The sequence below is a fragment of the Vigna angularis genome, chromosome 1 (genome assembly GCF_016808095.1).
Source record: "Vigna angularis cultivar LongXiaoDou No.4 chromosome 1, ASM1680809v1, whole genome shotgun sequence".
NCBI classification, from domain to species: Eukaryota; Viridiplantae; Streptophyta; class Magnoliopsida; order Fabales; family Fabaceae; genus Vigna; species Vigna angularis.
Genome location: NC_068970.1, coordinates 30,330,268 through 30,402,356, shown reverse-complemented (window position 1 = coordinate 30,402,356; position 72,089 = coordinate 30,330,268). Strand labels below are relative to the sequence as shown.

Genomic DNA, 72,089 nt, shown 5'->3' with positions numbered 1-72,089 from the left:
GGCTGAAGGGCTTTGTCTCTCCCATTGGTTCTATCCGATCGTCAGTATTAGTCCGTGGGTCTAGATCTGCCATAACTACCTCCGATCGTCTCCTCCTATGCCGGCTGGGTGGATCCGACGGCGATGGTTGAACCTTCAACCCAGCCATATATATATATATATATATATATATATATATATATATATATATATATATATATATATATATATATATATTAGGTTTTTAATTAATTATGATTTTTAATTAAGAATTATATATTGTTTTTAAATATTTAAGAATGGTCCGATATATTTTGTAATGTTGTATTTGGAAACTGAAATTAGAAATAATTTAAAGTATGTCTAGAAATAAATCAAATTTAATTAATTGTAATCTAAATGTATCTTATTTATTAAAAAATAGAAGGTAGTTAGATATTTAGAACATTTCTCTGAATTGAACTTTATTTATATTGACGTATTTACTTTAACTATGTTTTTCAATTATTTTATTGTAATACTTAAATTAATGTTATTTATAATTTTTTTTTCTAAAAAAGTAAACTTTTATAAGTTTACAAGTCGAATTTACTGAACTCTGACAAGTTTACGTAAACTCTCGAATTTATTGAACTCTCGCCAGTTTACTGAACTCTCACAAGTTTATTATACTCGTAGAGAATTTACGGAACTCTCACGAGTTTACGTAAACTCGTAGAGTGTGTAAACTCTCGAGTTTGACAATCTTGGATAAAACAGAGTTTGACAATCTTGGATAAAACAGAGTTTGACAATCTTGAATAAAACAGATATCACTATGAAAGCAAAGTTCATGCTAGATGAAACCAAACCCTACAAAAGATAGCTAAATCACCAACCTATACATGGTAGGCATGCATGGTTGAAAAACCTCAGCATGCATGAGAACTTAAATCCATGTGAAATCTGCGCAAGGAAGGCAAAATAAACAATCAAACATTATTACAGATTGTAGCTTGGGTGCCAAACTATCCAAACAAGTACAAGTTTCTGATCCTTTTTTTCTTCCGTTATTCCTATTCATATATTAACCTTGCCAAGCAATTCAAATTATTCTGCTGACCAACCAGAGTTTGCATTATTTCAAAAGCATTAATGGAAGAACAATATGAGAAGGAGGAGGCTAAGGGAAAATAAAATAAAATAGCACAAATCAGACTCAAAGACAACACCCATTCTTATCCAATTGAAACCTTGGCAGAGGGACTAATTATTGTCGCAGAATACCCCAAGTTAGCATTCATCTTTGAGGGGGATCAACTGTGCGAACATTAGCAACTGTCATTCCTTCAATTCGGTCCTTTGTGATTTCCACAAAGTGACCAACAATCTCATGAAACTGCTTGAGCCCTGATAGGGGAAGAATGATGGAGGATCGATCAGAACCGGCAACCTGCAATAATTAACAAGAATTTACAGCAGAAATTCCTCTTCCTGCGGTATATAAAACTAAGGAAAAAGACATAAAAGATAATGACAGCACACCTCAGATATTCTTAAGAAATGACCCCTATTATTGCTCCCAAGATCAAAGAAGAATCTTTTTTGATCAGCCCTGATCACTTTCGAGACCCCCAAGTTACCAATTTCATCCTGGGGGGGCAAATCAACAGACCTGTCCACATTCAACTCAGAAGAAGTGGCAGGTTGACTACTATGACCAGATATGAAGCCAGCACCAACATCATCCGAAAGTCCGACAAGACGCTCTGAGGATTCAGAATTTTGCTATAGTGGAATGCAAATAAGCAAATAAGATGAAACAAATAAAAAATAGCTTCGACTATTCTTGTGGCTAAGACAGGAAAAATGTATGATTTCTGAAGAAGGACACCTGATTGGGTAGAATGAAAAGCCTTGAGGCTTCATTAATCTCAGCCAAAATGTTCCTGAATGCTGCCCATCCTTCATCCCTAGAGCTTCCAGCAGGAACAATTATAGTGCTACGGTTTCTGCTGACAGAAGCTTCAGACACCTTCAAAATAATAAATAAGAATCAGAATCTTGAAATAAAATATGCATATGGATAATATTCATCATAAGATATAAGTTCCGAATTAATGTAAATATGGAAGCCCAAAGTGATGAAAAACAGGTTAACAGATTTTTGAGGGACTTCATGTAGCTTCATTAAAACATTTTCTGGTTGATATAAAGCACCAATTATAAGAATTGTTTGCAGAAGTTTGTGCAGATTTCCTTAGCTGTGTTTGGTAGGAAGGAAAATAGGCAAGAAATAGGAAAGAGAGATAGAGTAAATGAGAATTAGACTGGAAATAATGATGTTTGGTATAAGAGAAAAAGAAAAGAAATATAAAAGAGAAAAATAGGAAAAAAAAAATTAGAAGATAATCAATTATCAATTATTAGGGATTAGAAATGGATTATGACTTTTAGAGGTAATTACTACTATTGTCTGGTAGTCAGATTGGTTTAGTGTTCTTAATGTTCCTCAGTGATGCATACTCAAAACCTTGATTTTGTTTAATTGTTTGGGGTGAATAATAAATGCTGTTACAAAAAAAATCCATACATCTTTTCTCATTTTGCAACTCTAAGTGTAGAAACAAACAACACCCAACAATTCGAAAATATAAAAACTTCCTATACAAATCTATCTGGTCTTCAACAACCTTCCCACCCTCACATTCACATTGTAAGCACTAAGTTAGTCGGCTACACAAGGACAAGTCTGAAATATGAACACCAATTTGGCAATAAGAATAAGAACCTATTTTGGAAAGATGCATTTTTAAAATTTCAACATTTTTAGGAACTTTTTGTAATTTCATCTGCTTGTTTGGGACAGCCACTGAAATTAGTAAGAAATTCTTTTCCTGAAAATAAGATGATTTTATGAATTATAAAAATATTGTCTTATATTTATTTTTCAACTTCCTTTCTCCTTTACAGCTTCATACATACATTTTTTTCTTATGAAGATGATTTTATATTACCTTGCATCCAATAAAATTAACTTACAATCATATATCAGCAAACTTATCCAAACAAAATCTGATTCTGCTTATAATTATACATATAAGCAATTATTGAAATAATTCAATTTTCGTAACTAATAGAAACATGCCCTGAGAATAAAAATGGACAACCCATAAATAATGTCAGATTTTACTCCGATAAGATTAAAGACATACTGACTGGGCATAAAGGAGCATGCGCCTGTTTGATTTAGCTTATTGTGAAGGGAAAATAATAAAATTATTTTACCACGATCCTATAAGAGCATTGGGAAAAGAAAATATTATTTCCATAAAAATACTCCAAACCAATCCAAACAGGCGCAAAATTTCTTGATTAATTCACAGCAAAACACAGTCCACTCCTCCCCCTTGCAATTCATATGTACTAGTGTGAATTGGCTCTAGCCAATTCCCAATGTAATTCCCAGAAATGACGAACCTATGGCTGAAGATGGAACATTCAAACTTAAGGAACTGTCAGAACTCTCCTCTTTTGAAGGTTGTTGTCCCAGGGTTTCCAATCAGCCACACCTGCCAACAATTTGAGGAAAGAACAATGACAGAAGACTTAATTTTGGTGGGAGGTCTGTGATTGAGAGAGTTAAAATTGAAAGAAGCTTTCTTCGAAGTCTGAATACGAAATAGCTTTGCAGGAGTGATAGGGAATATGAATGAAATGGGATGACCAAATGACAACGGGATTTGGAAATATGGATGAATTGAAAACTGGGCCATTTGGCTTTCGAGAAGATTAATCATCCATTACATATTGACAGTATTTTATAATTTCAATGTACATTTGGCGGTGCCTTCTTTTTGTGTCTGTCTCTGATAGCATATTTGTTAATTTTAATTCATAATATTTCATATTTTAACTAAATGATTTTTTATTGATGTGTATAGATTAATATGTTAATATCAAAATGTACCACAAACCCAAATAGTGTATCAACAATATATACCCCTCCATGTAATAATACTTCTCAAGGTTATGAGTATTCAAACCCAATACCTATGTTTCACATTCTATAGAGAAATTAAAGGAGGAAAAAGCTTTAGAGGATGTGGGGGAGGAAATAAAAGCCTGATGTGTTGAACACAGAAGTTCCTGATTAAAAAATTGGATAAGTATAATATAAGTAGCGGGAGTTGGAGTATGGGAGTGTCTTTAAAAGAAGGTCAAACTTGATAATGGATTTTAGCATTTTTGCATAAAAAAAATCCCAAAGAAGCAAGACAAACCAAAAGCTATTAAGCACGCATCTAACTATGATACAAAAGTTGACGCCTATGACAGATCAGAAATTCTCCCAATGGCATGATTTCTACAAAAAACTTACCTGTAATGAGTTCTCTCTTTCTCATTGTAAATAAGGCTTTACTTACAGAGTCCAAGCCATCTAAATCTAACCTCTTGGCATGCAAGACGTTTGTTTCCACTGCTACCATGATAGTTCAACTAAAAGTCCACAAAGTACAAATAATTCTCTCTAGTTTTTATAACCAAGAAGGCTCTAAAATTCCTAGGGCTTACAGCAGCAAAGTTATACATTTCAAGCAACCAAAATAAGAATGCCTAACAAGATACCCAGACTTTACCACACAAACCAAATTAAAATTTGTTTCCGTTTTCTACTTTATGATAATAAATCCTCGTTCAAAACCCTAAGGTTATTAATGCCCCAAGTCCCACACTGTTATGGCTCTCCACCCTTCCTCCTCCTCATTTTCTGCCTATTTTGTACATGTTAATTAACAGCTTCACTATCATAATTAAATTTCCTTATGTCTTACGAAAACACATATATCCCTAGATATTTTTCCCTTCATTCCATGATAATATAGAAAAGCTTCCCTACATACACATCCAGAGTATATAAACCAACAAAACAAATATTAAAAGTTATCTTAAATTCAGACATATATACACACAGCCCTATTCTAATTTTCGACAATAGAAGTAAACCATTCCAAGAAGGAACCATCATTTTGAAACAACCACTATTATCCATCTTTTACCAAAAATACCACAGCCACAAACATAAAAAAGCAGCATATAATTAGGTGAAAAAAATGCTATACGATTCGCTTAAAAGCTTAACCAGTAGCCATCGAAGCCAAGGCAAGCAATTAGAATACAGTTATTGTTATCACACACCACTCAACTTCTACTTCATATCAATTCCACCTCTTTTTTTATTTTACGTCACGCCTTTTCTCTCTTCAGTTATCCTCACTTTCTGCACACGGTTTCTCTCTTTCTTCCCCGCAAAAATAAGGTGTATGTTAAACACTTTTCCATTTCAATTCGAGCATAAGAGAAACGGAATTGAGTACCTTCAAGAAACGCCCCCTCCGGTTCTCACCAATGTCGAAGTAGAAAACCTAAACAACAACAAAAATTAAAAATGTTAGGAAGAAGCGAGGACAAGAGTCAAGTAAGGAGGTTGGTTGGATTACCTTGGTGTCGAGCTGCAATTCCTTGCTGAAGAGGTCTTGATCTTCAGAATTAACGTAGTAATTGAAGAGATCGAGGAACCAGGAAATGCCGGAGAAGGGCACGATGATGGTCGACCTAGTGGCGGAAGTCTTCTCGGAAATCTTAAGGTAACGGCCGCGAGGGTTCTCCTTCAGATCGAAGTAGAACAGCTTGTGCTCGACCTGCAGTGTTTTGCACAGCAATTCGACGTCGTTCCCGCCGCCGCCGCCGCCACCGGAATTGCCCTCCATCGCCGCCAATAACAAATCTGGATGTGGTCGCAACAGATCTGGGTGGGTGGGCGAGTAAGTAGCTAAGCACGCATGAGGGTTTGGGTCTTGAGTTTCACTTCAATTGCAACGACGGTTACACTCACTCACGACGAAGTCATGAATTGGAGACGTTTTCGTTCTCTCCGATGTGGTGACGTTTTCGCTTTCTCCGATTTGGAGCCGTTGGATTGTTAAACGAAGCCTCTCTCGCTTCGCAGATCCACCTGATGGGATCTTTTCACCGCACGAGTCAATTAGTGGCAATTGGGAATTACTTACTGGGTTTCTAAGTTTCTATCATAAATTCATCAAATTTAGCCAAAAGTCAAAGAAAAAACCCAAACCCAATTTTTATATACATGAAAAAGAAAAACGCATGTCTGAGACTCTGAGATGTTAAAATTATATTAAAACTTAAAAAGCCTCATCATTTCTGTCCATTCAGAAACATGGTTCCATTTAGAATATGATTGCGAAGAAGGAAGGATGTGAAAAGAAAAAAAAAAACTTATATATATTAAATTAATGGAGTTATAACCTTCACAAGTATGGGTATAATATTAGTATATTTAATTTATGTTTGCTGCTACTTTTAAATATTTTAATAAATGAATATTATTTAATATGTGAGTTTTGTTATAGTCAAAATCTATCATAAATATATGTATAAATATATATATTTAATGCATAAGTTATATTTAAGATTTATTATATTTTCATAGAAGGTTTTGGATGTTCATTTAGAATATAAAAGAAAAAGGTGCAACAGAAAGAAATGAGAAAAGACATTTAGAAAATAAAAATAGATAAAAGTTATAAGTTATTGAATTGATTGAAATGTAAAAAGGAGATGGGGCCTAGCCAAGTATGGCCCGTTGTAGCAAAAAATTATTGAAAGATAAGAGATTGGATATCGTTTTCGACTATTTAAGGTGGTTCCAATCTATTAAAATTAATTTTCATAGAAAACAAAAAAGATGGTTTACGGTTTATTAGCCTAGCCAAAATAAAGGTTAAACATTTATAAAAAGTTAATTAAATATTATGTCTTTCGAGTTTCTAATTTAGGGTGCACAAACAAAAGAATGAAATAAAGTTTATTTAATTCAATTACAAAAAAAATGGTTAGGATTAGGGATTAATTTATTTCACATAAAATTCGTATTTTTCTATTTTAATTCAATTTTATTTCTCTCTTTCCCTACTTTATTTTGCAGTTTATTTCAATCACAACTTAAATGTAAGAATATAAAAAATAGAATATTAGAATAGATAGATGTATTAAAATAATGAACGAGCATTTTTTTTTAAAATAATTTTATAATATAAATAGAATTTTCTAAAACTCGGTTCATTATCTAAATACTTTATATCTCTCCAAAAACACTATTCTCTTCCATTTCTTTAACTTCTCTTTACAAATTCTCACATTTGGGCTATCTGTTCGATGATCAGGGAGTGTTAGACGATCCTGGCGTCGAGGGCTACAGTTCTTACCGATCAATTTCTTGATTCTAACCGGTAATTGGTTTCCCCTTTTTTTCTCCGTATGTTCTTGAATTGTGATCATGCAATGAATTCGGTTTGCATGTATCTAGTAGCTTTTTCCTTCAATTCCTAGCTCAAGTTAGGTTCTAAGAGTCGTTTCATATCACCGATTGGTGATTTGTAGGGTTTTCTAGAGTTTCCTTGCGATGTAAGCATCTGTCGGGATTTTTGTGAGCTATGCAGAGTTGGTTAAGGTAATGGAAGCTAGATTTCATTAAATTGTTAACTTAGTTGTATATTTAGTGATTATATGACTCTTGAATTTGGTTGTATTGAATTGATGTTTAAAATTGGTAGAAAATATGTATGCTGATTGTTTTTTAGTGTGAAATAATGAATTTGAGGCTTGGAATTATTTTAGAATGATGTTGTTAATTTGTTGTTGATCATATGAGAAGTGATAAATCTGTTATAGAGTTGGTTACTTGAGATTAAAGTCATATTTGGGTAATTTATAGTTTGTTTTAGAGGAAGTGGGGTAGTGAAATTTTGATTTGGGAATATGACTTGTAGATGGCCAGTTTTATTAGTTTAGGTAAGTCATTTTGGACTTGCTGAAGGTCTTTTATTGTTCAAAACTGCAAATAAAATGGTAGAATGTGATTGGGTCCTTGAGTTGTTGAATTGTGTGTTTTAAAGTGAAACTTGAGTAGTAAATGCTTAGAAATGTTAGTAGTAAGGTTTAGAAACGTTTGGTCAAGTCTAATTAGGTGTATAACACAATTTAGGAGAGTTAGAAGTTGGGAACAATAGTTAGAATTGGTAAACTTGGGTTGAGTGGCATAATTCAGCACAATTCGTGTTGCAGAATTATGCAGACTTGTTGAGCGAATGGATTCACACAACGAGTGGTCATGGCGAGTTGCTCTCTGTTTGAGCAATTCGCACAGCGAAATGAAGCGTTGTGCAAATGGTTGTGGGGTTTGCTCTCTGTGTGATGATTCGCAAAGCGAATCAGTGCGCTGACCACCTGGAGGTGGTCTGGGGTCACTGCCAAATTTATTCGAATAGCGAAGGAGTGCACACAACGAGTGTTTTGAGGGTCTGGACCACTGTCTAGACTTTCGCATAGCGAATTGGGGCGTTATGCGAGGGGTTGAGGTCTAGTACCACTGGAAGTTTATTCGCACAGCGAGAAGGGTCGTTGTGCGAGAAACATCTGGATTCGCTCAGCGAGGGTATGCGTAGAGCGAATGGTACAAGTTTTTGTTCACTCTTTTCTTCTTTGTCTTAAGTTGATCTAAATGAATTATTGAGTGCATTATGAAATATGTTTTAGTGTGTCTACAGTATTTTTGTTTGTGCTAGAGATGGTTTTAAACTATTTTTACCTGATTCTAACATGTTTTAGTTTACATTTTGATTGCCCAACTTAGTTTATGCAGATGCTTTGTTTCATTAATGGGTATGGATAAGTCGTGTTGTTGGGCTTGTAGACACAGTCGAGTAGTAGTTTGGCCTTGTTATGGTGAAGACAGACTATTATTTTAAGCTCAATCATCGTCAATCTGGCATTGAATGGACTCTGACATTGGTGTTGGGGCTCAGTCAATACTTGCATAAATCGATCCTCTTCAGATTAGATTAGAATACTTCGATTACTACATAGTTGTTCCTAGAAGAGCTGTCTTCATTCAGTTATGCTTGGAAGAACTCGGTCTTCATTCAGGAAAGGTCAGCCATTTTTTTCACATTACGGTCTTCATATGAAAGAGATTGAGCATTGCTTGGACAACTCGGTCTTCATTTGAAGGAAGTCGGTTATTGCTTGGACAACATAAAAAACCTGAATTGATTTGGATGTTGGATGCTCTCCTTTCAACACATAGAAGGTCATTTAACATCAATTTGTACTTATTAAAATCGTCTTTTAATTTATATTAAATATGTATTTTGTTATAGTGCTAGGTCACCCTAAATCGTATAACCAGATCGTAGTAATATTTAACTTATAAAAGATTAGAAGGTGGAAGCAGTTGAATTGTTTGACAATACCAAAACACAATATATGTTAAGGGACTAAAGCAAAGCACCGTCTCAATTATTTTGTGCATTATAATAATATGTTGCATTTCTTTGGAGGCCATTCACTTGGTTTCACTTTTGAACACCCAACAATGGAGGTGACACTCCGTTGTTGTGTAGATTTTTTTTTCCATATGATTATTTATTGTCATTTCCTCTAATATTTTATTGCCATTGTAAAACATTATAGTATAGATTATTAGTTAGGAAGTTCACGAGTGCGATAGATGATCGTGATATCTAACAACTAAAATTTTAAACCTTATTTTAAAATAACCTTTTATATGCTAATAAAAATACACTATATCCATATTTTGATGAGACAATAAATAACTACTATCATTTATATATATAATTATATATAAAAAGAGGACATGTGTACACTTCTTTGGTGTACGCTCTTTCCTGTATATATTTATTTTTCTTATTTTGTTCTTTATAATATTATTCTTAATTGATTTGTTAAGGGTAACATTTATTGTTAAAATTGTCTCTAATTTTAATTTTATTTATTTTTTATTCATTCAATGCAATTGATTTTGTTTTCTGTCTTATTTATTAGTTTCAACTCTCAATTACAATTACTTCTCACATATTTTTCATTGCATTTGTTATTTTTTAAAATATCTTTTGCTTCTTCTTTTTAATTTCATTGTTCACATCGAAAAGATAGGAAGAATATTCATAGATAGATTTGGATAAAAAGACAAAATTGTAATTGAAATACAGTGTAATTTAGAGAGGGTAAAAAAGCCGAAATTGTAATTGAAATACACTGTAATTTAGAAACAATTTAAAAATCATACAACTTCACATTAAATGACAGTAAAATGCATGCCAAATAATACACCCAATGTCACCCTCTCAATGTCTCTATCAAACTTGAATTCTAAAAATAACAAAACATTATGCGACATTCAATTCATTAAAAGAGAGAGAAAAATGAAAACTACACTATTCAACAACATGATTAATAGGTTAAAAGTCACTATGAAAGAACTACACTATAGGCAAAAGATAGAAGACCATTACAAAAAAAAAAATGAAAAAAGAGAAGAAAAATTACACTTTTTTATTCTTTAAAATTCAAATTAAAATTCGTTCAATTTAACTTCAATTTTGAATATTTAATCATATTAAATTTATTTAATTACAATAAAACTTTTTTTTGTAAAATATATTTGTAATTTTTAAATTAAATAATATAATTTAATATATCTTTCTCTATATGTTCATTTTATGTAATAATAAAATTAGTAAAAGGAATTGTTTGCTATCATTATAGTTTTTATTCTCTTTCATTCATTCCACTACAATTTCTCTTAAGACCTCGAAAATTTTTTCACTAACCAGTTAATGGGGTTCATCAAACCTAGTTAACTCATATTTTCCCAATTCTATAATTTAGTTACTTTTTTGCTAAAAAATATTTTATTTAAATACAAAATTTTATCTAATTTGATGTGTTCATAATTTTATAGTTCTTAAAAATTTTATTTTTTATAATATATATATATATATATATTATAAAAAGGTGATATAAATTATATAATAAATATGGTGGTAAAAATAATTCATCTTTACTATAATTATGTCATTGTTACGTATATGTTTTGTTCCTAGGATACTTTTGTTCAATCATAAAAACACCATTATGTTTTTTTCATTTGGATCTTATTTGTGGTATTAAGTTAATCAATTACAAATTTATTTTATTGGTTGAAGCTCTACAGTCATAATTGATAAAACTCAATTTTCAAAGCTGATAAAATATTAATTACTCTAATAAAGAATATACATGTAATATTCACCTCCTCGATTATTTTACTTGTTCATGTTTAGTTAAATGATATATATATTCAATTTTATTGTGACTTGCTAACACATACCCCATACTTCAATATCACATCATAGTATACAATAAGAAAATTTGTTCAAACCAAAATATCTGCATTAAAAAGGTTAAAATCATTTATTCATTAATACTACATTATATATATATATATATATATATATATATATATATATATATATATATTAATGTACGTCACTTTTTTTAGCTCTTTAAAATTCCATGAAATTATGGATGATATGTGCATAATTAATGAGACTCCTTGAAAGATAAATTATGCATTTTTTACCAAAATCAATATATTATCCATTATTGTTATAGTTAATATATAATATCATTATAAAAAATTATTAATATTCTTATGCATTACCGTTCAGGCACATGCTAAACATAAACATTATTTCGTCTCTCAATAAAAAGTTAATTGATGCATAATTATGAATGTGTAATTTAATGATACACCATGTATATTACACTTTGTTCATAATTAAATTACAATATTACCACTCATTAATATAATATTATGGATATTTAAAAAATGCATACACACACCCTATTGTACTTGTGTTTAAGTTAGTTATTAATAAAAGGAATTCTTAGTAAAAAAAATTAATTTTTCATTTTCAATAACTAACTTTCTAAACACAAATAATTATTCATAAAAAATATCACCACAATAAAACAATTATTTATAATAAATTTATAAAAATTATTTACTTTTATAATTACTTTTGTGTAATTTAATAGTATTTTTATTTTAATAATTATTATACTATTATATTTTTTTATTATGTATAAATATGTATTTTCTCCATGAAGTATTAAAAAAAAATGGAAAATATCATTCTTGGAAACTTTAGAGTTGTTTGGTATCTCTACTTTCAAAAATATTGGTTTTGGTTCTAACAACATTAAAGTTTATCCTAGGTTTAATTGTTTTCTTGGTTCCCACATTCAGAGTGTTGTTGGTAATTAGTATCCCTTTTAAAAATGTCTTTATTTGGTCCTAATGTGGTATAAATTGTATCAATCAAGTTTCTTTCGTTATATTGGCATAAACGAAGTTAACTCCGTGGTGACGTAGGTATGAAATCTGATCTATCTCTTCTCTCTCCTCTGCTCTTCCTGCCCACTTTTTCTCTATCTTCTATCAATGTCTAGTTTTAAGGGTTTTAAATTTACCATTCTCTTCCTACAACGCCTAGCTTTTGATTAGGTTAGGGTTTCTTTTTATTAAATGTTATTTTTTAAATCTTAATTAAAACTCTAATCAGTTTCTCCCTGATTAATTTCTCCAAATTGAAATTTAGATTGAAGAACCCTAATTAAACTTCATATTTGGCAATTTCTCTCTCAAAGCTCACTCCTCTTTCCCAAGTTTTGGTCTTTCTCTTTCGCAGGCAAACCCAGTTTTGGGTTGTCTTTGTGGAGCTCGCGCAACATGGAAGCTTCCTTCCCTTTCTATTTTCTCGTTTTACTTCGTCTTGTCGTGAGGAAGGCGTTGTACCCCTTTTTCCTATTCTCCCGTATTGGTCCACGTCGCAAGGACTTCTTTCCTCTTCTCCTTTGCGGTTCTGGTTAGGGGTTTTGCAAGTAAGGCATGAACACGTTTCTCGCGGTGCGATGAGTGTTGTAGGGGCGGCGCCTCCGCGAGGTTTCGACCTTAGAAATCTTCGTCGTGCAAGAAACCCTGTTAATGGCGTCGTCGTGGAGGGAAATAGTGGATCTGGTGTTTCGCGGTCTAGCGTTCTTTGTTCATCAGCGTCCCCGTGGCCACTTGGGTGGTGCATCGCGTTGGGTAATGATTTATGTTTTTGCTTTGCAGGTGGATGGTAGCGTTTTGGTGGTTCGCAGGTTTTGGGATTTTATTTCTTCTCCATATATTCAAGGCGTGAATTAGAATTTCTAATATTGTTTTTTGTCTTTGCGATCTGAGAAGGTGATGTTTTCCTTTTGAATTTGGGTCTGGGGTTTTTGTCCTTCGTGTTGATATGCGTTCGGGTTCTTGAGCTCGCACCTTGGTTTTGTTCTGCGTTTGGGTCTGACCGTGGTAGTTTCCACCTTTGAGGTAGATAGGGACGAAGGGCACAAGTTCAAACTGGATGACAATGGACCTTGGGTTGTGCGGGTTGAACCTAGTTGGGCGTAGGCCCAAAGTTGAACTTCATGAGGCAAATTTTGCAATATCAGGACATAAAACATTTAGAAAATATATATAAATTAAAATAAAAGGAAACTAATGAAATTTTAAATTAATTTGACATCAAAATTGTAGAGGTCCAAAATTAATTTCAATAATCTGGGTTAAAGAACCTGAAAAGAGAGAAAACCCTTAAAAGGAGATATTAGTAGAAGAGAGAGAAAAAGTTGGACGTTACAGGAAGAACATAGGAGAGAGAAGAAAAAGATCAGATTTCATAGTCATGTCACCAATGAGTTAACTTCATTTATGCTAATTTAACGGAAGGGACTTGATTGATACAATTTATACCATTAGGACCAAATAGAGACATTTTTAAAAGCGGGTACTAACGAGCAACAACACTTTGAATGTGGGGATCAAGAAAGCAATTAAGTCTTAAAAATATTTAGATAACTCAACTTTATCTTTCAACCCAAGTTAATTTATCTTGATCTTCAATCTAAGAGGAATCGTCTTGATCATAGACCTGACTCGTCTCAATCTTCGACTAGAATTGGCTTGACCTTCGACCAATGTAGAATCAACTTGACCTTCAACTGACACCAACTCGTCTTAACATTCGGCTTGCACCGAACCGACTACAACTTCGGCTTGCGTAGATTTGTCTAAACATTCGACCCCTGAGTGTTGGCAAAAGAAGAAGATGATAAAGATCATTATTCAAGAATAAATTTTGATGACGATAAAAATAAGTACAAGAACTTAAAGTTATGACAAAATATATTGGAAGACTTGTTATTTTGTTTATGTATTTGATTAAGCCTTTGTAATAAGTCATATATTATTGAATAAATTGTTTGTAAGATTTAGCTTAGAGAGTCACAAAACAACATGCACAGAGATCACTCAAGAACAATTTTATTTATCCAAAAAGTTATATCATAATTAATTAACAATAATGATAATCGATTATTTAATTGAAATCAAGTTTTTCATAAGAGTCTCGATAATAATCAATTATCACAACTGGTAATCAATTATGATAAAGAAAATAATATTTTTAGAAAAGTTTGTGATAATTTATTATCTCTTTAAATAATTTATTATTGACGACACTTGTGACTTAATTCTTCATATTTTTGACTTAATTTCAAATAAGAATTTTATATATTTTTCGAGAGATCAATTTTGAAAAGAAATTTAAATTCAAAGGTTTAAGGTTGTGACTATTAGAGAAACTCTATGTGGTTGTGCAAAAGGGCTTTAAAAAACCTAGTGTAAGTAGAGCGATAACTTTCACCAAGTGGGTTCTTGTGTGATTGAGTGTTGTTGTTGTTGCTAGAAGTTGTTCATCCTTTGTGTGATTAAAAGGAAGTGTTTCATTCCTTGTGTGATTCAAGGAAGGTGTATTTCATCAATTGTGTCTTTAATAGAGGTGTTCTCTAAACTTTAAATTTTTTTTCTTCTATGATTGGTTTGGTTTAATTTTTAGTGTTTGAGTTAATCCCTCCTTAGAGAAATTAACAAATGGGAGTAGGGTCTTTTGATTTGAATCAATATAAAATATCTATTCACAAATTTTCTATTCCCTACTCTCTTTATTTTACTGAAGTTATTAAAATAAGAGGAAAGGGTTTAGTTGAACAATAAATTTTAAAGAAAATTCTAAAGTATCAATTTTTGTTAAACAAACTAATTACACCTCCTCCCCCAACCTTTTGGTTTTTGTCCAACGTAAATATTTTGGGTTACGACTCTAACAGTAACTCATTCACCTCAACTTATGACTCAGACCGACTCGTCTTGACCTTCAACCTGGGTTGACTCGGCTCAACCTTCGCATCGGGTCAACTTGATTTGACCTTTGCTTCGGATAAACTCGTCTCGACCTTCAGTCTTGATCGACTTAGCCTGACCTTTGAACTGCACCAACGTGTTATGACCTTCACCCTATGTTGACTCGTCTTGACCTTCGTTCTAAGTTAACCCTAAGTCAGCTCGTCTAGACCTTCATCTTGGTTCGACTCGTCACGACCTTTGGCTCGGGTTGAGTCATCTCGACCTTCGATCCAAGACGAGTTTTCTCGACCTTTGGCTCAGACGACTCGATTCGTTCATTTGCTTAGGCCTCCTTGCCTCGACCTTTGGCTTAGGCTAACTCGCCTTGACCTTCAGCTCAATCGACTTGGCTTGACCTACGGTCCTACCGACTTGGCACAACCTTTGGTTCGACTGACATGATTCGACCTTTATTCCGACCGACTCGACTAACCTATGATTTGACTAACTTATCTCCACCTTCAAGTTGGTTTTAATCATCTTGACCTTTGGGTCAACTATATTAACCTTCTACCATTACCTTGGCTCGTCCATTGTCTCTAGCCAAATCAGTTTAACCTTCGATCTAGGTTGAATTTGTTCGACCTTTGGCATGTGTCGAATTGACTTAACCTTCGATCGGTGCCAATTGGTTAAACCTTAGGTCTACTCCGAATCAGCTTGACCTTGGCTCGACAACCTGTTTTTGTCAGAGCGGCTGCAGCGGAATGGTTAGCGTAGGACAACAAACCAAGAGGGGGGGTGAATTGGTTCTTACTAAAATCGTGTGCCTTAAAAATTTCTACTCAATTAAACTTACTTAGCAAATAATAAAGACAATAAAATAGAGTAAGGTTGAGAGAAATTTGCACAGTTGATTTTATCCTGGTTCGGATCTTACCAATCTTACGTCCAGTCGCTTATCTCAAAAACAAGATAAACACTTCACTAATCACAAAACTATTACAAACTACAATCACACAGATACAATTTGTAAAAGTTTAGAAAACACCTCTCTTGAAGCCACAAGAGATGAAACAACACCTCCTTTGAATCTTCACAAAGGATGAAACACTTCCTCCGAATACTTCACGAAGGATGAATTCCTCTTCCAAACACTTCCTTAGATGCACCAAGGATGAACCAGCTATTCCTCTATCACCGTAGCAGTATTTCACCAACTCTACAGACAGAGTTTCCTTAGCTGAGCAAGAGTACACAATTCTCAAGAGTTTCAGAGTATTTGAGCACAAGGGAAGAGTTAGAGTTGAGAGAAAATGAGAGTCTATTTATAGACTCATCCAAAGGCTCCTCCATTTTCGCTTTTAGACTTTCTGACTGTGTTAATCGATTAGCTACAGTGGTTAATCGATTAACAACCCAACGGATACTTCAACGGCTCTAAAAACGGCTAGTTTTTCAAACGTTCACCTTGTTAATCGATTAACAGCCCTTGTTAATCGATTAACGCTAATCGATTAACACCCTCTGTTAATCGATTAGCACTGCACTGCTGGGCTTCTTCATGGCGCACTGGAACAATCGATTAACAGCCCTTGTTAATCGATTAACGCTAATCGATTAGCACCTCTTGTTAATCGATTAGCACTGCACAAAATTTTGCTTATGGCTTATTTTTACATCACTTTTGAATGCATACATAAAACTACTAATTTTCCTATGTTCATACAATTATTACAAAAGATTACAAGTCTTTCAAAGATCATTCTTCATGAGTCTTGTTTGTTCTTGACTTGATTTGGACATCATCAAAACTTCATCTTCATCAATTTGCTAACAATCTCCCCCTTTTTGATGATGATCAAAACTTTCTTGATTTAAAGCTTTTGGTAATAATCTGTATTTGAAAACACAACTTAAGGAAGAAATAATTGTTAGGGTACTTAGAAATAAGTTTAAGGCTTTAAATATTTCTCCCCCTTTTTGATCATTATTAAAAAGTGATGAATAAGTGCTCCCCCTAATTTGATTAGAAATTATACTCCCCCTTAATAAAAGCATGTAGGCATAGAATAAGAAAAGACAACATACATTTTATTGAATATTAAGATGCAAGCATACAAGGAAATATAGAGGGCACACACTAATAAAAGCATAGAAACATAAATTTCCTAGGGCTCATCAGCGCTATCGGGTACATAGAGTTTTGCCAGTTTTTCATCAATCTCCTTAAGATGATTATCAATTGCATCATATCTAAGAGCATGATAAGCCATCATATCATCCATCCGTGATTGCTGCATAGAAGCCATATCTGCAATTTGTCTAGATATACTCTCTAGACTATATTCTTGGGGAGGATGGGATGGTCCAGCAACATTGGTTGGATGAGGCATAGGTATATCTTCATCTTCTTCAGCTGATGCATCATCTTCTGGTGCAATATCATCTTCAGCACGGACAAACATATTTCCTTGGCGTATAAATCCCATTTGATGCAAAGCTGATTCCTCAATTTCATGACTTCTTAAGACGGATAGATGTTTCTCTCCGGTGACATCAACTCCTTTATACACACATATTAAGGAAATAAGGAGGGGATATGGAAGATGACCTCTATCATACCTCTTTGCCCGGACAATAGTGTCGGAGATAAGATCTACCCAATTGATTTTGATATTTTGAGTAATGGCAGACATGATTATGAGATCAATTTCAAAGCATTGGGCTAGGTTTGAGCCTCTTGGACACAACAACCATACAATAAGATAATGAAGAACCCTTTCCTCCATTCTAAGATTTCCTACAAGAAGATATCGCCTATTTGGTAGAGGTTGTTGAGGGTTGCGCATGAAAGAACGATATGCCAAAATTTTGTTAAAATCACCAAAGTCATTTGGCACATGCATGGTATTTTCTAAGATGGGAAGATGAGCAACATTGGTCCAAATGTCATTATCCAGAATGATATCTATCCCTTTTACACGAGTGTAAATAATACCGTTTTGGGATTTTAGATTGTAGTAGAATACTCTTACCAAATCTGGATAATATCTCCCTTGAAGTTGCAGTAGATGCTGGACACCTTGCTCAATCAATTGCTGAGAAAATTGAAATTGATGTGTGGTAAACCAATTGAGATCTACAAATTTTTGACGAAGAATCTTGCGTTCTTTCCACATTTGTAGATATTCTTCATGCTTTCCATCATCGGAAATCCACCCTTGAATATTCGGACCACGTGCAATAGGTGTGCTTTCCGATCCATAGCTTCTTCTTCTTCTTCTTCTTGATGGTTCAGCCATGAGAGCAAGAGATTTGAATTTTGAGAGAAGAAATGAAGTGATTTTGACTTGTAGAGGGATGGGTAAAGTGAGTGGGTAAAAATGAGGGATGGTATGAGTTTAAATAGGCTAAAAAATGACCCCCCAACGTTCAAATTCAAAAAGTTACCGTTTATAGCCGTTTATAACGGCTAGATTCTGCAGAATTTACTGCAGGTTATCATTGTTAATCGATTAACAGGGTGTGTTAATCGATTAACGTTAATCGATTAACAGGACGTGTTAATCGATTAACAGACGCTGATTTCCGAAAATCAGCAAATTGTTCTGCTCTTCAATTTTTAACATGTTTTTAATATCCCTAGGTCTCTTCTAAGCTCATAGAATCTATCTTTAGGCAATGCTTTGGTGAAAATATCAACTAATTGGTGTTGGGTATCAATATACTCTATTTCACAATCTCCTTTTTGCACATGATCTCTAAGAAAGTGATGCCTAATCTCAATGTGCTTGGTTCTAGAGTGCATTATGGGATTCTTTGTAAGGTTTATTGCACTTGTATTATCACACTTAAGTGGTATATGATCTAAGTGAATGTCATAATCTTCTAATTGCTGTTTCATCCATAAGATTTGTGCACAACAATTTTCCGCAGCAATATATTCAGCCTCAGTGGTAGATAAGGCTACACAGGCTTGTTTCTTAGAATGCCAAGAAACTAAGGAGCTACCTAGAAGATGACATGTTCCACTAGTGCTTTTTCTATCTATCTTACAACCTCCATAATCAGCATCTGAAAATCCTACAAGACTAGGTTCCGTTCCAGATGGATACCATAAACCAAAGGATGCAGTTCCCTTAAGATATTTCAATATTCTTTTAACTGCAGTAAGGTGAGATTCTCTAGGACTAGATTGATACCTAGCACACACACAAACACTTTGCATAATATCTGGTCTACTAGCAGTGAGATATAGCAAAGAACCTATCATACATCTATATTTAGTTTGATTTACCTCTTTACCTGACTCATCTTTGTCAAGATAGCAAGAGGTTCCCATAGGAGTAGATGCTTCCTTTGCTTTGTCCATTTCAAACTTCTTAAGAATTTCTCTACAATACTTAGTTTGAGAAATGAACGTACCTTCTTTCATTTGCATAATTTGAAGGCCAAGGAAGAATGTTAATTCTCCCATCATAGACATTTCAAATTCACCCTGCATAGTCTTAGAAAATTCCTCACAAAGAGATTTATTAGTTGATCCAAAAATAATATCATCAACATATACTTGAATAATCAAAATATGTTTTCCGACTCTCTTAATAAACAAAGTGGAATCAACTTTTCCTCTATTTAAAATCATTTTCTAAAAGAAAATTGCTAAGTCTTTCATACCAAGATCTAGGTGCTTGTTTTAAACCATAAAGTGCTTTCTTTAATTTATAGATGTGATTTGGAAATTTAAAATCTTCAAAACCGGGTGGTTGTTCAACATACACATCTTCTTTTATAAAACCATTTAGAAATGCACTTTTAACATCCATTTGAAATAATTTAAATTTCATTATAGATGCATAAGCAAGAAGTAGGCGTATTGCCTCTAACCTGGCAACTGGAGCATATGTCTCATCATAATCTATACCTTCTTCTTGACTATATCCTTGAGCCACAAGCCTAGCTTTATTCTTGGTGATGTTTCCATCTTCATCCAGTTTGTTTCTAAATACCCATTTTGTTCCAATTACTTGATGAGTATCTTCTCTAGGAGTCAATTCCCAAACTTGATTTCTTTCAAACTGGTTGAGTTCTTCTTGCATTGCAATACACCATTGTTCATCTTGAAGAGCTTCCTTAATGTTCTTAGGTTCTATCTGCGACATGAAAGCTACATTCATACAAAAATTAACTAAATTTCTTCTAGTGTTTACCCCTTTTGATATGTCGCCAATGATGTTGTCCAATGATAATCCTCTAGGTTGTTGCCATATTTTGTTTAGATCTTCATCATCTTGAGGATTATTCATTTTCTCTTCATTGGTTGTCTTTTGCAAGTCTTCATTTTCACCTGCATCTGATTCATCTGACTCAAGAGGTTTTACCTCAAGGTCCACAATTTCATCAAAGACAACATGCACAGATTCTTCTATGTCAAGTGTTTTCCGATTAAAAACTCTATAAGCTTTGCTAGTTAGAGAATATCCTAGAAAAATAGCTTCATCGGATTTGGAATCAAATTTTCCTAAATTTTGTTTTCCATTATTTAAGACAAAACATTTGCATCCAAAAATTCTTAAATGTGAGACATTTGGTTTTCTACCTTTAAAAAGTTCATAAGGAGTACATTTCAAAATAGGCCTAATAAGCATTCTATTCAATACATAACATGCAGTACTCACAGCATCAGCCCAAAATTGTTTAGGAACACTATATTCATTTAACATAGTTCTAGCAAGTTCCTCTAAGGATCTATTCTTTCTTTCTACAACTCCATTTTGTTGAGGAGTTCTAGGTGCAGAAAAATTATGAGAAATGCCATATTCTTCACAAAAAGTTTCAAAAGATTCATTTTGAAATTCACCTCCATGGTCACTTCTAATAGCCTTTATTTTCAAGTCCTTTTCATTTTGAACTAAATTTGCAAACTTTTTAAATTCTTTGAAAGCTTCACTTTTAAGAGTAAGAAAGAAAGTCCAAGTATATCTTGAATAATCATCCACAATAACTAAAGCATAATAATTTCCTCCAAAACTTTTTATCCTAGAGGGACCAAATAAATCCATGTGCAAAAGTTCTAAGGGTTTTAAACTAGAAACAACATTTTTCGAATGGAAAGATGATTTCACTTGTTTTCCCTTTTGACATGCATCACACAATTTATTTTTCACATATTTTAGTTTTGGTAAACCAATTACTAAATCTTTAGAAATGAGTTTATTCAATTGTTGCATATGAATATGTACAGCTCTTTTATGCCATAACCATGGATTTTCTTCTTTTACTACTAAACATGAAATATTCCTATTTGATGCATTTTCTAAATCAATCAAATAAATATTGTTATGCCTAATTCCTTTCAAAGCAATTTCAGAAGAATCATTTTTATAAATAGTGCAAGAATTTTGTTCGAAGGTTACCTTGAATCCTTTATCGCATAATTGACTAATGCTAATTAAGTTATGCTTTAATCCTTCCACATATAGCACGTCTTTGATCATCAAGGTATCTTCACTTCCAATATCTCCAATTCCAAGGATTTTTCCTTTGTTGTTATCACCATAGGTGACAAAGCCTCGTTCCTTTTTCCGGAAGCTTGTAAATTTCTTTTTATCTCCGGTCATGTGTTTTGAACATCCGCTGTCAAGACACCACATATACTTCCTTGGTTTTGATAATTCCTACAACATAAAAAGAACAAGCTATTTTAGGTACCCAACTACTTTGTATGGGTCCTTTGGGTTAGATTTAAAAAGATTAAAATCATTTTACAACCCAAGCATATCTACCACTAGGAACACCATAATGCTTAATTTTACATTTATTAGATGTATGACCCTTTTTCATACAATAAAAGCATGATGCAACATTTGTGTTCTTATAAGTTGTTCCTTTTTGTACCCAAGTTCTACGGGTTCTATGATTATGTTTAATTTTAGGAACATATTTATTTTTAACAACCTTATTTTCATTAGTTTTACTACATTCTCCAGTGGTTGTATTTTCAGAAAAATATTTGAATTTTATGCAAGATTCACATTCATTTTTAGCAACATATTTTTCTTTTTCATAATATAAGACCTTACTTTTTAAATTTCTAATTTCTTCCGCTTGATATAAAAATTTATTTTTCAAACTTCTGTTTTCTTCAGATAAATTTGTAAATTCAGTTTTCAAATTATCATTTATTTTAGAGAAGTTTTCAGAAGTAATTTTCAAATTTTCTTTTTCTTCAAGAATATTTTCAAAATTTAATTTTAACTTTTTGAAGTCCTTTTTCAATTTCTTATGAGCTATATCTAATTTTTCAGATTCTACTAATAAAGCAGCATAAGTATCATGCAGTTCATCTTCATCCATATGACTATCATTATCAGAATAGTGTGAACTACTTACTTGGCTGACGTTATCATCATCTGCCATCAAACAGATGTTTGCTTCTTCATCTGATTCGCTTGAATATGAAATGGTCTCATTGTCGTCTTCCCAGGCAATGTAGGCCTTCTTTTTCTTGAAGAATCTTTTCTCCTTCTTGTCTTCACCCTTCTTTTGATTTGGGCAGTCTGCTTTTAGATGCCCCTTTTCTCCACAGCCATAACATCGGTAATTTGAGGAAGATGCTTGATTATCTTTCTTTTCGTACCTAAATCTTCCTTTACCTTTAGACTTCATGAACCTGTTTAACCTTTTGATCATGAGACTTAAATTTTCTTCTTCGTCTGAGTCTTCATCTTCTTATTTACCTTTGTTTCTTTCAACCTCCGACTTTAATGCCAAACTCTTCTTGTTGTTTTTGGCTTTTGCTTCTTCTTCATCAAGTCTTCCAAGATCTAGTTCATGTTCTCTCAACTTTCCAAATAATGCAGCCATTGTCATCGTGTTGAGATTTTGTGACTCAGAAATTGCAGTCACTTTTGGTTGCCAAGACCTGTCTAAAGATTTCAAAATTTTAATGTTAAGCTCATCAGTATCGAAAGACTTACCTAATCCAATAAGATGATTTACGATGTTGGTGAAGCGTTTCTGAACATCTACTATTGTTTCCCCTTGCTTCATCCTGAACATTTCGTATTCCTGGATTAATGTATTCTTTCTTGCTCTCTTTACATCATCTGTACCTTCATGGGTTACTCTAAGTACTTCCCACATATCTTGTGCAGTTTTACAAATAGAAATCCTGTAAAACTCGTCAACAGTTAGAGCAGATGAAATAATATTACGAGCTTTTACATCATTACCAAATTTTCTCTTATCTTCAGCAGTCCATTGGTCACGGGGCTTTGGTTCCTGCATATTGTTAATTGGAACAAAAGGACCAGATACAACAGCATCCCAAATATCTATATCAATAGATTCCATAAAAATTTGCATTCTTACCTTCCAGAATGCGTAATTTTCACCTGTGAATAGTGGTGGTCTATTGATAGAAGCACCCTCTGCGAAGGTTTGATGCGATCCCGCCATTTGAATGACTATCAAAGCAAGCTCTGATACCAATTGTCAGAGCGGCTGCAGCGGAATGGTTAGCGTAGGACAACAAACCAAGAGGGGGGGTGAATTGGTTCTTACTAAAATCGTGTGCCTTAAAAATTTCTACTCAATTAAACTTACTTAGCAAATAATAAAGACAATAAAATAGAGTAAGGTTGAGAGAAATTTGCACAGTTGATTTTATCCTGGTTCGGATCTTACCAATCCTACGTCCAGTCGCTTATCTCAAAAACAAGATAAACACTTCACTAATCACAAAACTATTACAAACTACAATCACACAGATACAATTTGTAAAAGTTTAGAAAACACCTCTCTTGAAGCCACAAGAGATGAAACAACACCTCCTTTGAATCTTCACAAAGGATGAAACACTTCCTCCGAATACTTCACGAAGGATGAATTCCTCTTCCAAACACTTCCTTAGATGCACCAAGGATGAACCAGCTATTCCTCTATCACCGTAGCAGTATTTCACCAACTCTACAGACAGAGTTTCCTTAGCTGAGCAAGAGTACACAATTCTCAAGAGTTTCAGAGTATTTGAGCACAAGGGAAGAGTTAGAGTTGAGAGAAAATGAGAGTCTATTTATAGACTCATCCAAAGGCTCCTCCATTTTCGCTTTTAGACTTTCTGACTGTGTTAATCGATTAGCTACAGTGGTTAATCGATTAACAACCCAACGGATACTTCAACGGCTCTAAAAACGGCTAGTTTTTCAAACGTTCACCTTGTTAATCGATTAACAGCCCTTGTTAATCGATTAACGCTAATCGATTAACACCCTCTGTTAATCGATTAGCACTGCACTGCTGGGCTTCTTCATGGCGCACTGGAACAATCGATTAACAGCCCTTGTTAATCGATTAACGCTAATCGATTAGCACCTCTTGTTAATCGATTAGCACTGCACAAAATTTTGCTTATGGCTTATTTTTACATCACTTTTGAATGCATACATAAAACTACTAATTTTCCTATGTTCATACAATTATTACAAAAGATTACAAGTCTTTCAAAGATCATTCTTCATGAGTCTTGTTTGTTCTTGACTTGATTTGGACATCATCAAAACTTCATCTTCATCAATTTGCTAACAGTTTTTACCTTTGACTCAAACTTATTTGTCTCGACCTTCAACTCATACCAATTTGTCTTAAACTTCAACCTAAACCGAATTGATTCAAATTTTAGTCCAGACTTACTCTGTTAAGCATTTATTCCAAGTTGATTCAGCTAAACCTTTAATCTAAACTAACTTGGCTCAATCTTTGTGACTGAAGTGAGAGTGAAGTGAAAATGAGTGAAATTTCAAATTTCTTATATCTTAAAATATTTAAAATTCTTCTATTTTATTTATTTGAAATACCTTCCAAATTTTTTTTTTCTAATTTCTTTATTCAAACAAGTCATTTTAGTGTAAAAAAATTTAAATTCTTCAAATAAATGAATTATCCTTCTAAATTATATCATCCAAACACAACATAAGAATAGAGTGAGTATACATGCCGGGTTGGCCCATTTAAGATTGATCCATGAAGCTCGTATTTTAGGCTTTTTTGCATAATTTCTAACTTCACCTCTATAATGTTTAAAATAATCATTTTAGTTACCAAGAAATTTTCTGAAACAAAGCTTTTTGAAATTCCCAGAACATAATTTACGGAGTAAGATTTCTATAATAGAATTTTCAAATAGATTTTTTTATAAAGAATTTTCAAAACAAAACTTTCTAAAATGCATTTGGAACACGTTTTGTAGAACAGAATGACACGAGTGTTTTTTTTAATGAGTCCCCTCTCTTCTTCCTCTGCAGAGGAGAATAGAGGTGCAGCTTTACCCCTTAGTAGCGGGTGCGGTAAGTAATAATAGTGGTGCACAAAGAAAAAGACCCTAAATAGGTTAAATTAGGTCCGACCCTGAAAGTAAATGAACTCTTTTTTCTATTTCTATATTTGGTTCCTTATTAGTTCTCAATCGCGTCAAACTTCATTGAAAAAAAAAGCGTTGTTTGAAAACATTATATAATGTTTTTCTACGAAAATCGTTGTTTGAAAAAATTATATAATTTTTTTCTAAATAAATCGTTGCTTGAAAAAATTATATATATTTTTTTCTTTTTATATTGTTAAACTAAAATATACTAAAACTAAGACACAAACATGAAAATTGTTTAAAAAGCAAAAATATCACTATTTAAATTGTTTGTCTCAATAGTTAATACTAACAAATAATATAAGTCACAATATTTATATATAGTGTGTTGTGTGTGTTAAACAGATAATAGGTTAGTCCGTCAAATTCACATATGGATGGATGGGACTAAAAATTGTTGTATATTTATATTAATATTTGAGAAACAAATACATAATTCGCATGTCCGCCAGCCTAAGGCATACTATAAGTAAAAAAAAATAAAACACCTAAAAAAAAGAGAGCGGATGTCTAGGTTATTAGATGATTCAAAAAAAAGAGAAAAGCACGTTTTCCTTTTGCAGTTGGGTAAAACAATGACAGAACGCAAACTGATATATACTAATGAAAAGTATTACGTAATTTATTTTATTGTTAAAAGAGTAACATTCCATAAAACATACTGTGAGCTTGAAATCAAGACAGGAAATGCCCTGGGACATGATGGGTGAGTATTTTAAGTAAAGCTATCTACTTAAAAAAGAGAGTTTATTCAGCAAAACCTGGGTGATGGGTGTGCATCAAGAGAAGGTCTCTACAACTTCTCCATTAATTCATTCATACAGGAACCCCTAACTCGTTGATCTTCACTATCCGTTTGTTCAGCGCAGATCTCTGACGCTTCAAATTTGAAGCCATCGAAGCAACCTGTCACATTTTTTGAGGCAGACAGAAAACAATAAGAAATGAACATTACTGAAATTTGGGGAAACAAAGATATAGTTGGCTTGCCTCAGCTCGAAGTGCTAGAGCTTCACGACTTGGTATATACCGCAGCTTGTCTAGCAAATCTGAAGCATGATAAATGAAGGTAAATTCCAATGCCAAAATATATTATGACATAATCGCCAAAGATGGAGAGCTCCTGATTTTCTTCTTTTTAAACAAAAAAGAATGAAAAAAGGTATAAAAATTGTTAATTTTGTGTGTAAGAGCATTTTATACACTCTTACTTAAATTCCTTTACACCATCAACTAATTAAAAATCACCTTAAATATGACTGCAGAAGTTATTATTAAAAGAGTCAATAATTTTAATTACACAGTGATTCATGATTCGATGACATCACCAAAAAAAAACTTTACATTATCACTATATTCTAATTAAATTCAGCATTTTATCTCATGTTACTTGAAAGAAAGAAGAGAGAAAGATAGCATACCAGAAGCACGGGTTTCAACCTTGTATGCTGATTTTGCCAGTTGTTGAAATTGGCTTCCAGCGCCCCTATATATACATTTATTGAAATTAATGAACTTCTGGCATACTTAGCAGTAATAAAATGGCACATCCTTTCTTTAACTAATGATACATACTGTAGTTCGGTATGCCCGTATTTCATTTCTTTCTCAGCAAGAGCTGTCCTTTGAAGCAATTTTACACTCTCCTTCTTCAGTAAATCCACTGAGAGGTTCAAGTCCTTTACACTCTTCTCAGTTCTAGCATACCGTGCCTTCATATAAATTCACGTGAAAAGGTGAAAGAAATAACAGAATATGCACTGGAGATATATTACAACTTTTAATGCAGAACTGATAGGAACTCAGGACACAAACTAAGGCAAGTGCACGTGATGCATCAGAATTTGAAAGGAGTAGTACGTAAGAACATAGATAAGTGATGCATCTTGATTGTTCAACCAAGTAATACCTCCTCACTCTGCAAACGACCAAAAGTGTGACGAAATAGAAACCTTCTTGGTGCTGCAAAACCAAAAAACAATTCAGTTTGATTGAAACTAATCAAACTCAATCGATACTTGAGATACAGAAAACAGCATGGAAAAAACTGGTTCCGATCATAAGCAATAGAGTAGTCATAATAATCACATTTCCCACAAAGATACACAACAAAAACACATACATGTATACCACACTATATTGGTCAGCTACACAAATCAATAAGTACCAATGGGCTATATCAAAAAACAATTTAAGCAAAGATATTTTTAAATGGTTTCTTCTACAGTTTTCTCAGATCGAACAATAAACCCTTATTGTGTCTTACATCAGTTCCCTTTTACTTGAATTTTTAGTTCATCCTTGAAATTTTCCACTCAGTATTCAAAATTTTTTTAATTTTTTAATATTTGAAAACATTGAAATTATTGTGTCTTCACCTCCAAAATTTGAACAATTAAGAACCTAACGACCATCATTAATTGATTGATATCTGACTTAATCAATCAATATTTTCTAGGCTAAATTACTCTGGCAAAGCCCTGGACATTTTCTAAATTTTAATTAGGTCCCTAAACTCCTTTATTAATTGGATTTTGTTAGTCCTCTTATAAGTAAACATTATAAGAGGAGAAACTAGAAATAAGGCTTTGCGGTAAATAAAACAGTTATTTTAGCAGTTGTTCATAGTTTTTAAACATTTTAGCAGTTTTAATGTTTTATTAAGAGGCAAGCACAGTTACAAGTGACAGCAGAAAATAAGAAAGGGAAGAAGGAAAAAAACGGGGTGACAAGAGAAATCTGGGAAAGGCAGAGACCAAGCTCTTGGAAAATTGGAGTTTGTAGTGTTTATGATGTTGTACTATTTCAGTGTTTATGATGTACTATTTCAGTGTTCTATGTAAATTGTTAATTCAGTACCAGTTTCCCTTGAATCTAAAGTTCAGTTAATATTTCTATACCAGTTGGTTTCTATTAGATTCTTAACTTGATTTTGTTTCTTAATTGAACCATTTCGTCTCCAATTATGAAAAATAAGTCACAAGGCCTATTTAGTTTCTGAATCCAATATCATCACATATGTAGATTTGCACTGAGTATTAACCCCTTCAGGTTTTGAATCCAGTATTTTTCAACCAGGTTCTTCAACCAATATTTAAACCTCTGCAACTCCACTCAACCCAGATATTTTTTCACGAATTTCTCTAGACAACTTTATTGCAAACATACACATCTGACTTGAACAACTATTTTTTTATAAGAGCAGTTAGACGGAAGGACCCAATTAAAAAATAGATTAGTCTTAATTAAACATTGCAAAATAATTGAAGAACATATGTATGTGTGTGTGTAAAATGTCATTGTACAGTTGAAATTTTCAAAGAGGAAAGCTTTCTGGAATATATTATGAATTTAATTTATCCTTCATTAGGCATTTCATCTTCCATATATTTTTTGATTTCTTGATTGTATCAACTAATAACAAGTCACTCATTGAAGTATTCATGTTGTAAATCAGGTGCCTTTTGAGGATCTATGATTCATCAAGATATTATAGATTGGTGGAGAAGCTCATTCTACAATGATCTTCTACTCTAGACTACCTTCCTGCCTTCAAGGTCAAGTTCCCTTTATTTTCCATGCAGGCTCGAAGAATGATGTTTTTCACTGAGTTGTGTGTCTTACTCATGACAAATATTCAGCACATGCCAAAAAAAAATAATTTCTACTCTAAGCCTCACCATGTCTTTAGTACCACCAGATGCAAGGAAAATAGAAAATAGAAAAAAGCAGCTTCGAAACAGAATTACAGCCAAAGTTGGGAAAATATATCTTAAGGGCTATTTATACCAAATTAATTGTATACTACCAGGACTAAGCCAAACTCTATACGAATCACCATCTTAACCCAACTTTTTAGTCATTAAAAGTTCAACTGTCAAGTGACTACATTAGAAACTACATTATAGACAACAAAAAGTAAAACAAGAAAATAATCTGAATACATAAAGAAAAAGAGCAGTGTTCCTGCATTAGTTTCCCCCAGTTTTGCCACAATATGGTTATTTGTATCAAAATCAGTGTACCATAGTAAGATTCACGATATGAATTGTACAATATGATAGAATTTAGCTGCTCCACGATACAAATCGTATTTGCTCCTGAATTGTGTTTGAATCGCATGATACAAGTGTGAATCGCTTGAATCACGATTCGAAATGCAATATGGGTCGAGATGGGTTTCTGAACCAGGTCGATTCAACCCACCAATTTGAAACTCTAAATTTTCCCCCTTTTGTATTTTCATGCACTGGTTAAGGTTAGTCTATCTGTTTCTCACGTTGTCATCTCCTTCTCATGTCATCTCCTCTTTCATTATTTCCTTTCATCTGGTGCACGCAAGCCTCCTATTCATTTGTTTGCTGAGTTCGAGCAACTCGTGTTTGCACTATGGTGGTGGTGTGGTAGTCAGCGGTGTTTATGCGGTGGTACGGTGGTGTGGTGGTGCAATGGTTGTCACTAAGTTCGAGCGACTGGTGTTTGCACTGCAGTTTTCGCAGTGGTCTCGTGGTGGTCACACGTGGTGATCGCACGACGGTTGGTGGTGGTCTCATGGTGGTGCGGTGGTGGTTATGTGGTGGTGCGGTGGTGGTCGTGTGGTGGTACAGTGGTGGTACAGTGGTGCTCGTGTGATGGTGCAGTATCCTTTGTTCTGTGCAGGGAGGCTTTTGACGTTTCTGCTTCTGTGCTGGTTAAGCATTTGCTTCAGACATGAGTAAATCAAATTCAAAACAAGAGGTTGATATTACTTGGAATTATTGTCAAAGTGTTCCACCAAATAGACTACAAGTAAAATGCAAATTTAGTTCTCATACTTGTTGGGGAAGCATAGCAAGGATGAAACAGCATCTTGCTGGAACAAAGAAAGATGTGATTCCCCGTTGTAGTGTCCCAGATGAAGTGAATGAAATATTTATGAGGATGCTGAAAGGTAAAGAAAGAAAAACAAAAACAGAGGATAACAACTTTGATTGTGGAGACGTATCAAGAAAAGTGACAAAAGGAAAGAATGATCTTCAACAAATGACTATCAATGCATCTTATAAGAACAGAGAAGATGTAATTATAGAAGTTTGCGACTGCATTTATGGTAATGCATTGCATTTAATCTTGTAAGGAGTCCTCTTTTTATCCAAATGTTGAAGGCTGTTGGAGAGTATGGCAAAGGTTTGAAGCCTTCTTCTTATCATGAGGTAAGGGTTTCCTATTTGAAAAAAGTTCTGGATAATGTTCAACAATGTCTACAAAAGTATAAGACTGATTGGGAAAGATGGGGATGCACATGGATGTGTGATGGTTGGACGTTGGGAAAGGAAAACCACTCACTAATTTTCTTGTTAACAGTCCAAGTGGGACTGTTTTTTTGAAATCTATTGATACTAGTGATGTGATTAAAGTTGGGAAAAAAATGTTTGAGTTGTTGGACAGCATGGTGGATGAAATTGGAGAGGAGTATGTTGCCCAAGTGGTTACAGATGGAGCTTCTAACCTTGTGGCAGCCGGGAGAATGTTAATGGAAAAGAGAACCAAATTATTTTGGTCCCCTTGTGCAACACACTGTCTTGGTCTAATTCTTGAGGATATTGGGAAGCTTCCAGTATTTTACAATAACATTCCCAATGCAAAGAAAATCACCACTTCCAAATATAGGCACACATGGGTTCTTAATTTGTATGGAAAGTACTCTAATGGAAGGGAATTAGCAAGATAACTGTCACACGTTTTGCTTCTTCTTATCTTACATTAAATTGTATTAAGCAACAAAAGAATCCTCTTAGATCATTGTTTGCTTCAGAGGAATGGGCTACTAGTCCACATGCTACTAAAAGTGAGGGTAAGCAAGTGATGAATCTAGTGTTGAGTGATGACAGATTTTGGAGATCAATCACCTATTGTTTAAAATGTGTTATTCCACTTGTAAAAGTGTTGAGGCTGGTAGATGGTGATGCAAAACCAGCTATGCCATATATTTTTGAAGCAATGGATAGAGCCAAAGAGCAAATTGCTGAAAATTTCCAAAAGATAGAGACAAGGTATAAAAAAGTGTGGAAAATTATTGACACTAGGTGGAATTTACAACTACATAGGCCTCTCAATGCAGCAGCCTATTATCTCAATTGTAGGTAAGCCTATTATCTCAATTGTAGGTAAGCTAATTACACCTAAATTTGTCCTACCAGTAGCATTATCTTCTTTGTTCTCATCAACTTATTTTTAATTGTCTTAGATATTAATATGACAAAAATTTCAGTCAGGATCGGGAGGTGTTGAATGGTTTATATGAAACATTTGAAAGAATGGTTTTGGATGTAAGCACAAGAGTTACAATTGATCAACAACTTGAAAAGTTCAAGGGAGCTAAGGGGCTTTTTGGAATGGAAAAGACAATAGCTACTAGAAATAAGAAACAACCCGGTAATGAAATTACTCTCAATATGATTTATAATTTTTAATTACATTATATTATGAGCCAATACTTCTTTGTTTTGACAGCTATTTGGTGGGAGAGTTATGGAGGAGAAGGTAAAGAGTTGCAAAAGATGCCCATGAAAATTTTGAGCCTCACGTCTAGTGCAACAGGGTGTGAAAGGAATTGAAGCACATTTGACCAAGCCCATACTAAGAGAAGAAATAGATTGGAACAACAAAGACTAAATGCTCTTGTCTATGCAAAGTACAATCTTTAACTTGAGTTGAGACAAAAGGGTAGAGAAGAGAAGGGGGAATTATGATCCCATATGTTTGTTGGATATTGAATTAGATGGTGAATGGATCACTGAAAAAGAAAATCCTTGTTTTCCTATTGATTCCTCATAGATGGATGTACATGAGTGCTTTGATTTTGAAGAGGGAGCTCCAAGCAAAAAAGGGAAGAGTGTTAATTATTTCTATTCACAACTTGTAGAAGTTAAAACTTGAATGTTCAACAAACTAGAACTAAACTTCATGTGTTTTCTTTTGCTAATGTAGGTCCTAGAAACTTAAATGTCAAGACCAATAAATAAAAAAGGAAAATCCATAGTAGGAGATGAGGAAGAAAATGAAGACATTAATGAAGGGGAAGAACTTTCAGTAGAAGATGAAAATGACTTGAGTGGTGTAGATCTTGGAGAGGATGAGGATGAAATGTGAATGATTATAATAGAATGACTTTTTGAGGTTGTTTAGGATAGAAGCAACAACCGCAAATATGTTTGTATGGCTATAATTATGCAAATAGCAGCAGCAGCAACAACACTTATTTTCTAGATGGCTATAATGCAGAATTTGTTTAGTAGCATATAACCATAGTTAAAGGAATCTCAGCAACCATATTGTTTTTTGAAGGCTGTGTTACTGAAATTGTGAAACTGTGTGATAAATACGCATAGATACAACCACTCTATTTGACTATGAAGTTGTTTTGTTATTAATTATCTCTTTGCATATTTATATATCTTATATATTTAAGTATATGTTACATTTTCTTAATGTTTGTATAATGTTTATGAATAGTATGATTCACGATACGATACGATTCACGATTCAAAATTTAAGCTCTCCAATACATGATATCACAATTCAATTACCATGATCAAGATACATAAATATAGAATTAAACCTAAGAAAAACTGAAATGACAAAGTAAAATACGTTACTGGTATGTGAAAATGATAGGAAAAATGTTACCTCGCATAACCAAAAGGGCAGTAGAAATAGCTACTCCTGCAGTTAAAGCTGGATTCTCCTTTGCAATCATCAATCCATCTGCAAACGGCTATGACGTAAGAATATAAACCAGTGCGATACGTAAAAGATCACCACATAACAGAAACAATTTAGATGCTTCATGGTCAACAACTTATTTGAAGATTAATAACATTTAGTGTGTTAGCTCATGTAAGAAAAATAAATTTAAAATAAGATTGATAACATTCATTCCACGAGTAAAATATAAATTCAAAAGATATCAGCATGAAGAGAGGCTCAAGAGTCCTTGACTACCAGGGTAAGAAAAATTATCCTACCAAAAAGTAACAGGAAAAAATTAAATACAATAAAAGCATGAAAATCCCCAAATATAGAAATGGTGCATGATCTTTCTGCAAAAAAGAAACCTTGAAGAAACAATTGTTAATTGAATAGAAGCCATAAACATAAGCTTTGACATAACAAGTGCACGGACAAAGAGCAATCCAAAGAAATGCAAGCATATCCCATAAGTTTTTTAAACAATCGCATATTTTACACACTGACATAAAACTTTAACCTTACTTTTGCCAAAATCTTGATACTAAACCAACAAAAATATCATAAAAGTTGAAAGACATAACCAACACTAAAAAGATCAATTGTATCAATTTTTAAATCACCTTTAACTTTATTGAAGAAAGCATCTTCATATTTCCTATACTGCGATGCTGCTTCTGGTAAAGAATTCTACAAAAGAATAATGCATAACCAGATGAGTTTTATAACCCTTCATATTTTATCAAGGGATAACAAAATCAAGCTTCATTACTTTAGACAGAGCAGGTTAAATCATAAGATAACATGTCATTAGAGCTCCAAATAAGTTCAGAGTTCCAATTTTCCATATGACTATAAAAAGAATCAGGAAATGAAATTATAACTTTATAAGTCTGATTTAATGTTTGATTGAATAATATAGACATTATAAAAAACAAGTATAATATAGCTGTTACAATTTTAAAATTGAATAGATATAAATAACAGACTAATACTTTATTACAAAGACAGAGATAAGGTAGCAATTGTGTTTCACTCAATGAAAAACAGGACAATAAAAATGATAGTGATGGAGGGCATCATGAGAAACAGGGTTAATGGTGATAGTGGAAAAACATTTGATATTGGAATAGAGAACTCTCCTGCTATCACAATTACGATTCAGAAAAGAATGAATGACAGAGTACTAAAGTCTCCCATATTTGGGTGAGATTGTTTATTCGGTATGACATTTATACATACAACTAAAAACTCGCACAAATTCCATACAAATTCAATCCGCAAAATAATTCATTAAAATTTATTAAAATTTGTATGATTTTGAATATGAGATTATTACTTCTTAATCTTTTTAAGAATCTCAATCCAGTATTAGTATCATATAATGGCGTAGTGGCCACAGACAATTCAATCCTATAGTGTAAAATTATTTTACACTGCCAGTCCGCACACTATACTGGAGTCAATCCCTTGGATACCCTCATCCCTTTCTTTTTTTTATTGAAAACAGTGAATGAAGAAGAGAGGAATGGAAACCCTCACTCAATTCGACATCCACCTCCTCACCAGCTAACAAAGAAATTCAGCAAACAAGGAATATTATACATCTACATTGCGAATAACGAAAATAACAAAGCAGATTCCTATGAGATGAGGAGAGGAAGGCAAAACCTGAAAGGCATGGAACTGAGTTGTGGAGCTATGTTGCACAGTCCGAGCAGATTGAATGGCAGAACGCTGAAGATTCTCAGCCATGGTGGCCAGCGATGGAGTAGATGCCGGGGACGTGTCTCCATCCGAAGAGGACGAATCAGCCTTTGCCATTGTCCGATGGGGCGTGGGGTTACAAAACTATGCCTAGTTAACAAGCACACTTTATTTAACTGCATTTTAGTTGTAGTACAACAATAAATATTGTTTTATTTTCTTAGTTGAATTTACAACAAATAACTATTTTTAAATATATAAAAGAAATTTTAATGAATAAATAATTTTTTTAATAAATAAATAATGTTGTAATTTATTATAAATATTTTAATGTGTAATATAAATACCAATATGGTGTTGGTTTGAATGATAGTTGAACTCAAAAACCGTGCAGGATTGACAAAATCAAGAGTACTAACATGCCTATCAAAAAGGTATATATATATATATATATATATGATAATAGTTATCGTTAACACAACTTTTTTGGTAAGTAATTTGAACATGAGTTGTTGAGGTATACACAACCTTCAAGATAAAATGTAAGCTTTAATTTATATCTTAAGTTTAAGATATTTATTTTGATGACAATAAATAATAATATGTCTTGTTGCAACTAATAACTATTTAAGTGTAAAAATACGTATAAAAGATAGTAATATTTATATTAGGGTTGGACAAATAGAACTGAACTGCACTGGACAACTAAAATCTGTATTTAATTTGTCTAAACTAAACTGTAAAACAGTTCAAACAAACTGAACTGATCTAACAGTTTAAACTAAACTGAACTGTTTTTTGTTTTATTAAACTGGACTAAATTATACTAAATTGTACTAAACTACAATATAAACTAAACTGAACTGCTAACTATACAAATACATACAACTATAATTATAAAAGTTTATTACAAAAAGATTAATTATTTAAATTTTTTAAATGGTAGTCATCTCAAATAACGCGGTAATTATATTAAATAAACTATTAAAGTAACTTTTTAATTGAAATTGAGAAATATAACAATACATGTTCTTGAAATTTTTAACCGATTAAATAAAAAATATTTAAATTTTACTTAAAAAATATTATGATTTTATAAATATATTTTATTTAATATTTTTTCTTTAAATATTTTTGAAGAATTCGTTTATTTGATTCTAGATGGGAGTTTTTTAGAAAATCTATTATCTACTATAATATAAAAAAATACTAAAAATTTATTTTATTTTATTCATAAGTGTCTTACAAATTAATTTTTTAATTATTTGATATTATTATTATTTATTTTATTTATATTTCTTTTATTATTATATGTGTATGGAAATTATTTTATTTTTTATTTATTTATTTTATTTTTTATTTATTTATTTTATTTACTTATTTTATTTTAAAATGATTTTTTATTTATATTTATTTTGTTGCCTCATAAAATTGTTTTATTAATCAATTATTTATTATTTATATTTTATTATGTAAAAATTAAACTAATATTTATTAATTATTATAATATAATAAAAGATGATACTAGAAAAGTTACTCTTAATAAATGTTTGTTAATTTTTTTGTCATTTGATATTTCTATAATATTAATTATTTTTTTTATATTACTATTTTGTTATGATATTTCATTATACAGTCATTTAACAAAATTTAACGTTAAAAAATATATTTTAGTTTTAGTCTCTAAAATACTATCATTTAAAAATAATAATATTGATATTTATTTTAAAGTTAGTTGATTTTTAAAATAAATAATTATTTTAGTGTGTGCGCTTACACACATTTTAATATCATTAAAAAAAATTTAACATATTTTTACATATTTAATTATATGTTAAAGAATATAATATATTTAAAGTATTATTTTTTTATATGGTCTTTTTTTCTTTTATGATTTCTATTACTTAATCATTTAATAAAATTAAATTTAAAAAATATATTTTACTTTTATTTCTTAAAATAATATTATTTAAAAAGTAATATATGTTTATTGATAATAATATATAAAAATTTGTGATCAAAAAATTTTGTCTTAAAAAATTCATTATTAATTTTTTATATGAACGATTTCTTTTATTAATATTTTATTATTAAATAACGTTTTGTTGACAAGACGAAACAGTTGAACTGGAACTAGAAAAGAAGAAATAATAGATACAGTTCTAGCAGTTAACTGAACCGAAAATGTTATAAGTTCAATTTTTAAAAACTAAACCATAAAATAGTATACTGAATTTTTAGTAAAAGTGAATCAGTTTTTTTTAGTATAATATAATATAATTAACTATAGTGTAGTACAGATCAGTTATTTTTGCCCATCCCTAATTTATACAAGATGTATGGTTATAAAGTTAAGATTAAGAGTTTGAAGAGTTACAACACACGTACAATTAGAAGATTTGGTCTCCTATAAATCATATCACACTAGCCTTTTACCATCAATTATCTTAAAATGTCACATCTTTTATTATTTTTTTACTAAGAATTTTATATTTTCTTTCTTCTCGATCATGTGTGTACATGTTTGCCTAAGAACCCTAATAATGAGTTTGGATAGGACTAGATAAGAGTCGAGGAATGTAGAGTTTTAAAAAGGTTGACTAGTAGAGTATGTTAGTTGATTTTCCCTAATCAATGAGCACCTTGTGCACACACTACCAATGATCATTGGATCATTTCGTTCGAGATCATGGATACAAAAGTTTTCACCATTAAAAAGTATAGGGGTAGAGACCTGAGTGGGAACTAGCTCACCAAGCTTATACTTCCACATCTTGGATTTCCACATCTTGGATTTCCACCTCGGAATCCACAACCACGATATTTGTGGCCTCCTTATCTATGGTCGCATCCAACTTGGGCAAAACATTAAAAAATGTCTGACTAAATGAGTTCCTTAATAAGATATTTTAGTTGATTGCATTCATCGGTGATGACCCATGTTTTGGTGGTAACTACACCTTTTATTTGAGTCTTATGTAGTAAGAAGAATGCTTTAGTTATGGTATCCAAATCAACATAAAGTTATAGGCTTCTTGGAGGATGACATCTCGACTTGCTTTCAAGGTTATATGTGTGTCATACTTGCATTCTTCCTATTGTTTGAAGGTCCAAGGTTTTAGACCTTTATTGACTTGCTTCATTATGTTTTCCTCGATAGTAATGTATCAAGATGTTTGTGATCTTAAGGTTTCCATGCTATATGAAGGGTCAACGAAGAGCGAGTATAGGAAATGGTATGGCTAAAGTTTTCATAGGAGAGTGTGCACCATGATGACAAGATGTGGGTCGAGCACCTCTTCAATTATAAGTGTAATCAATAAACTTTGTTGTAAACATGGTGTAAATGGTGTTAAATGAGTTGATGGAGTTAGATTAGAGGGCATAGTACAATTTTAAATCTTATCTATTAAGGGTAGTCACAAAGAGCCAATAGTGGACCTTCATGTCATGGGAGTATATGTCGGTATGAGTTAAATTTGTCTTGATGTGTGCTTTTAGATTGATTGTCTTATCTTTTTCCTTTTAAGTTGATCATTATTCTTCTAGGGACGTCTGACTCCTTGATATCCAATGTGAAAGGGTGAAAATCATCGAAGATCAAAGGACCTAATTCGACTAGGTAGTGGCTGAGCTTGGTTTGGAGTGAAGGGGGCTTTGGCCTCCCTAATTGTTTTTCCACATATATAAAATAATATATGAATAAACGTTATTCTTTTAAAAAATTCAATACATTATATATTTGCCCCCTTAAAAAAAAATTATATTTATGCTAACACCCACAAAAAAAGTTCTCAATATCCTCTATTGGGAGTAGGGTCATTAGGGTTCATATGCTGTTGGGACAGAATTGCACTCTTGTGTGTTGCTTAGTTTGTGGGTAGATAGCCCTTCCTTTGATCTAGTGTTATGGTTGTGAAATTTGGTGTCTTATTTCAACCTTCATCAAATCAAGGTTGGAGAGCACGACTCTACTACTCATTCTCATCCTTTTGGTGATACTTCTTTACGCTGACTTCCCGTCTTGGATTCGTTTGTTCATTATTGGTGTTTGGATTAGAAAGACTCACACTTTTGTCCTAATGTGAGATGTGCTTTTCCTTTTTGATAATGTGGTCCAATGTGTCCAAGTAGCATGAGGTTCCACCACCCGATTGGAATTTAGGGAATGTCTTCGTGAGAATAACCTTTAATAGGACCACTCTTTTTCAAAATTGTCAAGCTTCTAAGTTAAGGCCTGAAATTCTTTATGAAGTTGAGCTTGTTGTAATTGCATGTCTTCATGGTGTTTTGCACTTAAAGTTGCTGAGTTTGTCAGATGACCATCTTTATGTGGTTCTTGATTTTGTTGGTGTCGAGGTCCATCTCTAAAGCGAAGTATGTGGTTCTTAAGTTTGATGTGCTAGAGAATGCTTTATTCGAATTTCATAGTGGACACTAAATGTTCTTATCATAATTTGTTGAGGAGTCTTTGAGACGAAATTGTCGTTCTTGAGTGTCAAATTTTATTGTTGATTAGAGATGACAAATAAATTTGTTTATATTCGTATTATCATAACCCGTCTTTATTTGATAAAGAATTCTTACATTGAGTAGATACATATACATATTACAATAAAATTATTAAATAGCAACAAATTTTAACAACAAAAAACAATTAATCAGTATAATGACTAATATAGAAATTAATCTATAAACTAAAAATTATTAATATATAAAATAATCAAAATTATAATTGATTTGTGAATTAAATTCTAAATTGATTTCTAATATTAATTACCAATATTTTAATTAATAAAAAATCAGTGAATTAAACCAAATATTTATAATTATATTTTTCTTCTAATTTTTAGTTTATTATTTTCGGATAATTCACTAAGATGAAATCTATATTCTACTCTCATATGCTGTAAAATAATAAAACAAAACCTTCGTGTCTAAATTTTGTATAACTAAATTGTTCCATTCTATATATCTAATAAATGATAATGAGAGGAAAATGTTTATTTTTACGTACGTATAAGGTCTCTACTAATATTAGTGATTTTTTTTATTAAGAATGATGGTACCTGTGATATCCTCCTTATTATTACATCTTAAAAAGCATCTACCATGAGCCTTCGATATACAATTAAATGCCTGATATATGGGTTAATTCTCCCAGGCACATATCTATCTGTTTTCAGTGTAAAATTGAAAATAAAAGTCCTTTAGAATATAGTAAGGTAAAAGTAGAGAAGCAGTTAAAAAACAACTGTGTAGGGAAGACAAAGAGGAATAAAATAAAAAAGATGGACTTGGAGCAGAGAGAAAAAATAAAAAAGAAAAAGAAAGTTGGTTACAGGGGTGGAGAGAAAAGAGGACACAATATAAGTTGTAATTGCCCCCAAAGCACTGTTCGCTACATGCCAGCAAGGATACAAAACAAAACCGAAAATGCAAAACGAGAGAGTGTGAAGAACGACGCCATACGCACAGCAGCACCATCGCAGTGGTTGAGGAGGAAGGGGATGATGCATTACACGCTTTTGCTCCGATTGATTTAGATTGAAAGCTAAATTGGTGATAGTCTTTTATGATGCTTTGTTGTTCATCGTGTTTGAATTTGCGAGATCGATTACAGCCATGGATTCGCGACTACGATAGGCTCCAGTCCTTTGCTGTCATCCTCATTTACCTTCAGGTTCCAACCGAGCCTCTCTTATTTAACGAGTTACTTGCGCATTGTTGTCATTAATTGAATTTTTTTGGCCATTTTGGAAATACTAGATTGGGTGCGCGTTGGTTGGATCGCTGGGAGCATCCTACAATGGTGTGTCGCTCGTAAATCTGGTAGTTGCGTTGTTTGCTTTGGTCGCAATTGAGAGTAGCAGTCAGAGCCTTGGCCGCACCTACGCCTTTCTTCTCTTCTGTACCATATTGCTTGACGTTTGTTGGTTTATTCTTTTCGCTCGAGAAATTTGGTGCGTTCAGTGAATATATTTTATTTCGCTGGCCGATGATTCTTGCCCCTTAGGATGAGGCATTGACCGTGACATTCATTGTCTTTATTTTATTATTACGTGACCTGAGGTTATAGATAAAGTGCAAATATGGATTGGGACAAAATTGGCATGCAGTTTCTTTTGTAACTGGAGTTTTGCGTTGATCATCTATGTTAACCTATAATGCTAACCCTCTCTAGTAAGGATGAGATACGCATATGAGTGATCTTCTTGTTAAAGCTGAATTTGAAACCACTTGCATTGTTACTAGAATAATTTGTTTCTTATTGCTCCCTAGATTTTATTCCCGATTATAATTTCCTAGTTTGTTGAGTTTTTTTTATGTTTTTTTTTTTTTTTGTTTTTTGTTTTGTTTATGTTCTTGAACATAAAAAGATTTTACTTCCCATAGTGTATAGTTGCTTTCTAGGGAATTTCCACTGAACAAATTTCCGATGAAATGTTTTCTTCCTTATTATGCAAATATTGTGACCAATTCTCTTCGCTGATGGTCATTTAAAATCTTCAAACTCTTCTGCATCCTTTAGTTAATATTCCATCCACGTTTCATGGAGGTCACTGTATGCAACAAGCTTATTGTCATTTTTAATTTGTTTATTTGTAACAAGGTTAAAGCTCAGTAAACTTTAATTTGAGGGGAAATATTAGAATATATGGATGTTTACTTTATTATGGAGTATCTTAAAATGTCTTGAGAATATGTTTGCAGCATCTTATAATATATACGTGGAATTAATTTGTCATCTAATTGAGGAAGCAATCTTCACAGTTAACTCCGGATTTTTTCACATTTGTTGATTTATTTGTGAGTTTTGGCTGGTAAGGCATAATTATTAGTATAAATAGAAACATACAATTAATATTTAACACACCATATTAATCTAGTAGAGTATTGTTTAATCGCTTTATTCTCTCTTCCCTCACATTTTACCTAAACTCTAATTTTAACAGTGTGCATCCTACATTTAGTATTTTTTTTTGTCAATTTAACAAAATAAAGTTGCTGCCATATGCAGTGAAGAGATTCAGGCAAACCAATTTTCTATGTTTGTAAGAGTCAGACAAGTGATCATGACTGTGTTTTCCATTCATATCTGATGAAGAACATTATGTGTGTTTGCAGGAACATTTCTACTCAAGATTACACAGCATTTTTCATATTTTCAGTGAAAGTTACACTGGTTATGCAAAGTGTTGGTTTTACAGTGAGGCTATCATCCTCGTTGTTATGGATTCAAATTTACAGGTTGGGTGCTTCCTATGTGGACACAATTTCTCGAGCAGCAGATGCTGATTTGAGGGGTAGTTTTTTGAGTCCCGTGACACCTGCAATAGCAAGGCAATGCTCAAATTCCAATGAGATACTTGGAGGTTCTATATATGATCCAGCATACTTCTCATCCCTATTTGAAGATGGTCAAGAAAACAAATATCCAAGTGGGGTAGGCTAAAGTTTGCCCAAAACCATATGTCATGATTACTTTTCAGTTGGTATCAATTAGAAACTTTGTTGTGCAATTTTGTCTGCCCCAATATTTATCTTACAGATAAGCTTTATTATTCACTAGTCCACCAGGACCCTAACTTGTTAGCAGCTCTAGGAATGAGAGAAACATTGAGCTGAAACCATATGTTTTTAGACAACATGGATGCTTTATTCACATAGAGAATAAAAATTGTTAGGATATTTATTCTATTTATCATCATTATATTGTGTCAAGGGTTACCCTATTTATCATGATTATACTGTGTCTAGGGTTACCTTATTTATCATGAATATATTGTGGAGGGTTACCTTATTTATCATGATTATATTGTGTCTAGGGTTACCCTATTTATCATGATTATATTGTGTCTAGAATTACCTTATTTATCAGGATTATATTATGTATAGGGTTACTTTAATTATCATGATTATATTGTATCTAGGGTTACCCTAATTATCATGTACTCTTATATCAATTTATTTTTATAAATAAAAGATTATGAGAGGGATCAATCAAGCCCTCAAGAATTATTTCTTTTCAGTCTCAAGTTGGTGTCAGAGCCATGGTTAGAGTCTATCCTAGCGATATTTGTTGTTTGCTGGGCATATTGTTCCACCTGCTATCGGACCACCCATTAAAAATGTCTAATTCCATGCTTGAGATGTGTATACCTCGGCGTGAGGGGGTGTGTTGGAAGTCCCACATCGACTAGAGATAAGGCCAATTCATAGTTTATAAGTGGGTGCAAACCTCACCTTACAAGCCGGTTTTGTGGGGTTGAGTTAGGCTTAAAGTCCACTTCTAACAAAATTAATACATAATAAAGATATGATACGGGAATAGATAAAAAACGTTCCTGATAATAAAATATAATATAGATATTGTTGATTATATAGGATCAGTTCTTTTATTTCATAATTATAACACTCCCTGTTAGGATCTAGGATGTTAGGATATATTGGGTTAAGAACTGAATGGTTAAGGGTGTGAGGGTGTCGATTGTAAAGGGGGAGCAGGCGGGTCAGAGCTGCTATAAATAGAGCTCTTGTAACTCTGTAGAGGGGATTGAGAGTATTTTGTGTAAAGTCAGGTCTTTAGCCTGTAGGGGGAGGTTATGCTCTCAACCAGGGAGGTTATGCTCCCAACCCATCCTTTGTAGAGTGACGATTCTATAGTGTGAATAAGAGAATTCTTTCTTTCATCTCTTTTAACTGTATTGAGTGAGTGTTATTGTTAGGTTCTATTAGTAGTGGGCTTTTAAGCCTAACTCAACCCCACAAAACCGGCTTGTAAGGTGAGGATAAAAACACACATCTTAACATCTAACAAGTTCCAAACCCAGGTACCTAACAAATTGGTCCGACCTGCCGTTTCTAGAAGCTGCCGGATATCCTTAGGAGAGGGGTGCCGGATCAAGAAGGGGTCAAGAACGAATCAAGAAGTGATCAAGAAAGGGGGGAAGCATGGAAGGAAGAGACAATTCTTGGGAAAGGAGGATCAACGAACAAAAAAGGGAGCTAGCAGAATGGAGAAGTAATATGCAAGAAATGCGGCAGGAAACCAGAGAACTATTGCGAGTTCTTGGAGGAAGGGTGTGGAACCAGGAAAAGGGATTATAAGGTAGTCCAAGGTCTGTAGATGAAGATCAACATTCTGTTAACGAGAATCAAAGAAGGAGAAGGGAATGCTCGGAGGAGGAACTGGATGAAGACCGAAGAGACGCCCAACCTAAGTGGGGAAAAAGGACAGAACTACCCACTTTCGAAGGGTTTGATCCGTTGGGGTGGGTCTCTAAGGCAGAGAAGTTCTTCGAGTTACAAGGTGTGGCAGAGGAGGAAAATGTGTGCCTAACTGACATTAGTATGGAGGGGAGCGCTGGCTACTGGTTCAGAGCCTGGAAGGAGAAAGCCAAGAATCGTTCTTGGGAAGGTTTGAAGGGGGCAATGGTGGTGAGATTTGGAGAATGGAACGGGGGTACCATCTTTGAAAGGGTGGCGGCCAATAAGCAATCAGGAACCGCGGAAGAATACGTCCCAGCATCGAATGTGAGAGAATTGCTGGAACTGAACGGGCTAAGACTACAGGAGGCGAACCTGAGAGGACTGCAGGACTCAAACGACATAGGACTGTTGGATCCGAATGTGAGAGGATGACCGAAACCGAACGTGAGGAACTGTCGGAACCGAACGGTCGAGGACTGCTGGATCCGAACGTGAAAGGACGGCCGGAACCTAACGGGAGAGGACTGCTAGAACCGAACGGTATAGGATTGCTAGAACCAAACGGAAGAGGACTACGCGAGCCGAACGTGATAGGATGGCCGGAACCAAACGGGCTAGGACTACAGGCTGCAAACTCGAGAGGACTGAAGGAACCGAACGGTCATGGGAGAGGATTGCCGGACCCAAACGGAAGAGGACGACAAGAACTGAACGGTCTAGGAGGGATGTATCAGTGGGAGAGAAGCGTGATGGAAGAAGGAATGAAGGCTTCGGAGGGAAGAGTGGATGGAAGAATCAATGCCCGAGAGAGAAGAATGGATTCTGTGAGGAGGTGGGCCAACGAACAGAAAAGGGGGCTTGCAATTTTTGATACACCGACAGAGGGGAGAGAGCGACTTAAAGGTGACCAGAATGCTGGAAGCTAATAGAATCTAGGAAGAAGGGAAGTTATTGGAGGAGGAATTGCCACCACCCAAGCCTCCAAACCTGAATTGGAGGGCAGTAGCCTGTGGGTTCGCTTCATATGATAACAAGATGATGAAGAGGAGCCAAGAGACCAAGCTTTTCGATTCCAACCTTGAGGACAACGTTGTTCTGCAGCGGGGTGTAATGTTAGGATCTAAGATGTTAGGATAGATTGGGTTGAGGATTGAGCAGTTAAGGATGTGAGGGTGTCGGTTGTAAAGGGGGAGCGGGCGGGTCAGAGCTGCTATAAATAGAGTTCTTGTAACTCTGTAGAGGAGATCAAGAGTATTTTGTGTAAAGTCAAGTCTTTAGCCTGTAGAGGGAGGTTATGCTCTCAACCAAGGAGGTTATGCTCCCAACCCAGCCTTTGTAGAGTGACGATTCTACAGTGTGAAATAAGAGAATTCTTTCTTTCATCTCTTTTATCTGCATCGAGTGAGTGTTATTGTTAGGTTCCAAACCCAGGTACCTAACACTCCTTCTCAAGCTGGAGCATTTAAATGGTATGTCCTCAGCTTGTTGCAAATGTAACCGATCCTTTATCCTTGATCCTATAGAGACTTGGTGAATATGTTAGCCAATTGTTCATTAGGTTTGACAAATCTAGTGGAAATGTCTCCATAATCTAGTCCTTTTTTCCTTATGAAATAACATTCTACTTCAATATGTTTGGTCCTCATGATAGACAAGATTAGAGGCAATGTGTAATGCTACCTGATTGTCACATACAAGGTGTATTTGGGAACTTTCTTCAAATTTAAGCTCTTTGAAGAGTTGTTTTACCCATCTGAGCTCAAAGTGACTAATGCTATATTCTTGTATTTTGCTTTTGAACTAGACCTTTCCACAACTCTTTTTTTCCACAACTCTTTTTTTTCAACAAGAATGTGACACCCTAAAATGGAGCATTGGTGACCCTACTTGCTTAGCCGCATCAAAATACCAAACAATTTGAGTGTGTGTCTTATCTTCATAAATGACATCTTTTCCAATATCCTTCTTAATGTATTTTAGGATTTGTATCACTGAATCCCAATGGTCTTGGCAAGGAGAGTTTAAAAATTGACTTACACTCATTGCAAAGGCAATGTTTTGGACAAGTTACAATGTGGTAATTTAGCTTATCAACTAACCTTTTGTATCTCCTTGGGTTAAAATAGGTTCTTATTTAGATACAACTTTGACGCTTGGATTTATTGGTGTGTCCATGGGCTTAGTATTTATCATCCCTATGTCTTCTAGAATATCTAGAGCATGTTTTCTTTGAAGTATGACCTAATCATCCTTGGACTTTGTCACTTCTATACCAAGGAAATACCTCAAGTGTCCAAGACTTTTGTGTGGAACTTTTAAGCAAGATATTGTTTTACCTGTACAATACTCTCCTTATCATTGCCTGTAATAACAAGGTTGTCCACATATACCAAAGATAGTTACATTCTTGGCGAGAATGACGATAAAATAGAGAATGATCAACATCATTTCATAGTATCATTCTAGACTATTGGATGAAAACACCCAAACCAAACCATGCACACGGGATTGCTTGGGCCATATAGGGATGTATGTAGACATCATACCATGATAGATGACTCCCTTTGAGTAACAAATCTAGGAGGTTACTCCATATAGACTCCCTCATCAAGATCACCATGTAGAAATGCATTTTTGAGGTCAAGTTGAAACATGATCAAGTCATCAATAACTACAATGCAAATGAAAAACCTAATTAATATCGTTTTGCAAACAAGAGAGAAAATGTCAACATAATCTTGACCATAGATTTGTGTATATCTTTCAACAACCAGCCGAGCTTTATAGCTATTAATGTTACTGTCAAGTCCTATTTTATGAGTTTACAACCACTAACACCTAACAATTGATTTGCCAACTGAAAGAGGAATTGATTCCCGAGGACCCCTACTTTTGAATGACACACATATCATCAATAATTGTTTGTCGCCACTTTAGGCCAAATACAACTTCATCTGAAGACCTAGGAATAGGAATAAAATATAATGAGGACAAAAAAATATAAGTATGGTGAAAAGACAGTGATAATTGAGATTTGCATAGCGAGAAGAAAGAGTATTAGTTGAACATGTACCGTTTTGAATAGCAATTGGCCAAGCATTTTGAGAGGATACCAGATCTGATTGAGAGATAGAGCAGGGAAGGATTGAGCAACACTGATATACGTACACTATATATCCATCAAAGATGGATCCCATATTGGAATTATAATAGGTTGTGAGCAGCGTTGATATATCCTTGAAGAGGTATTGGAGAATCATCTTGAGTCATGGTAGAGTCATTTGGAGAGTCCTACAGAGACAAGTAGATGAATTAATGATTGTGCTACTGAAATAGTGTTACTAGTTGATTGACATATTGCACACCGGTTGATAAAGTTTTCATATGTTGCTCGAGATAGATTAATCGACAATTTAGTAGCAATAAATGACTTGGTAGTATATGTCTGGGAATCTTGGGTGAATGAGGGGGCTTCCCATGCAACTTCCAACATATATCAACTGTATGTCCAATGTGGTGACAATGTTTTCATTTTGAACTATTTTTAGAATTACCTATGTAAAAGTGTCTAAAGTTATTACTTTCTGATGCAAAAACAATGTTTTCACTTGTAGACATAGTATGTTCCTTCGTGTTTCATTTTTTGAGGAACATAGAGAGCTCAAATGATGCAAAAGTCATAGTAGGGTTTACGAGTGATCCTAGAATCTGATTCTTGGTAGCAACATACACTTGTTCTAAGCTATACAAGCCCAAAGTCATAAAGAATGTACTACGGTTCTCAAGTTCTTTCACATATATAGATGGTGGAAGGAGCTCATTAAAATCACTTAAGGCATCATGAAGTTGGCTAAGATAAAGACACATATGACCGTCAAATCATCAGAGAAAGGTGTTAAGAGGTTTTGGCACTGTACAATCGTTGTGTGATATTGGTATAAAAGGCATGAGCCTCAATCCAAACTGATGCACACGTCTCACGGGGATAGAAAATAGATTTAAGTGAGGTGTGAATAGTGGAATTAATAATAACACATAGTTGATCATCAAGTTTTATCCATTGTTCTTGATGTTTTGTAGGAACAGATTCAATAGTTGTAATACGATGGGATTTGTAGCCTAACCACCTTAATCATAACCTGTTTTGGAAGGCCAAGTGGAATGGTTAGACTTGTTCATGTTCTTAATACTAACAATATGGTTAGAAAAAATGGAGAATTTGTTCCAAAGGTTGGTGTGTGTTGAAAAGACATTTTTTTTGGAAAGCTTGATAAAAGAAATAATAAAATGACCTAAGAAAAGAGAAAAGTAGATTGGATCACCAAAAGAACTTCAGTGAGGCGGTCACAACAGGGATATGAGCGTATAGAGGAGGTGACTTGGGAGAAGGTTGGTCTGCTATAGGGGCACCACATGTGCTAGTGGAACTTGTGGTAGGAGCAGGAGAGAGGTCATACGTGAGGTAGGTATGGGTGGCTTGAGTTGGCGCTTGGATAGTTGGATAGATCAGCATGATCCCAACCTTGTGTTTTCTAGAGGAAAAGGTGATCACAAGAAACTTCACCGAAGGTAGCACCAGGATGGTGATTCGGACTTTGAAATGGTTCACAAAAAATAGAAGATCTTCTAGAAACCATTTTTTTACCGAGCCAATATGATTTGGGAAGACTCTAGATACCATTTTAAACTATAAGAAAGAAAGAAAGAAACATTGAGCTAAAATCGTGTGTTGACAATACCTTTATTTATATTGAGAAAAATCCATGCAATAAATAGATGATATTTAATATCCTCTAATTAGAAAGATATGTACAGGATTAAATAGAAACGTTCCTAATAACACATAATCTAGGGATCAATTCCTTATTTATATAATTATTCCAGTGGATTTATTTGCTATTGAATTGAATCTTGCTGCACAGTGCAATGGTCAATAAATTGTAGACAGGGCATACTTTTTTATACTACATAAAATATCATTTTTAATATTTATTTTATGATATGACAAGAATCTACTGTGTACAGTGTCATTGTTGGTCATTGTGTGAATTTTTCAGTTAACTATGCTATTCTTTGTCATTTTTTATGAATTTTTCAGTTAACCGAGTACAGAATTTTTGTAGAGTGATACATGTGCATTATATATGTTAGATAGTGGATATTTTGAAGGATTATAAAAATGAGACTGGTCAATCCAACTAGAAAACTGAAGAACAATTCGGTGCATCTGATAGGATATAATGTAATAGGTTATAATGAGTAATGTGTGCAGAATAAAACAAAACAGTTTAGGAATTAGTTGGGAGTTTTGGTTAGTTAGTTGGGGGGCCTGTATAAGAAGGCAGGGAGCTCTTGTGTGAAGTCACTTTTGGATAATCTTGTAGATTGAGCTTTGGCTCTTTGTGAAGGGGAAACCCTTGGAGGAGAGAGTGCTCTCCTATTCTTTGTGTTCTATACACTCTATACAATAAAGAATATTACTCTTTTGTCTCTTTTAAATTCTGGGTTCCTATCAATTGGTCCGACCTGCCAGATACCCTTAGGAGAGGACGGCTGGATTAAAGGTTGCGGATCAAGAAGTGATCAAGAAAGGGTGGAAGCATGGAAGGAAGAGAAAATATCTTGGAGAGGAGGACCAGCGAACAGAGGAGGGCAGAATTGAAAATGAACCTGGTAGAGTGGAGAAGTAATATGCAAGAATTGAGAAGAAATATGCAAGAAATGCGGCAGGAAACTAGAGAAATCTTGCAAATTCTTGAAGGAAGGATGTGGAACCAGGAAAAGGGATTAAAAGGCAGTCCAGGGTCTGTAAATGGAGATCAAGATTCTGTTAACAGAGGAAAAATAGGAAGGAGAGAGGAATTTCTTCAAGATGTCTTGAAAGGAAAGAAAGAAGCAAAGATAAGTATGGAGGTTGGGCAAGATAGTCTGCTAGACATCAAGAAAGCCAAGAAACCCTCATATGGAGGAGAAAGTTCAACCAATAGTGAGAAGAAAAGCGAAACGGAAGCTGCTGTTTTGAGTGTTGATGGTTTGGCAACAATTAGAGGGCAGGATAGGAGAGAAGAAAATATATGTGGAAAGGAAGGCAATGACGAAAAATGTGATGGAGACATTGATGTGACTGCTGTTGAGAAAGTTGCAAAAGTTGTTTTTACTGCTGCTGAGAAAGTTGTAAAAACTGCTATTTTTACTACTGCAGAGAAAGTTGAAAAAGTTGTTTTTACTGCTGCTGAGAAAATAGCAAAAGCTGTTGTTTTTACTGCTGCCCAGGAAGTGGCAAAAGTTGTTGTTTCTAGGGGAGATAGTGGGGTAGGTTGTGGTGTGTATGTCAAAACAGTGAAGAAGGGTGAAGACAGAGGAAAGAAAGCAGAATATGGTGGGAACAAGGTGACTATGATGGCTGGAAATAAAGTAGAAGATGCCGCTGTTTTGAGGGGAGAAAAATTCATCCAAGTATTCAAGATATGGTTGTCACAAACATATAAAACAGCAGAAGACCAATGGCAGAGATATGTCTTTACAGGGCTGCAATACAACATTCAGAGGAAACAGTTACTTCAACATGATGATGATGAAGAAATTGGATGGTCAGATCAACAAGTTCTTTCCTTTTTAGCTTCTAGGATGAACAATTCGGGTCAAGGAGAGGGTTCATATAGACCACCACCCAAGCCTCCATACCTTAAAGTGGAGGGCAGTAGCCAGTGGGTTTCCTTCCTATGATGAAGATGAGACATAGGAACAAGCATTACTATACCAACCTTGAGGACAAGGTTGTTTTGCAGCAGGGTGTAATGATAGGATATAATGTAATAGGTTATAATGAGTAATGTGTGCAGAATAAAACAAAACAGTTTAGGAATTAGTTGGGAGTTTTGGTTAGTTAGTTGGGGGGCCTGTATAAGAAGGCAGGGAGCTCTTGTGTGAAGTCACTTTTGGATAATCTTGTAGATTGAGCTTTGGCTCTTTGTGAAGGGGAAACCCTTGGAGGAGAGAGTGCTCTCCTATTCTTTGTGTTCTATACACTCTATACAATAAAGAATATTACTCTTTTGTCTCTTTTAAATTCTGGGTTCCTATCAGCATCACAGTTCAGAATTTTCATTGCATAAGAGAAAAAAATGGTCAAGGAAAAAAGGAATAGTTAGTTCCTTTTCTTGTTTATTTTTTTAATAAAAAATTAGAATGAGAGGATGCTCAAGGAAAGGAGATACCTAGTCAGAACATGAGGTTTATTGCACCTAATCAGATTTAAAGATAGAGACGGAGCAACTAACTGATCATGTGACATGGGCAGTTTGGAGGTGCATGAGATGCATTTTTCCGCAGGATGAGTAAGTGTAGTAGCAGTAAAAGGTGGGTGGGGGTGGGGTGGAGGTTACTTTATTTGGTCAGAATATGAGATTTGCTGGACCTGATCAGATTTAAGGAGAGGTAGAGTAACTAACTGCCTATGCGGCATTAGAAGTAGGTTTATTAGATGCATTTTTCTGGAAATTGAGCATTTGTGAGGGGTGAAAGGAGTGTGGGAACGTGATGAATGTCTAGTTATGTTTTAGCTTGATTTAATATTACACTTGAATTTGTTTAAACTTAGAGAATTTTAGAACAAACAACATGAATCTCAAAGATGTTCACCACTCAACACAAATTTAATCTATAGGTTTAAGTGTAAAACTTGCATATAAGAGTAGAGCAATAACATGAACACCAGAATAAAAAAATAACCACACAACAAAGAGATAAAAATAGAATTCCTTGGAAGCTTGCCACTAGACACGGCATTAATCCATAGGATTATTCAAGTGTGAAAAGTTTACTTCTAAGAAGAGAAGAGAACATGAATGTAGTAATAGATATAGGAGGTGGACGAAACTTCAAGAAAATAGAACACTTTCAATTCGGTAAAGAAGATGAATAAAAGAAAATAATGCAAGATAGGAACGTATGGATTGATGGAGGAAGCCATGCCACTTGAAGGAGCTTTAAGATAAGTGTTGAAAGGAGTCACCACTTGATCTTAAGATCTAAAGTAAGACTCAAAGATGATTCTCTTCCTTCAAAGAACTGTAGAAGTGCTCTAGAAAATCTCTCTTCATTCTCATATATTAAAAGATTGTTTGCAAAGAGAAGAGATGGCTATTTATAGCCTAAGACCATATCCTAAATGACATTCTACTGTGCCTAACATGAAATGTGAATATCGAATCCAGAGGATTGAAGTTTGAATGAAACTTGAACTAGACAAGGAGGGAAAATTTAAGTTTTGAAATTCACAATTCAGGTTTAGATCAATGACTTAGATTGGTCCATGTTTCCCATGTCACACTTCCCATGCATCCTTCACACTTGCCATACTTGACTTTTCTTTGCTTTGACTTCCCTTGCTCTGCTGAAATTTAAGTTGGCTTCCTTGGGCTTGGATGACTTCAAAATGGTCCTCACTTCATTGTCTTCCAATTTTTGATAGGTTCAAATGAAAAATTTATATGCATCTATTTTACACATGAAAGTAAATTTCTAATTTCTAAAATTTACAATCAAAATAAACTCAACATTACAAGAAATTATTTCTTACAAACTATTTTAGATCCTCCCTATTCTCATTAGGAGGTGGCTTGAATTGGTTGGCGCTTGGGAGAGAATCGAGCACCATCTATCTGCCCAGATTGTTGCTTTCTTTCTATTTTTCTGCATTTTTGAATTGTAGGGATAGAGAAGGATACAGATAAATAGAGAAAGAAGAGGGTAAAAAGGAAGAAGAACATAATAGAGAGGACAAAGAGAGGAGGATAGAAATAGAGAAGACAACAAAACTGCATTGCACTTTTGTTATTATTATTCAGTTTTCATTCAGTTGTCTAGAATACACCAACCTACCTTAATTATAGGAAGCTATGAATAACTAGCATCATTTTCTTTATATTTTACATATCACAATCAGTCTCTGTTTTTGCTCCAATTTCCTGGTACCTATCAAGATCTCTCTTGACAACTTCCCTTAATACTCTTATTGATGTCCCTCTTCTCCTTTTCACCGGCTTAACATGTAATCTACTCTCCTCATTGGTGTTTTCATTGGCCTTGTCAAACCAATTATTTTTTATTCTTTTTCTCAACTAGTGGTCAAATTTACAAATATTATGCATCCAAGTGATGAAATTCCATACTTTAACAATATTTTTCTTCCCTCCCTATTGTAAGTGTTAGATGTTAAGATGTGTGTTTCTGTTATTTGGGCTTAGTCTATTCTGTATTAAGGGCATTGACCCATATCTTACAATATAAATAAACTACCCTATGTGTAGTCTAAATACACAAGGGATATTTTCTCCCAATCTTCTTTATTTCTCATATGGTATCAGAGCACAGGAATAGTTCCAGTCAACTCCACGGTCTCCGGCACCCATCACTGCTGCTGTTGTCGCAGTCGCCGCCGCTGCCGTCGCCATCGCCGCCGCCGCCATCGTCGCCGGAGTTCCAGAATCGACCAACGACCACACCATCGGAAGCGTCTCGGTCGGGCGACCACCGTCGTACGAAGATCGCGGCGATCGGACCTCTCACGCGCCTCCACGCGCCGCCGCAAGAGTCGCCGCTGCCGCCGCACGTGCCGGCGTGTCGCCGGAGCTTTCCACCGCTGATCAGCACCGCCGTGATCGCCTCCTCGCCCTCTTTCTGGATCTGTGGTCGTTGCGTCAATCGGAGTACTTTGAATTTTTAGGGTTTCTCCCTCTCCATGGCGTCTTCCTCGTCTACAAACACCTCTATTGGTGGCTCATCTTCTGATCCCTCAATATATACTAATTATGTGAATGTACACTTGTCCATTGACAAGTTAGATGGCACAAATTATGCAACCTGGGCGTCCGACATCAAACTTTGGTTGAAGAGTCAGGGGTACTTAGATCATCTTACTCAAAATGTGACTACTGCTCTCATAGATGACACTTCCCGCTGGATGAAAATTGATGCTCAATTATGCATTGTTATAAAGTCCACCATTCACTCCTCACTGAAACAAATGTTTCGATCCTATGAGACATGTTCAGAAGTATGGGCACAAGCGAAGTTGTTATACACAAATGACGCTCAGCGTCTTTATGGTGTTTGTCAGGACCAATTAACTGTTATTGGTCCGCGTAATCCTGGTCCCATGGCAGAATATTTGGGTAAAATTCATGCCCTTCTTCATGACTTTAATGATATATTACCTCCTGCTTCCACTCCTGCTGAAGAATTGGAACAACGATCAAAGTTCTTCATGTTGTTGGCATTATACGGACTCTCTGATGATGTTTCTCATGTCCGTGATCAGATTTTGGGTTCTCCTGTCATACCCAACTTTACTTCTACTTGTTCTGCTCTTTTGCGTATACCGAGCAAACCCGTCACTGAGACATCCCCTCGTCTCTGTTATGGCTGCTCAACGTGATGATCGAAGTCGGTCTCGCAAGCCAAGTAAAGGACGTCCAAAATGTGACCATTGTGGCAAGTTAGGCCACAAGATTGATAGATGTTATGCTCTCCATGGACGTCCTCCTCGACCTGTAGCAATGGCAAATTCTGATCCACCTCCCCGATCACCGTCTGCAGACCATCCTACTTCATCTAATATCGTAGACAAACCTGCAATCTTTAACGAATTTCTCAGATGGTATGAGGATCATCAGCACTCTGGTTCCACTACATCTGCATCTGTTGCACGTACAGGTACACCTTTTGTTGGTCTAACTCACTCCCTTGGACCTTGAGTCCTTGACTCAGGCGCCACCGATCATATCACTGGTAACAAGTCCTTGTTTTCTTCCTTGTCATGTCCGGCTAATTTACCCTCGGTAACAATGGCTGATGGGTCTAGAGTCTCATCTCATGGTATTGGTACTGTTAATATTTTTCCATCCATATCCATTGATCATGTACTCTATGTCCCTGGGTCTCCCTTCAACTTATTGTCCATTAGTCGTTTAACTCGTACTCTTAATTGTGTTATTTCCTTTACTAAAGATTCTGTTTGGTTGCAGGACCGGAGTTCGAAACACATGATTGGCACAGGATGTGAGTCTCATGGCCTTTATCATCTCCGCCCTTCTCCACATGTTGGCGTAGTCATGGAGTCACCATCCCTTCTTCATGCTTAGTTCGGTCATCCTAGTCTTGCCAAACTACAACAACTTGTCCCGAGGTTGTCCACATTATCAAGTTTGTCGTGTGAGTCTTGTCAGTTAGGGAAGCATACTCGTAGTTCCTTTCCTCGTAGTGTCTCACAACGGGCGTCGTCCCCCTTTTCATTGGTTCATTCTGACATTTGGGGACCTAGTCGTGTTAAGTCCATTTTAGGTTTTCAGTATTTTGTTACCTTTATTGATGACTATTCCAGATGTACTTGGTTGTTTTTAATGAAGAATCGTTCTGAGTTGTTTTCTATTTTTCAATCTTTTTTCAATGAAATAAAAACACAGTTTGGGGTGTCTATTCGAAATTTACGTAGTGATAATGGCCGTGAATACCTTTCTCAACCGTTTAAACAGTTTATGGCTTCTCATGGCATTCTTCACCAAACCTCATGTGCTTATACCCCTCAACAAAATGGGGTGGCTGAGCGCAAGAATAGACACCTTATTGAAACAACTCGTACACTTCTGATTCATGGTCAAGTACCCTCACGTTTTTGGGGTGATGTAGTTCTCACAGCATGTTATCTTATCAACCGCATGCCATCTTCCGTCCTAGATAACAAAATCCCTCATTCTATCTTATTTCCTCAAGACCCTCTGCATCCATTACCTCTTCGAGTTTTTGGGTCTACATGTTTTGTTCATGATTTTAGTCCTGGTCTTGATAAGTTATCTCCTAGGTCTCACAAATGTGTCTTCTTAGGATTTCCACGGTCACAAAAGGGCTATAAGTGTTTTTCCCCTTCCCTCAATCGTCATTTTATCTCTGCTGATGTCACTTTTGATGAGTCTTCTTTTTACTTTTCACATCTATCTTCTAGTTCTGTACCTCTCCCTGTTACTGTTGATATTGCTCTTATCTGTGATCCTCCTGGTGATGCTCCACCCATTTTGTCTTCTCCTTCTTTAGACTCTCATTCACCACAGGATCATCCTTCACCTCCACCCCTTCAGGTTTATAGTCGCCGTAATTGTCTCCCTCATGACTCACTTCCGGTGCCGCCTCATGTGTCTCCTCCGGCTCCAGCAACTGAGTCTGACTTGCCTATTGCCCTCCGTAAAGGTATACGCTCTACCCGTAACCCTTCCCCCCATTATACTGTTCTTAATTACCACAGATTATCTCCATCTTTTTATACTTGTCTCTCATCCATTTCTTCTGTGTCAATTCCCAAATCTGTGGGTGATGCCTTAACTCATCCTGGTTGGCGTCAAGCTATGATGGATGAATTAAGTGCTTTACAGGAAAGTGGAACTTGGGAGCTTGTCCAATTACCATCTGGAAAGTCTGTTGTTGGTTGCAGGTGGGTGTATGCTATCAAGGTTGGTCCTGATGGCACAATTGATCGTCTGAAAGCTCGACTGGTTGCCAAAGGCTACACACAGATTTTTGGTTTGGATTATGGTGATACTTTTTCTCCAGTGGCAAAAATGACCTCTGTTCGCCTTTTCATTGCCATGGCCGCTCTTCGACAATGGCCTATTTACCAACTTGATGTCAAAAATGCTTTTCTCAATGGTGATTTGCAGGAAGAAATTTATATGGAGCAACCGCCTGGCTTTGTTGCTCAGGGGGAGTCATCTGGATTGGTATGTCGTCTTCGCAAATCCTTATATGGCCTAAAACAGTCTCCTCGGGCCTGGTTTGGTAAATTCAGTTGTGTTGTTCAACAATTTGGTATGTCTCGCAGTGAAGCGGATCATTCAGTGTTCTATCGCCACTCGAGTGCTGGATGTATCTATTTAATAGTGTATGTCGATGATATTATTCTCACAGGAAGCGACTATCTTGGCATCTCTCAGATGAAACAACACCTTTGTCATCATTTTCAAACCAAAGATCTTGGCAAACTCCGGTACTTTTTGGGTATTGAAGTAGCACAATCCAATGATGGTATTGTCATATCTCAGAGGAAGTATGCGTTAGACATCTTGGAGGAAACAGGGTTAATGAATTGTAAATCTGTTGAGACACCTATGGACCCTAACATCAAACTCCTACCAAATCAGGGGGAGCCTTTCTCAGATCCTGAACGATACAGAAGACTAGTTGGTAAATTAAACTATCTTACTGTTACGCGTCCTGACATTTCCTTCGCAGTTAGTGTGGTGAGTCAATTTCTAAACTCCCCATGTGAAGACCATTGGGATGCAGTTGTTCGTATACTGAAGTATATTAAACGATCACTTGGAAAAGGTTTGCTATATGGCCCTAACAACGATACAAAGATCGTTTGCTATTCAGATGCTGATTGGGCTGGTTCCCTTTCTGATAGGAGGTCTACTTCTGGATATTGTGTCTCTATTGGTAGCAACTTGATATCTTGGAAAAGTAAGAAGCAAAGTGTTGTGGCAAGGTCGAGTGCAGAAGCAGAATATAGAGCTATGGCATCAGCTACTTGCGAGCTTGTGTGGCTTAAACAATTGCTTAGTGAATTGAAATTTGGAGATGTCACTCACATGATACTTATATGTGATAATCAAGCTGCTCTCCATATTAGCTCTAACCCTGTCTTCCATGAGAGAACCAAACACATTGAAGTTGATTGTCATTTCATTCGAGAAAAAATCATATCCGGAGATATCAAGACTGAGTTTGTTAACTCAAGCAACCAGTTGGCAGACATATTCACTAAGTCCTTACGAGGACCTAGAATTGATTATCTTTGTAACAAGCTTGGAACATATGATTTATATGCTCCAGCTTGAGGGGGAGTGTTAGATGTTAAGATGTGTGTTTCTGTTATTTGGGCTTAGTCTATTCTGTATTAAGGGCATTGGCCCATATCTTACAATATAAATAAACTACCCTATGTGTAGTCTAAACACACAAGGGATATTTTCTCCCAATCTTCTTTATTTCTCATAGTAAGATTTGTGACAAGAGGGGCTCTCTTTAGTGTCAGTATTTTAGTCTCTGTTATGTTTCAAAGATGCATTTTGCTTCTATGATAGTCTTATGTTTTCAGACTGTCTTTGAATTTTCATTTTCTTTTTTCAGGAGTACTTATGAGTCTCCTTACCATGCTCATAATCGCGGCTAATTTTTTGAATTTGAGTTAGGTTGCAAGTTTAAATTCTAATATGCCTATATCCATTGTTGGGTACTGCATTGCCATGTACCAAGCCATAGTCCTAGGCATGAGGGGGTTGTGTTGGAAAGTGCCCAATCACCTCTGGCTGCCTTAATTGTGGTCTCTTCTATCGGCCTTCCTTACACCCTCCAGCACCTTCAATGTGCAAGGTGTGAGGGTGTCTTTGATCTAAATTTTACTAGAGATATATAGCCAATGTAGTCCTTCTTATGAAGCTTTGACAGTTTCCACCTTCTAGACCGGTTTTGTAGAATTAAGTTAGATCTTAAAATCCAAATTCTAGGAATGATACCTTGATTATAGGGAAGATTTCTGATTTCATATTTTATCATCATACTCTTTTATCTATTAATTCTCTATTTGTGTAAACCTTAGTAGGCTTTTTATGTCTCATTTTATTTGGTTTTAGATGCTCAATCATGACATTATCCATAATGAGTCCACGTCATTTGCTGAAGTTTCTGAGAAGTCACCCGCAGGCAGATCTTATCAGGCTGTGGATGTAAGTATCTGCTTAATTAATATACTCTTTTTGAATCAATTGTCCTTTTACAACACTGTCAATCTGTATAGTTTTTCTATCACCTCATTAATTTGCTCACTACAGTTTACCATGAACTTTGGTAAGTGTTATACACAATGTTGGAGATGGATGAATGTATTTATGATTTTTTATAATTTCACCAATGGTCATTTTGGAGTGTTTATCTATTTAGCACAAATAAGTTTTTGGTAAATATTGCAAGGTTAGGTCCCAGTATGATGCTTTTAGATGAATAGTTTAACAGTCATCCTGATTTAATGCCTATAAAATATCCTGGTATGTATACAGGAAACAATTGATATTTTTATTTATAATTGTGTCCATTTAGGAGATTCCTATCCAGTGGGCTCCAAGTAGCATCTTTAAGGAGATTTCTTAGGATCGTTAGTTGGTTTGAGATAAGGTTCGGTGATTGGCTTCTACTTAGCACATGGTATTTATAATGAAGTAATTTTATTTTTATTAATGTTTTGTTTGATTGTTGTCTTTTTTAAAGGTTTCATTTTCTTGGAATTTTCAAGGACCCTAATTATAAGCAGACTTCAATTTATATCATGGCATATTTGTTCCATTTATTTGATTATATTGTTATAATATTTTTTTAGTATTCTTTTGAATAGGAGAATTTTGAATCCTTAAAGCTTTCTTTTGAACTATTTAAGCAGTCTTGTGCCAATTAAAGTTTGTTGTCTGCTAATTCTCTCTGGAAAGGATTATGGTTAAGGGAGAGCCTTTTGTTTGGGCAATTGGACATAATTTGATCAAATGAATGATCTATTATTGATAGGAAGGCTATGTAAAGCTCTAGCTTGTAATGTGTAGTTGTGATCGAAAGACTGAATGTCATTTAGTCAGCAATGGCTCTGTTTGGTTTTTTATGTCTATTATTTTTATAAGAAATAGATTTGCATAAGCATAAGCATGCTATACTTTTACATATTATGTACAACAATTATAATTAAGAAATTGATATTTGGTTATTATTTCTAAGTTCATAAATAATCTGTGCACATTACAACATCCTTACAGACAGGCAATTCCTTGTAGCTCATTCCATCCATATCTTAGTTTGTAGTCTGGTTTCCGAATCTTCTCATCTCTTTGTATTTTTCACTTACCAGTTTGACTTATGCTGAAGCCCGTCATTCTGACTATTATTGGTGCCCATCCTCCAGTTGTTGTGCATTTATCTTATTTTATGTGGATGGCATTACCAAAACGGGGAATAACATTAATAGCAGTATTTTTCACAAATCTCTAGTATTATTTTCCAGTGCTACTGCATATATTTTTTCTCCACACATAATTGAATCAGTCCTTGTTCTTAATATTTCTCACTTATGTTTTCCTACAAAGAAAGGAGTTGATGTTTAAATTTTCTTCTTAGTTTGCTCCTTTTTTTATACTTCTTAATTTGATGTCTACTGCCATCTGATCCACCAAATCGGAGATATTTATTTGCTACGTAAATTCTGTATAACTTTGATCTGGTTATTTGTAAATGTATTATATATAAAAATATCTTGGTTACGATCGGTGTTTGTCCTTGCAGGAAGAGAATGGGTTGGTTAAGAGGGAAATTGTTTGAAATAGATCCGCATAAACATTGTGCCCACTGTGGGGGTGGGTCTTGTACCATATGCAATTTTGTTGGCAATGTTCTGACTGAATGTTGGTGGAAAGGAGAGGTGCACTGATTGGTACATCTTATGACAATGATATCATGATTTCCCTAGAACTAAGGAAACCATTCTGGTTGTGTCAAAATATTTGGGTTTCACGTTGCTGACAAATCTGCAAATGGGCAAGAAAGCAGTTTGCTTCACTGCACTCCTGCTTTGCATGCTACGTCTATAGCTATAGGTGAACAAGGGTCCTGGGATGTATTATCTTTTTTCCAGGATTCTATTTTACTTTTTTGTTTTAAATTTTGCAGTGATTTGATTAGGGGCCAGTTAGTAAATCTGTAGTTACCAAGGGAATGCTAGCAAAATATTTTTTTTGTTCCATTTTTTTTATAACTAGACCATCATACACAGTATTCAAGATACTTTCAATGAATTAGTGTTCACATTCATATTGTAATTGAATTACGCAGCACGTGAGCGCCTGTTGATTCTCCAACGCTTACTGATCATGGTCAAGCAAAACATATCATGAACGTGAACTCAAAAAGACACCCAAAATTGTAGAATTTAAATTGACCAAAATAAAAATGTTACCTGCTTTTTTATGGTATGGAATAGTTACTTAAGGTCTGTGTTTCTTTTTATTGCTTCAATTAGTTCTGTCACATGACAAGCTGCTTTCAGCTACGAGTATTAAAGTACTACTGTTGTACTCAATCCACCTTTGTTTAAAGACTATAAACAATATGTTCAAGCAACAAAAGCCAGCAGGATTATGTTGTTGGTCACCACTGTAGTTATTCTACTAAAATCACGATCTCAGTGCTACGCTGTTAAAAAAAGTGAGGTCCTTTCAATATAAATAATGCAGTTTCTTCCTGCATCTCTTTAAATTTCTCCTATACCTACATGTATTTTTTTTAAAGTCATTTCTAAGAATCAAAAATAAAATTTTTAATATGAAAATAAAAAATTACTTTTAGACTGTTTAATCCTGAAACAACCTTTTTTTAAAATATTTATATAATTTAGAAGTCAAATGATTTTTAAATTGTGTAATCTGAAAGTCAGTACAATCCAAAATTCATATTTTACTTTTGAATTATCTAATCCGAAAAGGGTAAGAATATTTTTTTTGTATGGGTCTGTAGATAAATTTTTTTGGAGGCGCAGAAAGAAGCTGCCCATATAAATCGGTTCTATTTGATAAGAAAAAGTAGTGCATCTCAAATGATATATTTTCGTCTATTGCTTCTGCACCTTCACACTAACAGATAAAAAGACTAAAATACCCTTCACCACATCTCTGATACCGCTTCTATCACCGCTGCTGCTGTAGAGAAAGAAGAGAGGAAGAAAAGAGAGAACATGGAAAAAAGCTCATTTCATATTTTTCGGAAAGTTCTATTGAAATGCATCTCAGTAGGGATGTTGAAAAACGTGTTCCGGAATGCGTTATATGTGTTCCCCAAAATTTGTTTTGGAAATCTTATCTCGAAAAGCTTGTTTCGAAATATATTTTAGGTGTTATGAAAATTTTGAAAAGCTCGTTTGAAATAATTTTCGAAATATATAATCTAAAAGTTATTTTTTCTTAGGCTAAAATGATCATTTTAAAAATTTAGAGGGTGTGTTGCAAAGAAATTGTGGGAATGTAGGTAATAAAAACTTTTATTGAAAAGTATATTTGCGTCTTATTTAATCAACAAAATTGATTTGTAAAGGAAATATTGTAAGTGCTTACACGGAATATTGAATATCTAAAGTTTAAAGTTAGACAACTGCAGCACAATAGAAGGAACAAACTCTCCATTAAGATAAATACTGAAATTATAGAAGGCAGGATTAATTGCAAAATATATATTTAGCTGAAAGACCAAACATACATTTCCGAAAGATAATTTAAATGCACTTCAACTAATTAAACACCACGTTCATTGATAAAAAAAAATTCAAACAAGTCATGCCATATTCACATTGAGAGAACATACATAGAGGGTAGGAAAGGCTAAAAAATATATTGAATAGTATATAAAATTATAGTGCGATTTTTTTTAGAAAGCATAAAAATAGATTTCCCATATCTGCGACAAACTTTTCAGAAATTATTTGTGAAAACTGAATTTAAAAATATCTTCTTTTTCTTTTTGCATAATTTCAGAATTTAAATTTTGGTTTATAATTGAAATTGTTCATGATAACTTCTAGGATCTAAATAACCTCGAACTTTTCTTAAAAACCTTGGGGATGAAACCAAAAATAATCAATCAGATTCAACAACAAATTTGCATCACCAGCAAAAACTGGTAAATAGACAGAGAAACTTACTGAAACAAAAGAATAAACTCAATTTCATAGTGTGTGAATAGAGAAAGGGTGAAAAATAACATCCTGTTCCATCTCCCAATGACAAATCTTCAGGCCAAGGACCACAGTTCTCGTCATTTCCTGTATATTTTCTATTTTACCTCTTTTGCCCATATAATTTCTATTTTTTAATTATTTTTTTATAAACAAGTTCACTGCCAACCCATAGTAATTGAAATGGGTTAACTGTTGAAAATAAAATAGAATAACCTATCCCGCTGGATTTATGAAGGATGAAAACCCACTTAGCCAATGAAACAAAGAAAGGGCACATACACTTGTCAATCTAAACAACTTTAGACAGTCAAAATTCAAAATCCAGAAGGCGGGTAGTTTTTTGGTTCACCAAAAGCCTCGTACAAAATCTTAACAAAATAAAACAAGTGGCTACTCGCCACGATGGTAAGGCGAATGAAACAAAGAAACCTTAATATATGGTATGAAAATAGCAGGGAACCCATCCTAATAAATTGCTTTAACGTAAGTTTGCAACCAATGTAGATTCGAAATGGTGTGATGAAACCTCTTTGCACCATCTAAAATAATCGCCAAAAAACAGAAGAACTCCTAATTGGGTGATCATTTCACAGTCAAGATCTTGATGACAGATGCAGTTCCCACACGATGCAGTGCCACAATAGAATCCCCATTATGGCAGAGACCCTTGGACTTGGCATGTTGCATGGCAAACTCTATGGCTTCTTCAGTTGTTTCAGCATGAGAAGCTCTAGCAGACGCTGCACTCAATACTGGAACCAATCCACGGAATATCAGGCTGTGTCTCGCAGGGGCCTCGTCACTGCATGCCCAGTCAAAGGTATCAGTCTTGAGCTCAGGAACAACTACAGAAAGAATTGGCATGCCTGGCCTGTATTTAGCCACCAATTTTGCAGTACTCCCTCCTCTAGTTAAAACCAATATAAGAACCGCTTTAGCCGAGTTGGCTGTTCTAACAGCAGAAGAAGCTAAACTCTCCAATGGGCTCATGGGTACCGGTGAGTGTTCCATAATCCTTTTAAAAACATCTCCATAATCAAGGGTGCTCTCTGCTTCAATACATATTTTAGCCATAGTTCGAACAGCAAGTTCTGGATAAGCTCCAGCAGCTGTTTCACCACTGAGCATCACACAGTCTGTGCCATCCAGAACTGCATTAGCAACATCAGTAGCTTCGGCCCGAGTTGGCCTGGGAGATTTGATCATCGACTCCAACATCTGGGTTGCGGTAACAACAGGTTTTCCTTGGATATTGCACTTATAAATCATCACTTTCTGTGCGAGAAATATCTTCTCTATTGGAATTTCCATTCCAAGGTCGCCACGAGCCACCATAAATGCATCTGAATTTGCAAGGATTTCATCAAAGTTCGCAACCCCTTCTTGGTTTTCAACCTGTCATATAGATTTGAAGTAATGGTCAGAATAAGTGACCAGAAACAAGTAAATAAAGATAAATGATAGTAACACACTAGTTTAAAAAATACTCTTTATTATATAATTGAGAGACAAGGACGTGAGAGCCTGTAAATAAAGGAGTGTGGACCCATTAAATAAAAAAGTGACAGCGCATCATTTACTAGGACCGACATTGATTTCATTCAATAGTTGCATGCTGAAAAGGAATGAATTAGATAAAGTGTTGTTATCATTTCTTTTAAATGTAACACTATATTAGAGATAGCAAGTAGTTAGAAGCTCATAAAGTAGTTTAGTTTCTTTAAAGAACCCAACAAATTTGACAGATGATATCATACATCATACATTAGGAGGGATGCAACAGGCATCTCAAGGATATTAGTATATTACAACTAATTTAGAAAAATTAACATATTTTTTATTCATATCTTGAATCACTTTCCTTTTCCATCAAGAGAACACAATACCTTAGACATGAGCATAATGTTCCTAGCATGTTTTCCAAGAACTTTCCTGACTTCCACCAGGTCAGAACCTTTTCGAACAAACGAAAGAGCAATCATGTCGATTTTATTGGGAACTCCCCAGACCAAGATATCTTCCTTGTCTTTCTCTGTCAAAGTTGGGAGATCCACTATCACTCCAGGCAAATTAACATTCTTCCTCTCACCAAGAGTGGCAGAGTTCTCACACCGGCATTGAACCAAACCCATTTTTTTGTCACACGATAAAACTGTAAATGATATGGTGCCATCCGCACACAGTATGACCATTCCGGGCTTCACATCCTCAGCCAACTTTTTGTAGCTCATACAAATCATTTTTTCATCACCCTTTAGGCTATAGTCAGTGGAAATGGTTATCTCATTACCTTGTTTCAGTTGGATAGGCTTACCATCCTTGAGAAATCCAGTTCGAATCTCAGGCCCCTACAACAATGTTAATGGTCAAATAAAATGAAAGAAAATTATGATTATGGACGAAATTTTATTAAAAATGATTGGCCTCGTCTACAAAACAATACCAACGCAATATAAATCAAAAGGATTGTATCATGCAATATTCCTCTTGACAAGAATAATGAAATATGTATCAAAAGGACAAGGGCTACAACTCAGTTAGGTAAAACCACCTGGTTTACACAAGCACCAATGTTTGTTTCAGAGGAGTCAATCTTGTAATCATAAGAGCTTATCTTTATGCGAAATTAAAGTCTTACTCCACTTTTAGGAACAATATATGATAACAATAGTCTGACAAAGGTTTTAGCCATAAAACATAAACCATCATTGATTTGAGACATTGATAAATTGAGTACCCTTTTTTGTTCAATGTTAAACATTATGGAGGTATAGGGACCTCAAAAATACTCATTTATTATTACCTTATGCATTTCAAGGTATACGAAGTCTCAGCCGCATTGGTTTTTCTAACTTACAAATAATGTAGGGTAGGGAGGAGTCTCTGACAAGCACGATTTAAAGGACTTGGATCCTCTCATATTTACTTTTTAACAGAAGAGGAACCACCTAACAAATCCTAATAATTTATTATGTCTATTACTACGAGTAAAAAAAAAAGAACAAAACCAAATGAAACTCACTGTATCACATATCCACTAACCTACTAAAGCAGACTCACATGTTCCCCATTATTCTTGTGTAGTTATAGTTAGTTTTTATTGTAAATAAAGATTGTAATAAAGGGTTACAATATATTGAATCAGACCACTCCTCTTAACATCAAACCAGATAGAATCCAAATCCCAATTTAAATCCTTATGGATACATACAAATAAAAAAAAATATAAGAAGATGGGTGGGAGGTCACAACTGATTGTTAGATAATCTCGATTCTCGAACACCCAATCCAAGGTTAGATTTGATTCAAGCAATATTATGCACTCAAATCTCAATACTAGCATTCCTCACACACTTCACTTTCACAAACAAACACATACACGGTCAGATGACACACAAACACCTGCACAGTCAGATAAGACAATAGCAATCGATCACAGCCTGTTCCCATCAGAATCAGAAAATAAGCAATAATCAAACCAAACTTCAGATTTAAAAATATATAAAAAAAAATCGGCGACAAGAATATATATAAATATAAATATAAACATAATCACAATTAAAAGAAAAGGGTACAAAAGGGATCATGAAATATAAATCTCGTGCCTTGGTGTCGAGCATGACGGCGCAGAGAATACCGGTGTTCTCCATGGCGGCTCTGAGGTTATCGAGGGTTTCCTGGTGGTATTCGTGGGACCCATGTGAGAAGTTGAAGCGAGCAACGTTCATGCCGGCTCGTAGAAGCTTCTCGACCATGGGAACGGAGCGCGATGCGGGTCCCAGCGTGCACACGATCTTCGTTTTGGGTCTCTTCTCTGCCTGAACCGTCGTCGCCATTTCTGCTTTAGTTCCTATGTTTCTCAAACAACGAAAACCACTCTCTTTGTTTTTCAACCAAAACACGCAAAAGAGTAGACAAGACAAGAAAGGTTGAGATGCGACTCTTGTATTTTATGCTCCCTGCAACCCAATTTTTTTTATTCTTTTTTTTTTTTTAAAACACTAAGATTGTGACACTTTTATAGGAATACCATCCACATAATGTTCTTCCCCACCAATCCTATTTTCTTTCAGTCACATAACAAGTGTACTGTAAAAAATTATTTTGTCATTAAAATTTAATATTTTTTCTATTTATATTTCTAATAATTTACTGATAGATGGTAAAACTTATACAATCGAACGAACTATAAGCGGAAAACAAGCAGCAGATTTACACAAGTTATGATCTATAAATCTCAATTTTATTTAACAAATGACTATAAAATTAATCTAAAAACTTCTCCTCTATTTCTGATCACCTATTACTTTAATTTATGTAATGTATAATAAGGTTTTATCTTTTAATGATGAGTTTTTGTAATCAATTCTAAATACGATAAATTTGTGGATATTTTATCCAACTCAATGTATGGTTCCATACATGACATGTTCCCAATGTTTTGGTGAAAAGATCATGTTACTATGTCCTATTTAAGTCTACCAAAAGATTGTTAACACTTCGATTATTTTCTATATAATAAATTGCTATTTAACTATAATTAACTAATTATTCTGACAAATAACTCATGAGTTAGGAATTTCATGTAAATTCACGCAATTATCTTAAATGAGAACAGGCTCTCAAAATCTGAATAATGGTTTTAACTTAACCAAAACATCTAATACACAGGAAATTTTTTGTTAGACATAAAAAACATGCCACATGTAATATAAATATTTTTCAAGACTCTAAGTATTACTTTTCTAAATAGGTGGATACAAACTAGTTTTATATAGGTAAGTTCTTGTAAAGTAGAATTTATTTTGTTTGTAACTTTTAGAAAGAAGAAAATGTTTACGTCTACTTTATTGTACATATAATTTTTTTTAATTAAATTATTAAGCTCAATAAAAAAGAGGTTTGTAAATATTGAAGAGTTAAGTAGCAAAGAGCAATAGAAGACATTCAAAACCTAATTCAAAACATACAACATTTCCCCATTATAGTAAAAGGAAACAAAGAAATGCCAATACGATGGCTAAGGCATGACAAATAAATGAAAGACAAGCCATCCACTATTTCAACTGTTCTCTACACCTCTCTAGATTTTTTCTTATTCCAAAAAAATGTAAGTTAAATTTTTTTAACTTTTACCATTTAACTTTATTTATTTTTTTTAAATCCTAATTCTCCAACCTCCACCCACTCACTTTCTCTCTTCCTCTCTATTGGAATTTAAGAGTATTAGAGACAGTTTTTAGATTCACGAAGAGTTACAATATTCATGAAGAGTTACAACCATTCATGAAAAGTTACAATCAAGAAATGTAAATAGTCAGAAAAGTTGTTATTCATGAAGAGTTACAATCATTCATGAAAAGTTACAATCAATAAATGTAACTAATCAGAATCTGGTATCTCTTGGATTTGAAAGATGCCTGATCAACATCTATATAAAGGGATCCTGTGCTCTACTGAAATTAAATTCGCCCATTCTCTTAACACAAATCAATTCCTGAGAATCATTTTCTTGTTTAACGTTAATACTAAGAATGAGTATCATCGTTGTATTTCTTCTTTGTATCTCAAAAGCGGATTTCGTGGTCCCCTTCACTCTTATAAGGGACGAAATATTGCTTTCAAGAAAGTGTGTATTCACGCCTAGAAGATTATATCAAGTCTACATTGTTGTTCATCTTGTTTCCCTAAGTTATTAGAAAGTTCCAACAGTCTAAAAGCAATATTTTCTCTAAGATGACAACAATTCGTGAGATGTCTGCAAACTTTCACAAATTAGACAAGTTTGAAGGCGTTGGTTTCCGACAATGGCAAAAGAAGATGCATTTCCTTCTCTTGGCCTTAAACGTGGCATATGTTCTAAGTTCTCCCCAACCCAAAGAAAGCGAAAACAAGACATTGGAGGAACAACGAAAAAGGAACAAATGGGAGAATGATGATTATGTTTGTTGTGGTCACATTCTGAACGGTATGTTTGATCCTTTATTTGACATATATCAATATGTGGATTCTGTAAAAGAACTTTGGGATCAACTTGAAAGCAAATACATTTCTGAAGATGCATCAAGCAAGAAATTCCTGGTTAGTAATTTTAATAATTACAAAATGATTGATGCTAGACCAATAATGGAACAACTTCATGAAATCCAAAGAATCCTAGGAAGTTTCAAGCAACATAATATTGCAATGAATGAGACATTCATTGTTTCTTCTATAATTGACAAACTACCACCAAATTGGAAAGATGTTAGAAATTCTCTAAAACATAATAAAGATGATATGAATGTTGAACAATTGGCTGCTCATCTTCGGATAGAAGAAGGGATCCGTCTGCAAGATGGTCAAAAGGATTCCAATCATCCTAATTCTTCTACTGTTAATATGGTGGAAGATGAAAAAACAAAAACAATACCAAATAACAAGAAAAGGCCTCATAATTTCCATAAAGGAAAGATGAACAAAAAGTCAAATTTTGGTAAAAAAAGTCAACAAGCAAATTGTTGGGAATGTGGCAAGCCTGGTCATTTAAAGAGGGATTGCACAATCTGTAAAAGGAAGATGGCCAAGAATGGCGGTAAAAAAGGTCAAGGTGAGTCTAGCCAAGGCCAACTGAAAAAAGGTAATTGTACACAAATTGCACATAATTCTGTTTTGAATTTTATGGAGATGGTTTCTGAAATCTTCTGTGTGCAGACTGATGATTCATGGTGGATCGATTCAGGGGCTTCAAGACATGTTTGTAAAGAACGTTGTTTATTCAAAACTTTTAAAGAAGATGACAATGGAGAAGTTCTTTACATGAGAAATGATTTTATGGCTAAAGTCCTCGGTGTTGGACAAGTAGAATTATTACTTAGTTCTGGAAAATCACTTGTTTTAAGAGATGTTTTATATGCTCCAGAATTAAGAAGAAATTTAGTGTATGGAGTAATCTTGAATCGGTTGGGATTTAAATTGGTATTTGAATCTGATAAATTCATATTATCCAAGGGTGGTGTATTTGTTGGACTAGGATATCTTTGTAATAATATGTTCAAACTAAGTGTAATAAATAATGTGAAAGACTCTGTTTATGTTGTGAATCATGATTCCTCTTTATGGCATTTTCGTCTTGGGCATGTTAATTATAGTAAATTTGATGACAATGGTAATGGTGTCATAATCTGCTTATATGTTGATGATATGCTAAATTTTGGAACAAATTTAGATCAAGTTAATTTGACCAAAACATTTCTATCATCTTATTTCTCTATGAAGGATATGGGAGAAGCAGATGTTAGGAGAAGCAGATGTTATACTGGGTATAAAGATTAAGAGAGAAAATGAGAAATTAATTTTGTCTCAATCTCATTACATTGAGAAAGTACTCAAGAAATTCAACAATTATGAATGCCTCTTGCTTCAACCCCTATGGATCCTAGTTTAAAGATATTACCTAATGGTGGTAAAGCAGTTTCACAACTGGAATATGCAAGGGTAATAGGATGTTTAATGTATGCAATGACAAGTACAAGGCCAAATATTGCTTTTGCAGTAAGCAAATTGAGTAGATCTACTAGTAACCCTAGTCTATCACATTGACAAACAGTACGTCGAGTACTTAAGTATTTAAAGAAAACTATTAATTATGGATTAACATATAGTGATTATCCTTCAGTTTTGGAAGGATATTCTGATGCAAGTTGGATTACAAATGCAGAAGATCACTCTTCAACTAGTGGTTGGATTTTCCTCCTTGGGGAAGGTGCAATTTCTTAGTCGTCCAAGAAACAAACTTGCATTATAGATTCCATTATGGCTTCAGAGTTTATAGCTCTAGCCTCGGCAGGAAAGGAAGCCGAATGGTTGAGGAATCTCATGTTCGAGATATCATTGTTACCAAAACCAATATCACCAATAGCAATACATTGTGACAATGTTGCAACATTGGCAAAGGCTTATAGTCAAATATACAATGACAAATCAAGACATATTGCTGTGAGACATAGTTATGTCCAAGGACTCATCAAAGATGGAATTATTACAGTAGATTTCGTACGAACAAAGTTTAATTTGGCTGATGGATTTACTAAGGCATTGGTTAAAGATTCCATTTCCAGAATGACAATTGGAATAGGAATAGAGCCCACAATTAATCACAAGTAAGGGAATCTTAACTTAACACTTAATATGACATTGAGTCTTAAGTTCAATAAGATTAAATATCTTATTTGATGATTGAAAGCACAAATAATTATTTAAAGAGTGCTTTAGATCTGTGATGCTTAGGAGGTTGAGTAATTCTTAATTGATTTCTTGAATTTATGTTTTGTCACAGAAACATGTTTACCTAAGAAATCAACCTATGTAAGTGCAAAGTTTGGCCGCTTCAAGAAGTCAAGGGGGCATGACTTTGTTGCACTTATGAATAGATATGGACGCATGACCCTATTGTGTCAAGTATAACAAGAATATGTAATTTATCTTATATGTAGAGTATCTTCAAGATTTCATTATGTATTATGTTGGTTCAATCGTTTCGACACCAATAAAATTCGAATTCCTGGAATGTGTATTCTACTAAGTGAAAGTTCAAGTCTATGTACACTTTCATTTATGTGTAAGATTGCAATTATTAAATTGATGTTTGTGTTAAGTAATTATACAATACTCTCAAATGGTGGAGGATTGTTGGAATTTAAGAATATTAGAGACAGTTTTCAGATTCATGAAGAGTTACAATATTCATGAAGAGTTACAACCCTTCATGAAAAGTTACAATCAAGAAATGTAACTAGTCAGAAAAGTTGTTATTCATGAAGAGTTACAATCATTCATGAAAAGTTACAATCAAGAAATGTAACTAATCAAAATCTGGTATCTCTTGGATTTGAAAGATGCCTGATCAATATCTATATAAAGGGATCCTGTGCTCTACTGAAATTAAATTCGCTCATTCTCTTAACACAAATCAATTCCTGAGAATCATTTTCTTGTTTAACGTTAATACTAAGAGTGAGTATCATCGTTGTATTTCTTCTTTGTATCTCAAAAGCGGATTTCGTGGTCCCCTTCACTCTTATAAGGGACGAAATATTGCTTTTAGGAAAGTGTGTATTCACGCCTAG

At 34.4% G+C, this 72,089-nt stretch overlaps 4 protein-coding genes and 1 long non-coding RNA gene across 6 annotated transcripts; 1 reads left to right on the top strand and 4 right to left on the bottom strand.

Moving 5' to 3' along the window:
* Positions 1 to 943: 943 nt before the first annotated feature.
* On the bottom strand, positions 944 to 6,180 carry LOC108319541 (transcription factor Pur-alpha 1). The gene is made up of 5 exons (XM_017550704.2): positions 5,460 to 6,180; positions 5,337 to 5,384; positions 1,853 to 1,993; positions 1,504 to 1,746; positions 944 to 1,411 (listed from the first exon to the last, which is right to left on the bottom strand). The coding sequence occupies exons 1-5, from the start codon at positions 5,727 to 5,729 to the stop codon at positions 1,259 to 1,261; spliced, it is 855 nt and encodes a 284-aa protein (XP_017406193.1). The 5' UTR covers positions 5,730 to 6,180; the 3' UTR covers positions 944 to 1,258.
* Positions 6,181 to 26,119: 19,939 nt separating this feature from the next.
* On the bottom strand, positions 26,120 to 35,129 carry LOC108324474 (RGS1-HXK1-interacting protein 1). The gene is made up of 8 exons (XM_017557425.2): positions 34,923 to 35,129; positions 33,875 to 33,941; positions 33,192 to 33,269; positions 27,433 to 27,485; positions 27,099 to 27,235; positions 26,945 to 27,009; positions 26,514 to 26,572; positions 26,120 to 26,429 (listed from the first exon to the last, which is right to left on the bottom strand). Exons 1-8 carry the CDS (start codon positions 35,073 to 35,075, stop codon positions 26,340 to 26,342), a joined length of 702 nt encoding a protein of 233 aa, XP_017412914.1. The 5' UTR covers positions 35,076 to 35,129; the 3' UTR covers positions 26,120 to 26,339.
* A 5,157-nt stretch (positions 35,130 to 40,286) lies between these two features.
* Positions 40,287 to 61,087, top strand: LOC108346896 (uncharacterized). 2 transcript variants are annotated; one of them, XM_017585961.2, is made up of 6 exons: positions 40,287 to 40,641; positions 40,728 to 40,921; positions 42,087 to 42,405; positions 58,856 to 58,948; positions 59,319 to 59,423; positions 60,543 to 61,087. In XM_017585961.2, exons 1-5 carry the CDS (start codon positions 40,534 to 40,536, stop codon positions 59,367 to 59,369), a joined length of 765 nt encoding a protein of 254 aa, XP_017441450.1. In that variant the 5' UTR covers positions 40,287 to 40,533; the 3' UTR covers positions 59,370 to 59,423; positions 60,543 to 61,087. The 2 variants fall into 2 exon arrangements, with proteins under 2 accessions (XP_017441450.1, XP_017441458.1); XM_017585969.2 differs by lacking the exon at positions 59,319 to 59,423 and having other exon boundaries at positions 40,289 to 40,641.
* Positions 46,894 to 48,474, bottom strand: LOC128196370 (uncharacterized). The gene is made up of 3 exons (XR_008248626.1): positions 48,299 to 48,474; positions 47,245 to 47,462; positions 46,894 to 47,133 (listed from the first exon to the last, which is right to left on the bottom strand). It is a non-coding gene; the product is annotated as an uncharacterized LOC128196370 (long non-coding RNA).
* A 2,176-nt stretch (positions 61,088 to 63,263) lies between the features above and the next one.
* LOC108347811 (pyruvate kinase, cytosolic isozyme) lies at positions 63,264 to 66,973 on the bottom strand. The gene is made up of 3 exons (XM_017587240.2): positions 66,588 to 66,973; positions 64,869 to 65,330; positions 63,264 to 64,377 (listed from the first exon to the last, which is right to left on the bottom strand). Exons 1-3 carry the CDS (start codon positions 66,816 to 66,818, stop codon positions 63,565 to 63,567), a joined length of 1,506 nt encoding a protein of 501 aa, XP_017442729.1. The 5' UTR covers positions 66,819 to 66,973; the 3' UTR covers positions 63,264 to 63,564.
* Between the last annotated feature and the right edge of the window lie 5,116 nt (positions 66,974 to 72,089).

Excerpts from the sequence above, each read along its gene's own strand:
- LOC108319541 (XM_017550704.2), bottom strand. The coding sequence starts at position 5,729 with ATGGAGGGCAATTCCGGTGGCGGCGGCGGCGGCGGGAACGACGTCGAA. Across the intron at positions 1,994-5,336 it reads GGAGGGGGCGTTTCTTGAAG|GTGTCTGAAGCTTCTGTCAG; the intron begins GTACTCAATTCC and ends ATTATTTTGAAG. Across the intron at positions 1,747-1,852 it reads TTTTCATTCTACCCAATCAG|CAAAATTCTGAATCCTCAGA; the intron begins GTGTCCTTCTTC and ends ATTCCACTATAG.
- LOC108324474 (XM_017557425.2), bottom strand. The coding sequence starts at position 35,075 with ATGGCAAAGGCTGATTCGTCCTCTTCGGATGGAGACACGTCCCCGGCA. Across the intron at positions 27,010-27,098 it reads TACGGGCATACCGAACTACA|GGGCGCTGGAAGCCAATTTC; the intron begins GTATGTATCATT and ends ATGTATATATAG. Across the intron at positions 26,430-26,513 it reads CTCTAGCACTTCGAGCTGAG|GTTGCTTCGATGGCTTCAAA; the intron begins GCAAGCCAACTA and ends AAAATGTGACAG.
- LOC108346896 (XM_017585961.2), top strand. The coding sequence starts at position 40,534 with ATGATGCTTTGTTGTTCATCGTGTTTGAATTTGCGAGATCGATTACAG. Across the intron at positions 40,922-42,086 it reads CTTTTCGCTCGAGAAATTTG|GAACATTTCTACTCAAGATT; the intron begins GTGCGTTCAGTG and ends GTGTGTTTGCAG. Across the intron at positions 42,406-58,855 it reads AAAACAAATATCCAAGTGGG|ATGCTCAATCATGACATTAT; the intron begins GTAGGCTAAAGT and ends ATTTGGTTTTAG.
- LOC108347811 (XM_017587240.2), bottom strand. The coding sequence starts at position 66,818 with ATGGCGACGACGGTTCAGGCAGAGAAGAGACCCAAAACGAAGATCGTG. Across the intron at positions 65,331-66,587 it reads CCGTCATGCTCGACACCAAG|GGGCCTGAGATTCGAACTGG; the intron begins GCACGAGATTTA and ends ACATTGTTGTAG. Across the intron at positions 64,378-64,868 it reads ACATTATGCTCATGTCTAAG|GTTGAAAACCAAGAAGGGGT; the intron begins GTATTGTGTTCT and ends TCTATATGACAG.